Source organism: Trachurus trachurus, assembly GCF_905171665.1.
Source record: "Trachurus trachurus genome assembly, chromosome: 20".
Taxonomy (NCBI): Eukaryota; Metazoa; Chordata; class Actinopteri; order Carangiformes; family Carangidae; genus Trachurus; species Trachurus trachurus.
The window spans coordinates 16,388,377-16,458,911 of record NC_139911.1 but is presented as its reverse complement, the minus strand read 5'-3'; the positions used below and the strand labels follow the sequence as shown (position 1 = coordinate 16,458,911).

Below are 70,535 nucleotides of genomic sequence, written 5' to 3'. Positions count from 1 at the left end.
AACTAATGAACAATTGAAGTTCAAAAAAGAAATCATGGAAACAATTTATAAACCAAATTGTACTCTAAACTTTGACTCGTCAAAGTAGTCATCTTTGGCAGATAAACTTGTGGCATTCATTTTAAAATGGAAATCAAAAATTCTTCCCAACTCTGCTGCAGAAGTTTCCATAAATGTGTGGCACTTTGGTTGCTTTGCTTTCACTCTTCTGTCCAGTTCATCCCAAACCAGCTTGATGGGGTTTAAAACAACACTAAGTCGTTTTATTTTTTACCTTAAAGGGATAGTTGAACATTTTGGCAAATTGGCCCATAATCCCTATAGTTTTAGGAGTAGGGTCGTTACCTTTAATTGTCGGTGCAAGCTATTTTTAGAGCGGCGGAGCAGAGCCACGGGCTGCTAGGCTAATGGGATTTCTTGGTTTCCCTCATCAAACTCATCAAATACACAATACACCTCTAAAACGCTCTGGTGGACAAGTTGTGACCTGCACATTCACCACGCTATGAGATAATAACGGAACGTTACCAGACAGAGTTGTATTCGAGGCAAATGCAGAGACTGCTTGCCCTCTTTGGTTGGCACCGGCACCAGCACCAGCACCGGGAACGGCAACAGCAATGGCAACAGCAATGGCAACAGTAGTGGCTCGGTTGACAAATTCACATAGGCTACTGTGCTTCTCCTGGGATACAGCATACAGTTTTATTTACGACACAGGTAACAGACAGTTACCCTTCTCAACCAGAGTACTAAATCTTACATTGTGTTGCTTCAAGTCTTCCCACCGAGCAAGCAATGTCTGTGGACATCCAAGTCAAGCTGATATCGCGCAGCCCGTCCAGGCCATAATCTGGACGTCTAAACCAAAATTAGTTGAAAGCAGACATCCCGAGAGGCTGCAATTTCTAGAAGTCCAGTGACAAACTGTTGTGGAATTTTGAGAGGCTATCATTTGGACATACTGATAAACAGAAGCATTTGGTAATAATGCTGAGAAAAATACATTGAGACAGACCAACGAATGTTGACAGGCTAGTTGAGAAAGAGGACATCCATTTTGACCAAAAAGACCAATGAATATGACAGAGCGTATGCCCTATGGGGGTCGGTTGACCCTGTGCTGGCCTCTCCATGTTTTCAAGCTTATCATCTTATTCTTCTTTCCTAAGGTAGTTCTGGTATAGTTCGGACTTATGTCTTGGATGAACCCCTGACCAGCCAGACTCATACCAGAGGGCACTGCATGGCGCTGCAGAACGCTGTGGTAGCTGTTTTGGTTCAAGGTGCCTTTAACTCTTTACAAGTCACCAAACCTGGATCCAGCAGGACCTCATCAATGTTTGACAGATGATGTCACACACTGAGGAACTGTCCTATACTCGACGATGTACCGAAGAGTCTAAATTTTGATTCATGAGTCCATAACACCTTCTTCAAGTCTTCTGTAGTCAACTGGTGGTGACCCAGGCATAGCTCTTTTTTTAACCTTATTTTTCAGTTTTGGGTAACCTTACCTTTAAAAAAACAAAAAACAAACTTGAATCGGATTTCAACTGCTTGAATTTCAGTAAACAACTGGAAAAATTGGCCAGGTAGGCCTAGTGTAGGTAGCATGAGGACGTCACATTAATGTGGAGCCCATGCTGCCACCTTGGTGGTTCCACATAAATAAATAAACACCAGAAACACCTCAGACAGTTAGAGAGGCAGCTACATAAATAGGGGCCCTGCAGTTCATATTTTGCCCCAGGGCCCTTTTAGCTTAATCCATTCCTGCCTCTGGGCTTCATCTGCACAAGTTTCCATGCCGCCCTGATGGGAAATAAGAAAAAACACACATGAGTTCACGCAGCTTTCCACTGTTCACACTCATTTAATTAACATCAGGAAGGTGGAATCAGAGATGAGACACCCTCCGCTGCAGTGTGGACGTATATATGGAGCATGTATATGTCTGTGTGTGACCCCCTAGAGGCCTGACTTCCTCCCTGCCCCCCCCCCGGAGCTGCTCGTTAATCACCGGGTGCCGAGATGATCATTTCTAAGGAAAACAGAGGCGCCGGGAGCGAAAACAAACTGGTGAGAATGTGAAAGGAAAGCCGGAGTGACTGAGAATTCATAAGGGAGAATGTTATCGCTGCAACCAAAGGTCATATTGTTCACTTCTTCCTGACAGGCAGTACAAGAGAAGGAGAGAGCGAGAGAGAGAAGGGAGTGTAATACAGTTTGGAAAGAGGCTGAGGGAGGGGGTGAGAGAGGGAGGGTGAAACTGCAGAGAAAGAGAGGGAGAGGGAGGACAGAGAAAGATTGGTAGGGAGGAAGAGAAAACCACAATGTGGGCCTCAAACTGCACAAGGACACATTCAGTGCTTTACACACACAAAGACACGTAAAAACAGTACATGGCCAAAAGTATGTGGATGGCAGGACACTAACATGGGCCTGAATCAAACCCACAAAACATGGTTTCTGTCTAGTATTAGTGCTTCTCATATTACTGTCTAGAAGTATTGATTAAAATTGATGAATCCTGATTGGTGCTATCATAGGAAAAGAAAAAGCTCTAATGAAAAAAAACAACTTTATATGATGATGTTGATAATAAAGATTACAAAGACAATAGATATGACACAAGCTCAAAATGGCATGATATATTTGTCAATATTAATCTTTCTGCATTGTTACAATGTAAAGCTCAGAGTGGGCTGCTCAAAAACGTTCCGTTATTATCTCATAGCGTGGTGAATGTGCAGGTCACAACTTGTCCATGAGAGCATTTTGGAGTTTTTGGATTGTGTATTTGATAAGTTTGATGAGGGAAACCAAGAAATCCCATTAACCTTCGTAGCGTAGCTCTGAGCAGCTCACGGCTCTGCTCCGCCGTTCTAAAAATAGCTTTCACTGACAATTAAAGGTAACGAACCTACTGCTATGACTATAGGGATTATGGTAATGGGCCAATTTGCCAAAATGTTGAACTATCCCTTTAACAATTTTAACATCTATGGAGACTGACTCACTGATGGAGACTCACTCTAGTGGCCATTAGAGGAACTGCAGTTTTTGGCTCCTCAGTATCAGCTTCATTTTTCAGCCTCGGAGGCTGATGATTGGTCACATCCCATCACACACCTGTACTTAACATTTGCTCAACTTATTAACCATAGTTGTAGTTGCAACGTGTTGATGGGAAACCATGTATGTCCAGATATGAGGACAGAGGCTGAGGGGCAGAGGGAGAAGGTGATGTGGTATTAGAAAAGTCTGAATCAGGAAGAAGCTAAGGCGGATGTGTGGGCCAGATGTGTGTGGCCTGTGTGTCACCATGACGACAAACAACCTCTTATCACTTAGGCAATTCTCAATTTAACCCAAACCATGATCCTTGCCTGAATCTAACCAAGAAGTTTGTGCCTATAAACCTACATGTTTATTATCATTTCCACTGGAACCCATTCAACCGGCTGTGTCTGTTCCTCCATGATGCTTTGGAGATACGTGGTTTTCACAGGACAGTGACGTGAGACGGAGGGAACAAACCTGGGAGGAGGGTTCGTGGAAAACACACTCTGAGTAATGGCACTTTAAAGTAGGTGTCCACAAACCTTTGGCCATAAAGTAGATGGACACACACACTGACACACACACACACACACACACACACACACACACACACACACACACACACACACACACACACACACACACACACACACACACACAGGGAACAGGACATAAATCTACACACACATACATGCATGCATGAGGCACGTTTAACAGCTTACACATGAAAACGCGCGCACGCACACACACACACACACACACACACACACACACACACACACACACACACACACACACACACATTTTAGTAATTGTATCTGGAGGGGGTCTCTCTCTCCCTCTCTGGGGAGTGGTGGCCCCCTCGATCGCCCGCTTCACTTGAACTCTTGATTCCTGAGATGAAATGAAGCAGCGAGCGAGCAGCCTCAACCTTAGCACCTTCACACACACACACACACACACACACACACACACACACACACACACACACACACACACACACACACACACACACACACACACACACACACACACACACACACACACACTGTATTCATTTTATCTGTCCCAATAGAAAGAAAGCAGTACCCAGCGCTGAACAATATCACTGATATCTGCTCCAAATATACACACTCCCACACTCCCACACACACTAACACACACACACACACACACACACACACTAACCAGGGGAAGGGAGCGCTGGGACAACCAAGGCGGCCAATAGGCACGCCGGAAACCTGAGAGCTGACCAATGAGCAAACAGGAAACTTTTGGGGACTTTCCAAAGTTTCCAAACTTTTTTTTGGCTCCACTTGCTTTTGTAAGATTTTTATTTTTTCACGTTGACGTGTACCAGTGTGTGCGTGTGCGTGTGTTTCTGTCCTGTTCTGCATGCGAGCGTTCCCCTTGTAATATATGTGGTACAGTGTGTGTGTGTGTGTGTGTGTGGGTGTGGGTGTATTAGGAGGGTGTTTACCTTGGCAGGCTCTCAGACACGGACAGGGGAAAGCTAGACTTAGAACATATTAGTTTTCACAGTTATTGTTTTTAGAATTAATTTTTGTGTTTACATTAATTATCTAGTTCAACAAACAGATTTAAGTTGACAGTTTACACACGCACGCACGCACGCACGCACACACACACACACACACATACTGATCTAAGTAAGAAAATAACTTTGCTTCTATCCACAGCTTCATTATTAAACTGATTTGATATATTAAGATAAAATAAAGTGATAAACTAATCTGATTGTGAACTGAACTGAAAATTCAACAAAATTTACAAAAAAGAAAAACTAGAATCCTATTAGAATATCCTAAATTACAATTTGAAAAAAGCACTAAAAGAAAATAAAAGGTATAATTTGATGAATATGATAATAATAAATATTAAGACAATTTTGTTGGAGGTGAGTTTAACAAAGAGAGATAATATAATATATACCATCTGTTGTGTTTTTGACTCACATTATAAATTATTAAACTTCAGAAAAGAGGGTTCTCGTGCTGCTTTGCTCAGAGCAAGAATTTTTGGAGTTGGGAGAAACAGTTTGAGCATCATTTTATTATTTTACTTTTTTACTTCAGACAAATTTATTGCTTTCAAAACCATTTTGGTTTTATAATTTTGTTTTTATAAGCATATCTCATGATCTGATTTCCAAGAAAAAAAATGTCCCCGCAAAGAGCCGCAGGGCAACAACTGGAATATTACAAAGAGTTCAAACAAACTGTGGGAAAAACCACAGTTTGTGCACCAAACACAAGGAGATAGATGTTGTGTTATGATAGAAAAGAATTAGTTTGTGCAACGTCCCGTCCGAGCACGTCAGAGGGCGAACGTGTTTATAGCCGTTCCACATGGGCAGAGTGAAAATCCAGCTGTTATAAGGTGGGTTTCCATCCTCCACCTGTTTTTATGTGTGCTCTGACTGAGTGGAAGCGGCAGACATTCAGAGAGACCTCAAAGTGTTCACGCTCGACCGAGGTGGAGCTGGTTTATCGACGGGCTTAAGTTACACGCAAGTTGAGCGAAGCAAAATGCAAAGGAAACAGAGTTGGCAGATAAATCAGAACGTATATGAAGCGCCTGACTGAAACATCCACTGTAGATGAGAGATGGACGCAGATGAAGACATAAAATCTGTGAGGAGCGAGGAGGAGACAACTTCATTTTTCTATTGTGTTATTATTATTTTGTCTTATCTACCTTAGATTCTGCTTCTTTTATTCATTTCTTATTCCATTTCCCTTTTGTGCTGCTGCTCTTTTGTGTCAAATGTGATTGTCCTGCTCAGTGGATCAATACAGATCTTAGTGTCTAACATGTTTGGGCGTGGAGGTGTAATCTGAAGAGACTCTTGTTTCACCATCAGGGAACTACAAACCAGAACAATCTGGACAGACCGTCTATGCAGCTCACTATTAAAGGCAGCAGTGGTTTAAACATGGGTCGCCACACCAGGTGCATTCTGGGCAATCTCTGAGGGGTTTCACTGTGCATGTACATGTATGAAGGCTGCGTGGGTCTGATGCCTCATTACAGTAATACATGCAACAAACAGAAAGGCCACGTTTCCATCACATTTCCACATTTTTCTTTGCTGACCTCGGCTGTTTCAGTGACATCATCGGGTCACCATCTTTTTCTGCAATCAACCCAAAACCCCATCCGCCCATTCTGAAGCAATATGGATGCCAAATGATGGACGAATGCTTTTTTTTTTTTTTTTTTGGGAGGTTATAGAAATTGCTGGACATAGGCCTTCCAATGCTGCGACTGGAGAGGTGTGGGTGTGTGTATGACTGCATACGTGTGTGTGTGTGTGTGTGTGTGTGTGTGTGTGTGTGTGTGTGTGTGTGTGTGTGTGTGTGTGTGTGTGTGTGTGTGTGTGTGTGAAAAGTTATTCCACTGACAGACGGCTCTGATGGAGTTCACAGGCAGCTTCAATCTGAAACCACCCCGCTCAGGCTGAAATGAAATTCGACTGGAGATGTGTCACGTAGTTTGGTTTTCAATACGATCCTCCATATTTAATGGCAGCAGAAGAGGTGACCCTCGGCACAGCATGTTGCATGTGTCATCACTCAGGAACAAAGATACACACACACACACACACACAAATGGAGTAGGTGAGGACAAAAGCAGTTTCTGTGAAAACGTGAGCACAGCTCGTAAACCTCACACAACCTCCTCTGGCAGAGCTGCACCTCTTTTTTTTAATGCTACTAGATGAACTTAAGAGAGAGAGAGGGAGAGAAATAGAAAAATGGAGACAGACTGAGAAGAGATGACTCACGGTGGACAAGAAAAAGACAAACAGTAGAGAGACTGACAGAGGGAGGCAGACAGAAACAAAGAGAGAGAGGGAGAAGGGAAGAGCGAAGGCAGAAGGGGGTCAAAGACGACGTTTGGAAGGAGACGAGGGAGGGAGGGAAGGAGGGAGGGAGGGAGGGAGTTGCCTTTGCGGGGGAGTTGCTCTGCTCTCCTCTTCGTATCCCTATCAAAACTTGGCTGGCATTCAGAAATACACTCAGTGTGTGTGTGTGTTTGAGTCTGTAGTGATCACACAGTTGGGATTACAAGCATGTTACACATTCAGCTTATCCTGTCTCTACAAATAACTCATCCTTAGAAGGTAAAACTTCATCTGAGACTTGTTTTTTTTTTTTTTTTTTGTAAAAGTTTGGGTAGACTTCAGACACGAGACAAATTCAAGTCAGAATATTTGATCCTCCTGTCTTTAGGCCGTCTCTTTATTGAAGTCTCGCGGTCCTGAGGATGCTCTCGTGGACAATACTGACTCTCACATATCCTCAGTGTTCCTCTCTCTGTCTCTCTCTCTCACACACACACACACACAATTACAGACTGTTACCCCCAGCAGGCCCTTCAGACATGCCGGTGGAGGGGAGTGAAACCTAAGCGGAGAGCGTCTCTCGGGGGATGGCGGGGCGTAGGAGCCAGATTGAGGCCAGATGTTGCAGATGCAGGAGCGAGCCAACAGGCCTAGGATCCATTTATAGGCTCAGCCCGCCTCGCTGCATAACAATACACTGATAATAACATGACCAGGGCTTTTCATTACACTGCCCGTTGCACTTAATGTCAAGAGGGGAGAAAACGATCTCACTGCTGCTCGCTCTGTACAAACTTTCTAATTCAAGTCTTGTTCTTGTTGTGTTTTTGTCTGATCTGATCGTGCTGCTTTTGATTGAATAAAAATCCTGGGTGGTCTAAAAATAAAATCTAATGTTTTAAAGTCCCAGAGGTTTTTAATGAGATACAAAGGTTTCACCAGGAAGCAGCAGCAGCATATTCAGGAAGTGTTTGCAGGAATGTGCATGATGTCAATAACAATAGTAGAGAGACAGAGAACTAAATCTGCTGAATTTGCTGTTTGAGACCTGCAGTGTCAGGAGGGTCCTTTCCTGTTAAAACCCCCTCGGGCACACAGGAAGTGATGCACTTTAATTTGCAATAAATCAAAGAAGAATTAGGGAGTTAAAATGAGCAGGGAGAGCCACCACAGCTGAGCAGGCTGAGAAGAAACAGAACAGAGATGGGGAATTTTCTCTTTGTCTCGAAATGAGCAATTTGTACAATTACTCATTAGCTGCACTTCTGGGCATCAGAATCTAATAGTTGAAGCAAACTAGCCTGATGTGTTATCTGAAGACAACAGGTATATTTTAATTCCCATTGTCATAAAGAGTGGGAACAATGCAGCGAGCGGTTCCAGTGATGTTCAGCCGCTCTGAACACTGTGTTTTCATCTGGGATAAATTGTGTGAAAAGAATGAGAAAACAAAGCTTGAGAAAGTTTTAATCTGACCAATCAGAGCGCGATCTGGCTGCGACTGTCGAATTCTTGGATACAACAATTATAACATTGGGGTTTTTATGACGCTGTTCAATGAGTTGACATCTACTCCGGTTGGAGCGCGACGGCGCTTTACAACGTCCCGTACTTGCAAAAACTCCCATTAAAGGCTGGAAAGTCAACAGTACATGCTCCACTGGTAAATACACATGACTGTGCAATTCTGTCAATGCACAATTAATGTTTTTGTTGCATTCTGTTGAATTCTGGGAGAGGAAGTCCACTGAAGAGACCAATCAAGAAGTGGGACTGACTGACTGACTGACTGACTGAGTTTTTATTATGATATATTGGCTGATAATAGTAAGAGAAATTATAATAATGATAATAATGAAAACTTGATTTATATAGCAGTATTCAATAGGGGCATTTGTAAACTGCATTGTAAAAACAAATTGATTTAATGGCCATGAAATTAAATCACTTACTTTAAACAAGTAGGTTGATTTGGAGGATTGAGGATCTTTCTGCTCTGATCTCCTCAGACAAGTCCTGAAGAGCCGATGACTTTGTTTTTCAATCAACTAGCAACTAGAAGCGACCCCTCTGCTGAGCAGATCTGACAGATAGTCTGAAGCCAAGTTTCTCAATGGCTTTGTAAGTGATCAATAAAATCTTCAAATCAACTCTAAAGGCAGCATGGAGCCAGTGAAGAGAAATGTGGTCACATTTCCTATAGTCCCAGTTAAAACCCTGGCAGCAGGGTTGTGGGTGAGCTGGGGGTGCGGTGGGGGAGCGCTTGTTTTTTCTGATGCCAGAGAGCAGCCAAATGTAGGAGTCAAATTGAGCGGTTGTGAAAGCACAAATAACAATTTCCAGATTCTTCGCAGAAAGACGTCCTTGAAATGTTTCAGAGATGATTGCAAACAGGGTGAAGCTGTGGCGTTTACCTGTTTATCTGAGGAGAGGTTATGATCAAAGCTGACACGGAGATTTCTGAAATGATGAGTTATGAAACGAGACGGTGGAGGCGGACTGGTTTACATTTGGCTGTTTGCACTGTCTCGACCTGCACTCTAATCTCTGTCTTTCGCTGCTGGAGCTCTTGTGATCTCCACTTACTGAGCTCATGCTGACGGTCCAGACTGGGGGTTAGAAGTGTGCAGTGTTACAGCTGGGTGGCAGTGGCTCAGGATGTAGAGTGGGTTGTCCAATAACTGGAGGGTTGGCAGTTCAAATCCATCCCAGTCACTCTCATTGTGGCCTTGGGGAAGAAATTGTTGCGGAAATTTTCAGGCCTGTCTGTGGAGAGTCAAAAAACAAGACCAATCATGCGCAATAATTTTATTCTCTCCAGAGAAAAACACACGGCAGTCAAGTAGCTCAGGGTTGAACCACTGAGCAGTGGTTGCAGCCTCTACTTAAACTCATCCTGTGCCTCTGGTTATCTCATTCCCAGTCATAAGATGAGCTCTTCTACATGTAGGCAGGGTGCAATACTCAACAGATGCATGCCCCTAAATAGTGTTGTAGCAACCCCATTTGTTGCTTCATCTATAGGGATTGATAACCTAGATCAGTCTCAGAGAAGGTTATACAGAGTCCATCCTGTGACCTTCACCTCAAACATAAGGTCACACACACCAGGGTACAATTGGTTAACACTAACTATTCTACCAGACTTTCACAGAATAGGACTCCACCACAACATCTTACCTTACCTCTAACTCCGTCTCGTAACGTTCCGTTATTATCTCATAGCGTGGTGAATGTGCAGGTCACAACTTGTCCACCAGAGCCTTTTGGAGTTGTTGGATTGTGTATTTGATGAGTTTGATGAGGGAAACCAAGAAATCCCATTAGCCTCCATAGCGTAGCTTTGAGCAGCTTGTGGCTCTGCTCCGCCGTTCTAAAAATAGCTTGCACCGACAATTAAAGGTAACGAACCTACTCCTAAAACTATAGGGATTATGGCAATGGGCCAATTTCCCAAAATGTTGAACTATCCCTTTAAATTGATTGTGTAATTCCCTAATTAATTTGTGTAGGGGCCAAGCAACATGATCCCAAAATGACCAGAGTGCCGTGGTTTGTGTCTCATCCTCTATTTAGTTTCTGTTTTATTTTGAAGTTTTCCTCTGATTACCTCCTGTGTCTCACCTGTGTTGATCGTCACACCTGTGTCTCGTTTTCTCGTCTATTTTACCTCAGTGTTTTCCTGTTGTCCCTCGTTGGATCATCTGCTCTGTATTCCTGCTTGGTTTTCACTTTCCAGTTGTTTTTTTCTTTTCCCATAAGTTAAAGCAGAAGTAAGCGATCCAGTCGTTTTGGCTAACTTCTTGTCAGCCGATGGAGTTAGCAGTCCCCGCCCTCGTCCCTACGTCACCACATGCACGCGCATCCCTTGGCTGCACACACAGAGAGGACCGCCCCTTTATGCCGTTCTCTCACCTCATTGGATAAAGGTTGTAGGATACAAGGAAAGTTTTCTCCTCGGCTTACAGCAGAGCAGAGTGACTGACAGACCCGTGTTTCAGACCAAACACTCTATGTAAGTGATTGCTGTCGGAAGATATAACTATTTAAGACTTATATTAACACAAACATTCTGCTTACTTCTGCTTTAAATAAATAATTTTTGTTGTAACTTATCAATTTCCCTGCTGTGTCTACATTTGGGTCCAGTTCCCCTACACAACCTGACCCAGAGGATTATAGTGTTGACCCCAAATCAACAGAGAGCGCCTCCAGCGATATCCTGCATGGCCTTGTTGTGTGTGTGTAACAACACACACAATGCTCAACACTTAACACTAACATTTGTTTGCAGTGTCTCATTGCCCAACACCGATTTATGTATACAAATCTCCAGTTTTTAAAGGTTTTCAACCATTTAGAGTTTATTTTTTTTTAAAGAAAGAAAAAAAAACATACAGGGAACAGCAGAGGACAAAGCTGAGACAGGTTAACTGTGTTCTCTGTCCACTGAGATAAGATTTTACACATTTATTACACAGTGAGAATCTGTGAGACAATGTTACAAACTGGGCTTATCTTGTAACAGAGTGGGTAACAAACAGAAATCCACCGGCTTCCAAGAATTCACCATCATAGAGCGCTCTCCGTGGTTATCTGCTGACCGACTCCTCTTATCACTGATAGAAACTCACATCATCATCATATTTTTTCAGACAGACATCTTTTTCAAAATCCATTTGTGTCCTTCAAAGCCTTTTTTTCTCTCCCTTGTTTCACCTCAGCCATAAACGTGATGGATGCTCAGAGTATGATGAGATGAAAGGTTGAGAGATCCGGAGCCAGAGGAGATAAAGTAAAGGAGAGGAATGCCAGGAACATCAGTTCAACTTTCTTTTAATTTAAACAACCTGACATCTTGGCTGTGGTGTGAAGCAGCATACGGTGGCAGATAAGTCAGATAGGCCAAGGCCTTTGAAGAGAGGTTGACCCCGGAAGACCCTACTGTAAGCTCAGCCAGTGTGGTGATAGAAATGTATAGATGTATCATATTAATGACTTTAAACTCTATAATATGCTATAAAAACCATGTACGGGTCAGAATTCAGCCACAGTGAGAGTGTTTTAAAACTGTATCCCAGATCATATTCTGATGTAAAAGGTGTTTTTCTCACAGTGAGGCTGGGGACACAGATCTTCACTCATGATATGAGCGTTCACAATAAACTATAGAAGGCTATCTGTGTTTTTTCAGCGCAAAAATGAAACAATAACGTCTCCAGGAGAAAGTCAAAGAGGGAGAAAGCTCTTGTTCTTCAGGTCGGCCCCGCCTCCTCCTCCTCCTCCTCCTCCTGTGTGCAGGGGACGGGGAGGGTAGAAGTGGAGGAGTCAACTCTCTGCCATTGTTCTTGTTCTGGAAGTCTGGGAAGGCGACGGGACGGCGCTGGTCGGGGAACCGGACGGCGGTCTGTCGTTATGACGGGCTCCGGTCCGAAGCTCGGGGTCCTGCTGCTGCTGGCGGTTCTGCTCCAGACTGTGGTCGTCACCATCACCGTGCTGCACTTCACCACGGCTCTCAACTCGGTAAGAGAGAGAAAAAAGAAAAAATAAAGCTCATGGTTCGGACGGACCGACGAACCGGGGACGCGCGCGGGGGCTTTTACGCATCGCTATGCCCGTGCGCACCGCGAGGCAGGCGCGAGGTTGGTGTGGGTTTAGATGCAGAGGCGTGAAATTAGACTTGCTGACCTTGAACACCTCATTGTGATTATTATGGACTTTCAACGCGCAATTAAGTGTTGAAATTTTTGGAAAAAAAAGTTTTGAACCTTTTTTTTTTTTTTTAATGCGCATGGGTTCTGCTGCTGCTGCTGCTGCTGCTCCACAGCTCAAACCAGGCCGCACTGTACAGTACCATACCCTCACATTGAAATAAATCAACTTTGCACAATGCAGCTCCATGCATGCATGCATGCACCTTCTTTTTTAATTTGCAAAGACAAACAATCAGAGAAGCACAAGGAAGTAAAGAGCTGCAGCTATTTCTCTGATTATCTGTGATTATCAGGAAGAGGTTTTTACAGAGCTGTGTGTGTGTGTATGTGTGTGTGCGTGTGCCCGTGCGCGCCTTGAACTCACTGTGCTTGTTTTGGTGAAGTCAGAGTCCTTTGGTTACCTGGATTGAGTCCAAGACAACTCTCAGTCTGTGTTTACAGGAATTAATCATTAATCCAGAGGAGATGCAGCAGCAGTATATAGAGAAATGAAACATAAACACATAAAAACCTAAGAAAGGGAGGGGACGTGCCAGGAAATATGTTGACCCAGGTTCCTAGTAAAGTTTAGTGTGACAGTGATTATAAAAGGTGATTTATACCTTTGTCTTTCTTTTAAAAAAGGGCATGTCTTCTATTATGCCATAAAGAATGGGGATATTAATGTTTAGAGGAAAACAAAAGGAAACAAAGAGCAGAGTTACCTCCAATACCTCCAACAGACGTGTTTGACAGGAAGTTAGAGGAGATGTTCGACCTAATTGTTCGTCGACATTTTGGCTCTGTGCAGATGAAGGAGACGTTCGGCAGGAGCAGTGTTTCGTGTCTGACGGGCTCTGACCTGCAGAGCATCACGGCGGTGCGAGGGGATCCGTGCTGGCAGGTCACTCAGCAGCTTCACCTGCTCATCGAGAAGGTAACGTGGAACAACCCCCCCAAAACCCCTGTCTCACCCCAACACACCGAACTTCACCCTGAACGCCTCCAAACCTAACTTGGAGAGTGATTTCATTGTGTACAGCACCAAATGACCTGTATTTCCTGATCAGTATTAATGACTCAGTGATTATCTGGCCAGCTGCTCAGATTTCTGGCGTTCAGAGCTCCACTTTTCTCTCCCAGCCTGCACTGGATCAGAAAATCCCCACCCACTGCAGTTTGGAAACATTACTAATCCCCCCACACTTCAGCTGCAAAGGCCAAAGAAGAAGCTTTATTGATCGATTATCATACATAGTGCTGCCTCTTATGTAATCATATTTTTTACAACTGTGGGAGTTTGCCCTTGATGATTTACATTTGAGTCACTGGTTTTCTCAAAGACAGAGGAGTTGAAACGGAAAAAAAACTGAAAAAACAGTTAGTTGTCTGAACAGCAGGGAAGAGTTTTCAACCGTTTAGCGCTGAATCTGATTATCGATTGACAGACTGAATGTGTTTGGTTTCAGATAGGTTGTTAAAAAAAACCCAACAATTTGAACATGTCTGCTAATGCTCTGGAAAATTATAACAAGCACTTTTTTAATTTATGCTGCTCCCTTAATAACACTGTCAGACTCACAATGAACAATTTTAAAGGCCCCATACAGTAGATGTTCATGTGATTATGAAACAGCTCTATAGGTTCTGTATTAATACTATGAAAGTATCAAAGCCTTACTCCACTGACAAATGCACACAGTCTGTATTCAGAAAATGTTTGTTTTTTCCTAAAATCAACCGTCAGGTCTTCCTGTAACGTTGTGATGTCACAACAGAACAGTTACGGCCCAAGCCCCGCCTACTTTGACCTACCGTCCAACCTTGCAGGATCTGGCTGCTCTGAGTGTTTCACTGAAGCTCTATTTTTATTAGATCACTCATAAAACAATCAGCCAATTAGGGTCAGAGCCTCCTCTCTTCTGATTGGCCGACTTGTAGCTACTTAGAGCTACAAAGGTCTGATGAGTTCATGTTCAGACTTGGAACTCCCCAGATTTTTTCACTTTTCTGACTTCCAGACTGATGCTGACGTGACTTGAGGACATTTATCAGGCCTCACACGGCTCCCAACTCATTTTTGACTCTTTTTCTCAATTTGTCTTGCTTCAGAGTAACATTTCCTGTTCCCTTCAGAAGAGCTGCATGTTTTGAAAATCGTTCAAACTGTACTGCTCCGTGCCATGGAAAGATTGTTTCTTAAACTGACATCGGAGCTATTTCCAACTCCCCCCCTGATAAATGTGAATTCCCCACTCAAGCTGCTGTGGAAAAAGGTGTGCGCACCTGTGCAACACAATAACAGCATGATAAACGATGACAGTAATATTTGTAGTATTTACTGATATATGGGGGCTATTGTATGAGCCAGACTCCAGATGAGTGCAACAAAATAGCTTGGGGGACAAGTCTGCTGTAGTTTTTTATTTTTCTTATTCTGAACAAACGCTGAATGTATCCACTAACAAGCCTCATGTATCTTATTGCTCTGAGCCACAGAGCTCCAGTGTTTCCAAAAACCATTAAAAACACATCAGTGACTCACACATTACGCTGGATGACATGTTCCCTCATCATCACCACACACGTCGTAGTTTATCTAGCCTTACTCCTACACAAATGCTGTCCTACTGCCCCAGATAACCAATAGAACACCAAATATGGATTCATCCGCTGCTGAAAGTAGTCCCCCAAAAGTTCACTGGTTCTAACCGTTTGTTTGTTGATTAGCCTTTTTAAAGCAGAAACTAAAGAGAAAGGAAATCAAAGTATTTGCAGATGAACCAAGACACTGTTTTGGTATTTTCTTGCAGTTTCTTGACAATAAACAAAATTCAAACCATGACCAGCCTCAGACTTTAATGTCCTTTTAATGTTAGACAGGTTTTGATCTTTAACCAAACACCAAAGTAAGTTAAAGGCAACAAAATGACTTCGGAGGACACTAGGTCCTTGTACAGATCACAAAGTCATAATTATTATTATTATCATCATTATCGTCATGATTATCTTTATTAGGGACTTCCTGTCCTGTAGATCTGAGCCCTGAAAAATGCTGAAATGATCCAAATCACCGTCTGCAGATGCACAATGAGCTCCTTCATAGCTGGATGTGATCCTGTGTGGTTTAATCAGCACAGGAATGCATTCACCTGCACGCACACGCTCGCACGTGTACACACACACACACACACACACACACACACACACACACACACACACACACACACACACACACACACACACACACACACACACACACACACACACACACACACACACACACACACACACAGACTTAGAGAGTTATTCTTCGTCCTAAACTTGCTATTTGTATATTGTTTGTTTTTGTTCCTTCTCCTCCTCTGACTTTGGGTATTTTCTGACTCGGCTGCCTGAATAAATTTAGTTCAGAGCATAAACATAATACTGGGACATTTTGAGCCAGAACACTGGTTTACGCATTTAACTCGGGACACAGTGAATCTACATTTAAAATATCCTGTAATAACAAAAGATGTCATTTTCTTACCTTATTTACCGTCCAAATGTTTGTACAAATGAATTTCCCACATATTCCACGGAGCTGTTTGCTTCATATTCATACGATGACTCAGTTATTGTTTAAACAACTATAAAGTTGCACGTGTTCCCACAGTGGGACTAATAAAGTAATACAGGAGTAAATTATCAGTAATTGGTCTTAACAAGTTTATTTTCCTAAATGTTGTTGTCTGTCAACCATTTCTGTGTGATACTACAAAATAGTACAGAGGTGTAAAATGTAAATTGTCAGATATGTGATAAATGTGAGAATTAGTGGCTGACAGTGAAAACAAATACTGCTGCACAGATCTTCATGTCTGCCAGAGAATACATAATCACTAATTCCTGCTGTCTAGTGAAACATCTCATCGTCAGTTTGATGGATTTGGCAGCGAATGGAGCTCGAAAGAGAGTTTTAGGTTTACACAGATACTGATGACACCCAGAGGATCGATCACACTGACATCACTGATGTCTTGGCGTTTCCTCCAGGTTGACTGTTTAGTTTTTTTTATAATAGAAAACTCTCCTCACCTCTGTTTCGTGGTTGACGACTGACAGTCACAGCTGCACACACTGTGAACTGAAGTCAGGTTCAGGTTCAACGATGAGTCTGACTATAAACTGGAGGTAATGACTTCATAAATAAAGTCCTACATACATAGATGAATCACACATGGATGTTAGCGTACATGAAAACTATGATTTAAAGTCGCCCATGGGGACAATATATAACCACAAAGGCAAACTGAGATGATTGAGAGTTGTTTAATGTTGAGCTGTTGGAGTCCGTGTCATGTTTTTAATCTGTACGGAACGTCGTCCAACATTGTTTGAGCTTGTGCTTATGCTGAGCTCCTTCCTCCCATATGTTCGCAACATTTAGATTTTTTTTTTCCTCAGGTCTTTCTTTGATTCCGCCTCAAAACAAAGCCTTGTCTCATATCCTGTTTCATCTGAAAGCTGTGTCAAACTTCACAGCAAGTTCTAATCTGAGAGTCATTACACTGCCCATAAATTCTTGTTCGCACTGACTGAATTCTGCACTTTTCCTCCACCATCCTCTCATTTTATGGCTAAAAAGAAGAAACCGTTAACCTCCTCAGTAACCAGTGAGAACTTAAAGCGCACTGGTGAAACATTTATTATAATTCTTTCTTCCCTGACGCTTCCAGAAACACCTTTGTTCACCGGGGTTTTTCCCCCAATTCAGACAACCTCATACACACATACATCCAGGATCTGGCTTTACAAAGCAAACGGCTGTCATCAGTTTGGCAGTAGTTGCATCTTTTTGGAGCCAATTAATTGGGTAAAGGAATGTAAAATACAAGGAAGGGGGGGAGAGAGGGGTCGATTACCGGGGACGGATCTGTTACGCGACGCAAACATGAAGGCTCCTTTTTATTCACCGGGGCAAACTTCCCGATCTTCATGTCAGCAGAATTTCGGGGCCAAAAGTCAAATAATGGCTGTTTGGCAGGAGTGAAGAATGAGCTGAAGGCCGTTGTTATATAAATGCTGTATATATAATGTGTTTTTAAAATTCATTTTCTGATTTACACCAGTGCTCGGTTGAAACTTTAGGAATACATTTCTGATATTCAAGACTGACATTCAGCTTTGTAATTGTTAAAAATGTTTATAAGTACTACTTTTTTGTGTTTTTTGGCTGAAAAATGCATCAGCCCATAATAAATGCTCTCTATTGTTTCCCCTGCAGTCTCTGTCTCAGCGTTACCAGAGGCAGATTTCCTCGGCAGTAAGAGGTGAGAAAGCCAAACTATAACATACGCACCAATCATTAACCAATTCAAAATAGAACATATGTTTACTTTATTCCCTCCAATAATGAGTTAAAGATTTTTGTTGATGTTATTTTTCAATGTTAGATGAAGTGTCTCGGGTGCTGCCTTCACTTGTGATGGAGGACAGAGCTTCACCTCGGCCCAAAGTGGCGGCCCACGTCACTGGCAGCTTTGTGCCCAAACTGGAGCGAGAGGGAGGAGGTATATATTTATATATAGTATATACACACATACACATATATACAGTCTTTAAAGGGATAGTTCAACATTTTGGCAAATTAGCCCATTGCCATGATCCCTATAGTTTTAGGAGTAGTTACCTTTAATTGTCAGTGCAAGCTGTTTTTAGAACGGCGGAGCAGAGCTGTGAGCTGCTCAGAGCTACGCTACGGAGGCTAATGGGATTTCTTGGTTTCCCTCATCAAACTCATTTATTACACAATCCAACAACTCCAAAATGCATCTGCACTTACCTCTAAAACAACTCTGTCTGGTAACATTCTGTTATTATCTCATAGCGTGGTGAATGTGCAGGTCACAACTTGTCCACCAGAGCGTTTTGGAGTTGTTGGATTGTATATTTGAAGAGTTTAATGAGGGAAACCAAGAAATCCCATTTGCCTCCGTAGCGTAGCTCTGAGCAGCTCTAAAAATAAAAAAAATAGCTTACACCGACAAATAAAGGTAACGAACCTACTCCTAAAACTATAGGGATTACGGCAATGGGCCATTTTGCCAAAATGTTGAACTATCCCTTTAAAGGCACAAACTTGACTTACCATAAAGCTATACAGTTTAGTACCTTCTAGCTTTTTTTATCCTGAACCTGTCTTGTCTGCAGCTCCTGTCTCGACTGGGCGTCGCATCCAGGGCCAGAAGATCTCGTGGTGGGAGGGGCAGAAGGGGCTGGCCTTCCTCCAGGACGTCCAGCTGGTGGACGGGGAGCTGGTGGTGCCGCAGCCCGGCCTCTACTACGTCTACGCCCAGACCTACTTCAGACACACCCACTCCCTGGAGGAGGAGGGTGAGGATGGCGAGGAGGCGGAGGACCGGGGGAGGCCCCTGCTGCAGTACGTCTATAAAAAGGTGAGAATCTGATTTTGGCGCTGTAAAATGACTGTATCAGCGATATAGGAGGAGAGACAGACGGGAAACACAAAGGGGACGTTGTGGTTATGTGGCGTGTGCTTTATTTGACCTCCAGGCACGAGGACGTGTCTGAGAGTATATGTTGAATCTGTTAGTGTTGGTTGCTCTGAAAACCACAGACGGTTGATTCACAGCCGGGGAGAATCTGTCTTACAAATCAAACGTGAGGTGACTAATATCAGTCCAGACAGTGAGTGTGTGTCACATCCAGACACACACTCTGCTTTGTCAGATAAAACTACAGATTATGTATCATGTGCAGCAAATAAAAACACAGACCCAGTAGAATTACATTAGATGAAATATCACCTTGTATTTATTATTGTTTGGAGGAAAGTGGAAGTGATTTTTTTTTTCAAATATATGTTTTTGCCTTTATTTGATAGGACAGTGTAGAGAGGCAGGAAAGCAGGGAGAGAGACTGGGGGAATTACCTGTGGAAATAGTAGTTTCAGTTGGAGGGTTAGGGTTAAGTCTGTTAAGTAGAAATCTGTAATCAAGAAATAAAAAAGTCCAGTTTGTGTTTTTGGCCACTTAAATAACTCATACTGTTGTAACCTTTAAACACCACAGACAGAACAACACAGACAAATTCCACTGGAGTCGTTGCTTTGTTTGTCTTGTGAAGTATGTGCATGTAAATGTTTGTTTGAACTTTGATGCGGAGGGCAAACTTATAGAAAATGAATCAGAGAAGCTTCCCCAAGGAAATACCAAGACACACAAATGATGTTTTAATGACCCATCGTTTAAAATGATGTTTTAACGGAGTTGTCCAGCTCTGGGTGTGGTGGTACTGACCAAAACTGACGTCCACTTTGAGTCACAGATGCAGAGCCGTGGATCCTAACTGCTGCTGTCTGTAGCTGGCAAAAATGTACTCAAATGTCAAGAACATATCTGAGGTCATTCAGACACAGTGTTTTTCCTATGACATTGTTTGTCCACTAAGGGCACAGAGCAGCACGGTTTTGTGCCGTTCTTAAGAAAACTGATTGAAGTTACAATAAAAGTTGTCATTGATAAAGTGTAGGGCACGCTACTAAAATGCAATTAGTTACAGTTAGTAGTTACTTTCCCCAAAAAGTAACTTAGTAGTAACTGAATTACTACATTATGAAAGTAACAAATTACCAGGAAAAGTAACTATTGCGTTACTTTTTTTTAAATTAAATGCACAAATATGTCAAATTACTTGGATTCGCCCCCATAAACCCTTAACCATAACCCTAACCTCCTGTTTATCTGGAACTAACCAACTCACTCAGTATCCCTCCACAGGCAAGCTCTGTGAAGAGTTGGTTAGTTCCAGATAAACAGCATTTTTCCAACTAGTTGATGGACTAAACATGTATATAACATCACTTTAACCGGTGTATTATTTTGTGATGGGAATTCTTGAGTCAAGTAGGCTAACGGCGAGTAACAGCGCATTTTAATGTCAGTAACGGTAACGGTGTTATAAAATAACGGCGCTATTCTATGTGCAGCGACTAAGCTAACACTGCTACATTTCCTTGAGGTGGTTGTGATGTTACTATGGAGCACATGATGTTGTCTTACAATCAATGATGGGAATAACGACATTATGAAATAAAGACTTTACCGACGGCGCTACTTTCTCCAGTAATGAGTAATTAAAAAAGTTACTGTTTCCCCTGTTGTAACGCCGTTACTGTTACTGACAATAAAATACGCTGTCACTTGACTCACGAAGTCTGGTCACAAAATAATACACCCATTTAAATGTACATTATATACACTTTTTTTTTCAGTCCATCCACGAGTCAGAAAAAAGCTGTTTATCTGGAACTAACCAACTCACTCAGTATTCCTCCGCACAGAGAAATACTGAGTGAGTTGGTTAGTTCCAGACAAACAGGGGTCAGGGTTATGGTTAGGGTGTTAGAGGGTGAGTCCAAGTAATTTGACATATTTGAGCATTTATTAAAAATGTAACATAATAGTTAGGCTACTTTTCCTGATAACAAGTTACTTTTATAATGTAGTAATTCAGTTACAAACCCAGTTACTTAAAAGTAGCGTGCCCAACACTGCTTACAATCAGCCAAACCTCACTCACCTGTTCCTGTCCCGACAGGTGAGCTCCTACCCCGTCCCCATCCTGCTGATGAAGACCAGTCGGACTTCCTGCTGGTCCCGGGGCTCCCAGTTCTCCCTGCACTCGGCCCACCAGGGGGGGCTGTTCCCGCTCAGCGCCGGCGACCGCCTGTTCGTCACCGTGACCAACGCCTCCGCCGTGGACATGGACGAGAAGAGCAGCTTCTTCGGCGCTTTCCTCATCAGCTAGACGCCGGGACAACCAGGTGCAGGAAATCTCCAGATGTGACAGATGTGTGTTTTTATAATGATTGTGTTGATTAAAGGACTTAAAGGACCCGTCGAATGAAAAAAACAAACAAAACTGAGATGACCGGAAATATCTGAAAACACTGGTTCTGTGGGTGAGGAGGAGACAAAGGACTGACCTGGATTTAAAGGCTGTGTGCGTGTTTGTGTTTGTGAGATCGTATCACTGAGTTTCTCTGACTGTGTCGGGTCAGTGTGACCTGCAGAGACCTGCAGCTCTACACACATTTCTCTGAGGCGGACACAATCACTCCATCAGTTTACCGGCTTCATCTACAATCTCTGCATTTATTTCTGCAGCTCAGTTGCAACAATGATCCTAATCTGCTGCCTGGTTTGTGGCCTGCATGTGTTCATCTGCACAATTCCTCCCATTCTCCTTCAAACCACAGGCTGTTCTTTAATCCGCAGGACCACTGATCACTCCGAGTAGTTTTTTTCCCCCCTCTGTGCGATGATAATTTTTATTGTCCCATGAGGGAAATTCCGTAACCTTTGAATGTTTGTGTGTCACATTAGAGACATTCAGATGCACGCAACATGTGCTGTTGACATATGGTCACATTTACGAGACCTTGAAGCAGGCGTGTGAAATCTCCCAAACTCCAAAACCCCTAAATTGACTTGTTTTGCCCGAAACTGACAAGCAACATTAGCTGATGTCCCGTGATGTGTGCCAGGTTTATACCACACACGACAAGTCCTGCCACACATGAATATTCCAGTTTTCAGGTGAAATCCTGGTACACACTATGACCAGAGTTAAAAAAAAAAAAATCTTTTTCAGGCATGAACTAACTTTTGGAAGAAATTCACGTTCAATTAGCGACCTCAGCGTCAGCCAACATGTGCCACACATAGGAAAACAACAACTCCACATCAATTACATTATATTTTATGAAGTGTTTTCGCCTCAAGAAATGTTTGCATGGAGCTCTTTTCATGCACACACATTGTGTTCATTTGCGTGTTTGTGTAAAGATGTACATATGGTGCTAAATTCTCTGTGTTTTTTCGTAGTTCTCCTAATGGACCTGCAGATATGGGATGTGAGGCTTTTCATTAGCTCTTGATTTTCTGTCAATAAGATGTCAAACATGAAGGTTGGGGGCCAGTTTACTGATGATGGACTTCCTGCCCCCTCTTCAAAGACCTCTCAGACACAGTTAGCGTCATGTTGCCCATGTTGACAGCCATGATGGAAGATAAAAGGTGGAACTTCACCACTTCTTCCTTTTTGCGAGGTTGGAAGTAAAAATTTAAAGCCCTGCTGCCTGTGTTTTTGTTGGCCGGCAGCATCAGAGTCTCCGCCTCTTGCTGTCGGCCTCTCAGCGCTCTGGCTCGGCCGCCGCCGCTCCTCTCCAAATGTCGAATTAAAACGCTCGCTAACGGCTGGTATTCCCGGGCCCTCATGTCACGTTGGATTAAACACAGATGTGACCTGTGGACGTGGAAAACATCATTCACATCAGCGTCCAAACAGCAGAGACATGAGGGTTTTTTTTATTTTCTGCTCTGCTATCGTCAGTGTGGTGTAATGAAGAGCTGCGGTGAAAACTGCTGCTCATCCACCGATGCCCGAGAAAATATGAAGCAAAATTACTGATTGTGTTTGACTGAAGGAGCCTGAAGGCATCAGTGACTTTAACTGACTGAGTTAGGACGGTCATTATTGATTTACATGTTTGATTCCTCATTTAGCATCTTGTGGTCTTACATTATATTATGATTAACCATGTAATATATGAGCACCTGTTGATGCACCATGACATCTACGTTTCAACAAGTGGCCTTATATTGAGACTGTTCCAGGTTCTACCAGGGCCGTTGCTAGGAATTCTGGGGCCCCTGAAAGAATACCAAAGTGGGCCCCTGACTTTTCCACTTTTTTTCTAAGACTACATGCGTATTATCATTTTTTATTTAGCCTACTTTATTTTGATGCTAATGCAGCATTAGTCAGACTAGTCAGTCTTATGCAGAATAATTCAGTCATACAAAGATTAGACTACTGGGGTTTATTGTGGGCCCCACTGGGCGCTGGGCCCCTATAATTATCATCACCTTTCTCCCCTATACAACGGCCCTGGGTTCTACAATTATTTATAGATGTGTGTGTGTATGTATGTCATATACACATCAACACATTTACACAGAGTTCAGTCAGTTCTACTCACTGATGCATTCAGCTCCATTTTCAAAATATAAACAAATTATTCACAAGATCTTTTTTTGTAATTAAAGGGACAACGAGGAGTTTTGGAAAAGCGAAGCGTTTTCACACTACATTTAAGAGCCTCCGCACGCACCGTAAAATTATTTGACCGACGCAAGACGGACTCATGTTTTCATTCATCAATAATTAAAGTCAGAGGTTCAAAGAGGTTCAGTTACCGTCGTAGTCCTGACCATAAACGGCGATTCAGCTGCTTTAAAGTAGTAGAAAGTAAGGAAACGCTGGTCGGCTCGACCAGCATTTCCGCCACCACTAATAATAACAAAATAACGATAGAGACAAAACGATATATTTATCGAAAATGGGCCCATTAACAAGTGTGGGTAGCGGAGATTCATCCACATTAACGTGAGACTTTTTTTATAACCGAATAGAAACTCCTCGTTGTCCCTTTAAGGTTCAGAAACTTAACAGCATTGTTGTTGTTGTTGTTGTTTTTTACCAATACCACGTGAATGCAGCATTCAATGTAGCATTTCTGTAAATATGAGACATGACTTTTTCTTTGTAATTTCTTGTTTTTTTGCTTTGACTCTATAAACTTTTTGTAAGTGGTTGTTTTTAGTTTTGTGATCTACAAAAATGACTTTAGACTCCAGGGGCCGGTGGCACAAAACACCTCAAGTTTCTTACTCGAGTTTAGCACCTAAAGTTTAATTTATTTGTTGCTCAGTAACTTAAGAAAAGGTTTCCTACGGAGAAACTTTAAAGCATTTGAAGCAGTAAAAAAAATGTTCTGCTGCATCGTTAAATGTGTCTTTATTATAAATATTAAGACAAGTAGAAGATCATAATTACTTAAGCAAACAGTTTGAGGAAACCATGAGGATGAAACAAAATAATGGGTGTTTTGTGCAACTGTTGTTATTTTAAGGAAACCTTAAGGAAGGTCTTATCTAAGGTTTTATGTAACTGGCCCCAGGATCACATGTATTATACGATGGATTGGTTTGGTTTTGTTTTGTACAGAGGCGTGTTTGAGTTCCTTGATAAGTCCTGATAGTAATCTGTTGGTTGTTTCCCTTTTACACCCGATCAGTGATGTGAATCAGACAGTACCTTCATATTCCACCTGCATGTGGAACAACAAGAAACATCCACAGGCAGTCGATCGTCTTGAGCGTTAACACCTGAAAGGTACTGTGAGGATGAAACTGCAATAACCAGAACACAAAAAATGACTTTTTCTTTTCACCAAGTAGATCAAAACTAATGTGAATGTAAATATAAAATGTTTTGTCTGTAAATATGTGAAATAAAGACACTGTAAAAAAAAAAAAAAAAAAAAAAAAAAAAAACCCCATCTCACTTCATTCCTTATTCAACACTCCGTCCGTCATGCAACTAATTCCACACAACTATGTTACAACCTATTTGAAATAGATTTTGGCAAATTACAACATAAAGTTTGTTGTAATATTGTTTATTTTGAACTCACTGTGTCATTATTTATGTGTATCTTTGACTGCATTTTGTAAAAACATTTGTTTTTGTAAAACCTGATGTTTCAATGTACCGTAATGGTTTGTGTACTTAGTGTTGATGGTCTGCTAGCTGCACAGCAGATCAACAGACTCCATAAAAAGAAAACCAGACGGTAAAATAAGTGGAACCGTTTGGTGAGCAAAGCACAACTAAACAGTTTCATATTAACATGGGAGAGCTGCAGTTTGTCAAAAATCAAGAGGTCAAAGCAGCGGGATGGTGTGTGCGTGTGCAGTCACCTGACGTCAGGACATAAACTCATGCAGATCAGTTATAACTTATTCTAAATGATTTTGCATTATTTAGTCAAAGCTGTGTAGTTTGTTTAGTTAATTTAAAAAAAAAAATAAAAGAGCAGCTGCAGAGGCCCAGATCTACACCAGTCCACCTGGTGGGGCTGTTGAAGATTACTGGACACTTACAGGGACGTTGTGGCCCTTCATAGCGTAACATGAAGCTCTGTGCTGCCCTCTGGTGGCTGTCCTCAGCGGCACAGGAACGAGCATCAATCGGAGAACTGCAGACAGATACAGACACAGACACAACAGTGGGGTGGACACAAATAATCACAAAACACTTTTCGTTAAGTTTTTGATTTTCTTTCTTTTTTGTGGAAATATGTTACAGTTATATTACAGGTATTTAAATGCCCCGAGGGAGAACAAAACCCATTTGGAGACACCAGAAACTAACACTAAGAAGAAGACAGCAACTTAACCGAGACAGAAACAGTCCAGACCGGATCGACAGACTTGACAGGCAGAGTGGGGGCCCAACTGAAGCCCAGCGCGCGGCCTGCGGGAGGAGACGTCCAATAAATACTGCAAATGTTGTTAACAAAACTTATTAAAAAAAGAAAAAAAATGAACAAAACATGAGGAAAACAGGTGTGCTCTCCTTCTTGAGTCCTTTGTGGTATTTAGCAGCACGTGTGTAGCTTTCAGAAACCAAAAAAAAACAACCTCATGAAACAGTCGGCACGGCCTGCGGTCAACCAGAGCTTCAATCCACACACAGCTCGGAAGTTTGGTGGTTCAAAGATGTGTGTGACAAAGTGGGAAAGTGCTTAATACAAGAACACACAAATGATCAACAGGTTATCTCACAACCTTGATATATTTAAACACACAAATTCACCATTTAACCTCTTTAAATATATGTTTTTTTTTTCTCGGTATGCAACAACAGATTAGCATGATGTTTGGAGGCGGACGCTGAATTTAACACCCGACACACAGACTGCGACCGGTGGCGTTCTATTCACATCCGGAGATTTAATGTGTCATGTTTTAATTAGAGCTGGGTGATGAAACCATTTTATTGATTTGGTTATAAATTCATGCTTTTGGGACTGTGATTAAAAATGAAAACTGACTGAATATCACTGAACTTGGGCCGTTAGATAACAGCCAGCACCCCCACTGCTTCCCTGAGCTCCAGGCCATAGTTCACGGTGACGCGAGGTGAAACGTCACCATGGCAGCTTATTACGGTGAGGACGTCGCTCCCCACAACAGCATCTCAGTCTGGAAGCAGTCTTAGTGTTTGGTCATGAACGAACCGCCGTCTGATGTAATGTTGGCTAAAGATTTTGTGCTTGTATGCACAGTTTAAATGCCCATGTTTGGGTGCAGTGGCTTCAGTTTCTAATCTGCTGCACAGTCTATCTCTCACTGTCCTTCCAAAATAAAAGCGAAAACGCCCCAAACTCAAGTCAGAGGGAAGGGAAAAAACTATTGAAATCGTAAATCTGGTGTGGTGTGTATAAAAAAAAACAAAAAAAAACAGAGACTTTATTTTACGGCCGTATCGCCCAGCTCTAGTTTTAATATCATGTTTTATATCTGGTCGCCTACAGCTAACAAAACATAATCTACCGTCCACTTGTGTGACAGCGCTCTGGTTGACAGCAGGTCTGCCCTGCACCGGCTTCCATTGCTTTATATGTAACTTATAAAATATATCATAAAACGTCTTCTTAAATGGAAACCGCCCAAGTCCACGTACAAAAAGTTCTTTCTTTTATATAAATTACACCAGTCTCTGATGATGATGATGATGATGATGATGATGATGATGTCTCCATTCCTGCTAATAAGGTTCGTCTCCAAACCAACCCCTTCCCCTCATACATACACACTCACATGCTCGCACACACACACACACACACACACACACGGAGGCGCATGACCGCGGTCGACACTCCCGACTTTGCTACACAACATGCTCTACACATGACCCACAGTAGAGAGGAAAACAAAAAAAAAGAAAAGAAAAGAAAGAAAGAAACTCTATCCCCACTGAAATGATATCGCTGCACATACAGTAACGCTACATCTCTTCTCTCGTGTCCTTCTTCTCTTCCACGCTGCTGATGCACGACCACAAGCATGGTGCAGTTCCGGGCGATGGACGGAGGGCGACCCCCTCGGCTTCAGCTGGTGACCCTCACTAACCGCCTGTCGCTGTAGCTGCCTTGTTCTGGCTCCGCCGCTGCAGGTCCCTGGCACGACCCTGACCGATGGATGACGCCCCCCACCGGCTGGCGGGGGCGGGGAATGTGCGTGACGACCGAAAAAACCGCGGGAGGGAGGGGGAGGGGGGGTGGAGGAGGGAGGGAGGGAGGGAGGGAGGGGGCGGGACCTCAGCAGTCGAACCGCATCTCCAGCGAGTCGTCGAAGCCCCTGTTGTCGTGCCCCGCCCCCGACAGGAAGGTGGCCGTGACGGGCGCCCCCGTGGCCGTGGTGACGTTGAGGAGGGTGTTGCCCGGGGAGCTGGTCGCCGGGCTGCGCAGGGCGGCCGCCGTGATGCTGGTGAGGTTGATTCCCAGCGTGAGCCGCGTTTGCTCCAGGGCTTTCTCCGGCACGGCGAACGCCTCCAGCTTCTTCTCCCCGTTGGCCATGTAGGAGTTCTGGCAGCCGCGGCAGATGCAGTCCAGACACGCCTAGGACGGGGATCAATACAGAGACGCTTTAACGAGCAAACACAACGCAACACATCATGCAACATTTATGTCTTTAAGACTACACACTGTAGAAGTGGTTTGAGATTGACAGTTGATTCTTGGAAACACTTTCCCTCCAGACGTCGACGCTCTTTATGAGTCTGGTAACGGTGTTTAAACCTCGTGCGTCGCTCCCACAGAAACACATTAACCATGAAACTATGTTGCAATGTCAACAAACACAATCTCAGAGAAATGTAATGAGCCTCTGGGTAGAAATTCGGTTTAGTTAGTACAGACGTTATCGGCCATTTAAAGGGATAGTTCAACGTTTTGGCAAATTCGCCTATCGCCATAATCCCTACTTTAATTGTTGGAGCATGTTTTTTTGAGATGTGTGGCGAGCTACTCAGTGAACACAATGGAGGTGAATGGTACTCAAAACTCACCAAATATACAACCCAACAACTCCAAAACGCTCTCGTGGACAAGTTGTGACCTGCACATTCACCACGCTATGAGATAATAACAGAACGTTATGAGACGGAGTTGTTTTCGAGGCAAATGCATGGCCGGAACTACATTCCAGACAGGACTGCTGGGCGGAGTGATTTCAAAAGTGCAAGTTTTTGTGTGTATTTGATGAGGGACAGGGGACCTGTACCGTTCACCTCCATTGTGTTCACTGAGCAGCTCACGTCTCTGCCCGGCAGATCTCAAAACAACATGCACCGATAATTAAAGGTAATGAACCTACTGCTATGACTATAGGGATTATGGTGATTGGAGAATTTGCCAAAATGTTGAACTTTCCCTTTAAGTTGGTGGAGGAGGTTGTGTGTAGGATCAGTGTTGTTCTCACCTTGCGGTTGGAGTAGCAGGGGCAGCGCTGCCCCCTACAGGTCAACACCGAGGGGTTCTGGGTGGCTCGGCCGCACTTGCAGCCCTTCTTCTCCACAGGCTTTTTGTACAGTGGCTTCGAGGGGCTGGGTGGGTGGGTCAGGGGGTGTGCGTGGGGGTGTGGGGGCACGCGGTCACGGGGCTGCACACGGGGCTTGGGGGCCCCCTGCCGGGCCTTGGTGTAGGCCTTCTTTGTGGCCCCGTGATGCTCCACAGTCTTTTTCAGTGCCTTGTTGGAGACCAGCACGGCCTTGCCCACTTTAGGGGGCCCGCCGTTGGGCACCGGCGCCAGGTGGGGGTGGGGCGAGGCGACGGGAAATTTAGGCTCCTGTTTGGTGGTGGTGGCGCCGGGGTTGGGGTGGTGGGGGGAGCTGTTGGCACCGAGGGGAGGCCCCCGAAGGAAGCTGGAGATGGGGAGGGGCTGCACTTTCTCGCTGTCGCTTTCTGAGCGGGAGCGCTTCCGGTGGCAGCGAGGGGGGGCGCGGGGGACGACTGTGGGGGGCTGAGGGGGGGGCTGCAAGGAGGGCTGCAGGTGGGGCTGGAGGGGGCGGGGGCTGTTCTCCGGGGGGAGGGAGGGGATGAGGCGGGAGGAGTCCGGCCCGGACGGGCAGCGAGGCCCGTTGAGGCTGGACTGAGGTACGGAGGGGGGGCAGTCGGGCTGGGGGGCGGGCTCGGGTGAGGGGTCGGGGTCAGTGTCCGTCTCTAGAGTCCTGAGCACCTCCTCGACGCTCAACAACAACGGCCCCCCGCCGTGTTTTAGATCGTCCCCGAAAGTGCTGATGTCACAAAGCCCCGCCTCCCCGCTGCCCGTGACGCTCACACACACCGGGATCTCCCCCGAGAAGCTCTCCTGCTTAGCAACGCCTCCACCCGTTTCTATGGTGATGGGTTGCAGAGAGTCCGAACTGACCAGGCCGTTACAATCGTGCAGTCCGTTGATGCTCACGGGGCTCGGCTCCTCCGCCTTCAGCTCCTTCGTGGGAGGAGCCTCGCCAGGTTGGACGACGTCCGAGGTGGAGGCCGCCGGCGACGGCCCCACCGAGTCTGAAACATCCTCCGCCTCCGGCTCGCTCTCGGCCAGCGTCAGGCCCTCGTTGAGGATGGCCTGGAGGTCCGGCGAGTCGCTGGCGGCGCTGGCTATGTGCGGGGCGAGCGGCGACTGGGTGATGTAGAGGCAGAGCTTCCTGTAACAGTGGACAAGCAAGGAGAGCTGCCTGTTCTCCTCAAAGCGGGAATAGTCCTTACACCAACTACAGGACGGCTTCAGCTGCATCCTCTGACCCTTACAGCCTCGACAGACGTAGTGCTGACATGACGAGTCGGTGGGAGCGATGGGGTCCTGCAGCAGGTTACCTGAAGATGAGAGCAAATATAGTAAACCTTAACGCGTGACACATTTCACAGGAACAGAGCAGATCAGCTGCTAATTATTCCACAGGATCCATAAAAACAGAACACCACGTGAACATTAAATTGTCAATAAAAATCTCATCTAACCAAGTCTCCACACAGATCCATGTCCCCTGCAAACTACGGCTCTGCAAGTTTTCATTCGGGGTTTACGAACTATTATTTCCTCATTTGTTGGTGTTTCAGTAGCTTCCGAAACCGGTATGTATTTGTAAACCTGAGTGGTGCCTGGCAACCTGCCAGACTGGATGACAACCGCTCTTTGAGAGGAGCTTCCTTAGCGACGCTGATCTCCAGGGAGCGCAGCTGCAGATAGGAAGAAAGGATGAAGGTCCATTCATGAGAAACAACCGACCTTACACACTGTGCGCCACCTGTCTGACAAATCCCACATAGCTGCAGCGAGTCTATATATAAACACAAGGTATGGACTGCTTTCATGTGGATCTATTATTTATACAGCTGAGATGGAGTAGGTTATGTCCAAGTGTATATAAAATCACCTTTACCTCACCGAATCTGGGCAATGTGAAATATGACATCAATAATTCAATATAATCGAAATATCCAACCATTTACCGACAACCTGCAAAAAAAAAGCTTCCTCTGTAGTGCCACAAAACAACATCAAACACAGAGCAGGGAATAACTGCTCGCTATGGCTAGAGGAGAGTTACTGCATTATGTATGAGGAGTGAACACCATGCATTGAAAATACTGCCAAAATAAATCATTGTTGGGATTATTCACAGGCTACCACCAGCACACAAAAACAACAACAACAGGGATTACAGGAACAGCCAGTGAAGTGAAAACGTGTGTTTCAACACAGCAAACAAAACTGTTTCCTAAAGTCAACGAACTGCATTTCATCTTGTCCTCCTCTGCTTTCACTTCTTATTTTAAAAAAACAAAAAACACTTGTATTTATCAAGAGCGTGAGGGAGAGATTAGGTGCATAACATGCAATATATGGAAGCGCTGCTATTCAACACGATAAACAGAGAAACGCCCCGATGCTGCCAAACAGCACACAGAGGGGGGTGTGTCACGATGGGTGTAGCTGTGGCTGGTGATGCATTCACTGCGCTTCGGATTTTATAAACACTTGAATTGAGATGAAGTGAAGTGAATTAAAAAGCAGCACTTAAAAAAAAATTATCACATAAAGTACAGGCATGCATAAAAGATTGCAGCAATAAAACATAACAGAGTTATCTGTTCAAAGCAACACTCTGCACATCTCAACTCAGAGAAGACTGGTATAAAAACAAGGGATGTGCAAATCCTGCATGTCAAACACTGTTATACATTTTCAATACACCACCACACATACAGTATGTTGAGCCTTCAATCCTTCTCCTTATTAAACATTCAATTATCATTTAAAAAAATAAAACAGCATTTTTTTTCTCCAAAGTGCTACTGATTTCTACAGGTGGAAGAAGTGTTTCAATATTACAAGTACACATTATGCAGAATGGCATTTTCAGATTGCCTTATTATTTTGCCATTGAATTGTAATGATGCCTTGTATTTAAGCAGGGCATTGAAGCAACATCTGGCTTTGAATAGGAATCAAAATGTACGTTATCTATTATTTCTAATAGGCTATGTTATGTGTAACAAAATCAGTCTGTCGTCTCATCCCATTATTCTTTAACGGTACATTATATTTTAATTAAAGGATTATGTAAAGTGTTTTTTTGTATCTCTGTTTTGAAGGCACCGGGGAAATTCACAAGTTTCCGATTGTACTTGAAAGCAGCATTATTTAAAGGCTCGTTCCCACTGCGAGCACAGCTGACAACTCGCGTTACCGAAAACCTCTCCCCAAAACACACACACTCACACACCTGCACATGATCAGATTACATTTAATTATTGATTTAAAACACACACACTTACCGCAGACCAAGCAGGACAGGGACTGTCTGAAAAACGGCAGCAGCTTGCAGAGCTCCGCGAGGGCCCGGGGGTCTCGGGGGTCGCACTGCAGCACCGATCGACTCGCGGACACGTAGAGAGAGGTCGCATTCACCGGGTTCATCTCAGCTGCCTGGCCCGGAGCTCCGGGTCCGGTCCGGTCCGTTAATGGGTATCAATACGTTAAAACACAAAAAGCCACGCAAAAACACAAACTGGCCGCCGCAGCTCCGGTGTCCCGTGAGGTAAAACTCGTGTTTTTGCCAAGCGAGTCCGGTGGCTTTGAAGAGAGCATAGATGGAGACAGAAACGGGTTCAATTCCCAGTCGGTAAATCCCACATATGCAGCAGTCTGGGTGTCACAGAGCAGGGAACGGGGTTACTCATCCCGTCACAGCCGATCCATCCTCGGTGTAGCCCCGGCTCTTAAAAAAAAAAAGCACCACTGCTTCTTCTGGGAGCGATGTAACTTATAAGTGCAATTCACGAGGAGGCCAACCGTGCGTAAAAACGTCGGTTCATCCAAGTCGGTTCGGTTTGTTTCCATGCAGTCCGTGAGTTGTGATTAGACAAAGCATCGTGTGGCGCCCTTTCCTCCACCAGTGGCCTTATAACGTTACTTACAGCTGGTTAACTTAGCACTAGCAGCAGCGGCGGCGGCTCCGAAATTTAAACAGGGGCTTTCGTGACAAAGTGCTCCGGTCTGCGATGCTTTCCCCCCGATATCCCATACTCCACATGCATGCTCGCCCCGGGTGTTCACGTCGCTCCAGAGCTGGTGTCGCACAATGCATTTATTATCCCACACAGAGGCATCCGTATCTCCTGTTTGGCTCGGCGGTGCAGCCCCAGCAGACTCGTTACGGTCCGTGTTATTGTTCGCGGAGATTCATGGCGGCTCGAAAACAAAACAGGCCGCCGCGGTTCAAATGGTCCCCTCCGCTGAGAAAACGTCCGACAGCTGCCGAAGCGTAGTGTAGAGATGGGTTAAAGAGAGGCGGTGGTGATTAAAACAAAAATAATTTCAAAGCGCTGACGCCTCTCTGAGTGTTGGAGGAAAAATGAGCCAGGGGAAGCGCCGGGCTGTGGTGACAGTGCTAGCCGCCTGAGCTGCACCGGGAAGCCGGCTACAAAAGCAGGCCGCTCCCCTCTTCTCGGGATTAGCGGGGGTCTCTTGCTCTCGCCGCTCGGCTCCGGGGAAATTTAGCAGGAACAAACGAGGGTATCGATAAGATTACGTCCTTCTGCAGCTTCTACCAGACCCCCGGAGTGTCAGTGAAGACCGAAAGTGAATTAAATCCCTATTCGTGAGCCTTGCTATCATTAGCCGCGGAGCATTCCTGATACCTCCCGTCGCTTTTCCACACACAAACAAGGGGGCGCTGTTGCCCAAGTGTCGCGAGAACATAATGACCGCGGTCCATTTGAAAAACAAGGAAACGGATTGACGGTGTCGTCATCAACACTAATGCATGCATCAACAGAGCCTGGGAGGCACGGACATGGATGTGTCCACATCATTAGACTGGTCCACATCTCAAGCTTTTACATAACATCTATCCTATTGTAATGTATACGTATCCAAGTTTTCTGACATTGATGACAGCTGTACCTTTTGTAAAAACGATAGAGAAAGTATCATTCATTTATTTTATAAGTGTCCATTTTGTATCACTTTTTGGAAAGATTTGGAAAATTTTCTTTTAGCTAAAACCACAGTTAGGTATCACTTTGATGAGAAGATTATTATTTTCGGCTCCTCCTCTCACAATAATAAATTTAACATAATTAATCTTTTCATATTACTAGGTAAATTCCATATTCATAAAGCCAAAATGTCTAATACAACCCCGCCATCATTCCCATTATTTTCAGTCGAATAAAAAAAATATTTTTATTATTATTATTATTTAAACTAATCATATAAGATGATAATATTCTGTTTATTTTGTGATTGGAGTTGTGTTTTCAATCAATCATTTCATCTGTCAAAGACATGTCCTGAATAGGGTTGTGAGGACTTTTTGAGGAAAATTTAGTTGTGACTCTCTCTATTTTCTGACAGTTTTTATACAAAATTATTCACAGATTAAAAATAATAGCCTCTGTAATCTTGCTATTGCATGAACCCAATTCACAGAGAAGAGATGTGTTTTTTTTAATGAAACAAAAAACTATAATAATTCATGCATACTTATCTGTTGTTCTTGGTTATCCTCCATGAATTTGCATAATTGAATATGAGTCAAGTGAGTGTATTCTTAACACACTCTTGTTGTTTAAATAACTGGAAAGCGTACCCTTTGTGGCCTGTTACACAATAGTTAGAAATCCTACTGTACACTCACTTATTGATGTAATGTATGACAAGTTCTTCAGTCACTATTTGCTGACTTAGGATTTCAAATTGGCATGAGTAAATAAATTTAATTCTGCATTTTAAGAAAATGGTATGAGTCACGAAGCCACAGTTACAATCCAGCAATGCAGCTTCTTTCTCTTACTTTTCATTTCTTTGTTTCTGTTATTTATTGCTTTTGCATAATTTTTTTTAAAGCTGATTTTTGTGGCATCATGTTTTTTTTTTAGGTTAAGTCTTTGTGTGTTTCTGAGAGCAAAAATAAAACATGATAAATGACTTCTGAGCTGGATGAACTAACCTGCTGCTGAAACGATGCTGATAGGTGCTGGACTATGCTGTGGTTTTAGCTTCTGATCTCTGCTGGTGTAGGTAAATGTTGACTATCTGCTGAGTTCACTGCTGCACATTACATGTCTCCCTACAAGAGCTGTACAGCAGCATCGGTGATGATTCAGTTCTGATATATGTGGAAATTACGGTATACAATAAACCTGAAGCTGAAGCTGTATTTCAGTATAGGGAACCTTTTGTGTAACTGGTTGTATTGCATGAGACAGACAACCAAAGTCTTCTCTTTTTGCAATGTAATGCAGTCTAAGAAGATATTGCACATGTTCATATTTGATCATCAGTACAGTGACATGATCATTTTGGTGTCTTTCAAGTTCATGTGGGCTGAGTACTTGTAAATCAAGTGCATGACACTACTTCAGATGTTGGCGAGAACATGTTACTCACAGTTACAGTTAAACACACCTTCATAGAACTTAAAGCAGAAGTAAGTGATATATTTGTGTTAATATAAGTCTTAAATAGTTATATCTTCCGACAGCAATCACTTACATAGAGTGTTTGGACCGAAACACGGGTCTGTCAGTCCCTCTGCTCTGCTCTGAGCCGAAGAGAAAACATTTATCGTATCCTACAGTTTTTATCCAATGAGGAGAGCATGAAGGACTGTGTGTGCAGCCAAGGGATGCACGTGAATGTGGTGACGTAGGGACGAGGACCAATAGATCCATGACGAGGGCGGGGGCTGCTAACTCCATCGGCTGACAAGAAGTTATGGTGCGTTCAAGGCAACCCGTAACTCGTGTTTTTCCGACCTGTGAAGTCGTACCAGTTCGATCTGGTACGAGTTCACGGGTCGGAAGTTACGAGTGGCCGTTATAGTGACTTTCACAGGTAAAACGGGTCGGAAAAACACGAGTGGGTTGCCTGGAACGCTACAAAGTCGTAAGTCGTGACTTGAAGCTGTAATTTACGGTTTCAAAAGCCTGCCTGGAACGCAGCATTAGCCAAAACGACCGGATCGCTTACTTCTGCTTTAATGATGGAGTCTGTATAGGCCCACACAGACTTCCAGCTCACCCTGTAGGTCATTACTGTACATATGTACAAACATGTAAATGTTGCTGCATATCGTCATATTTTAGCAAATAGTCTGTTCTGTTTAAATGAGACATGACAGCACGACTGTGACTGTGGCCCCCTCATGGTGTGGTGGAAGCTACGGCCCTGTTCACCTCTGTGTTTGCATGTGTGGCAGTTATTACATGGAAACACAGTGTGGGTTTTGTCCGAGGGTGTGCAGGGTGAGTGAAGAAGGCGGGTAATGGAAAGAGAGGACACATTGCAAGAGTTGAGTTGACAAGTTCAGTTTGTAAAAATAGTTGTGGAGAACCATAGGTACCGGTAGGAGTTGACTCTCAGATGATGTAAACCCACTGATAACATCTATCACAGCCTCTGTCAGCGTCGTCTTCCTTTTTTCTTCCCCCTGTTGTGCTTCTCTTTGTCTTCACTTATACCGGTCACCATGGAAACCTGAGGTCACTGACCAGCGAGGGACTTTCCAGTTTGGTCGTTTTGAGAAGTAAAAAAAGAAGTTCTCACGTTTCAACAGCATGCATTGTTTTTTAACCAGTTAGTAAAATGAGAGATTTATCAATTTGGAAAATCAATTTATTGTCTCACTCACTTTCAATCAAAAGTGACTAGAACTTTCTGCTTTCATCATTTTATAGCCCACACTTGCACTTACACTTTTTTTTTTACCTCTTCTCATGAAATGATTGTGACAATGTGATTCATTCTTGATAGATAACATGTATATCTCAAAACTGGTAACTGGAACTCAGTATGTCACCATTACACCTGGTCAAAGGTGATTACTGATGCGTAAATAGGAATAAAAAGAGCAATGTGTGATTATTTAATTAATTATAGATGATATAGCTATATTCAATATATATATATATTAGGGCCGGGACTTTATCGCGTTAATTACGATTAATTAATTACACAACAATTAACGCGTTAAAAAAATTAACGCATTTTAAAAATTTAAAAATAATTTTTTTTTTTTTTTTTTCTCACGTGTGTCTACGTGCGGTGCGCCCGCACGCGAGAGAGGCGGCAGTTTGAGAGGCTGACTGGCAGAGATGAGAGCTGGTGAAACGCTAGCATGGTTATTTAAAACACCATCTCTGATCTCTGCCTGCACATAGATACACAGACACGGGCGCACGCTAAATGCGCTATATCGCGCTAATTGCTCAGCTGCAGCGCTATATCTATGACCTGTCACTGTCACAGGTGCAGCTCATCTCATTATGATAGGACTTCACCCTCAGAGCTGTCTGTCTTCAGACTGTCCTGACCTGTCCCTGAACATCACACAGGGACAACATGGAGCTGCCTGTGTGATTGGTTACTGACTTTTATTAATGTTTACATCAGGCTGAGTTCAACAAATCAGTTTATGCTACTGTGATTTAAGTAGCCTAGTTAAATACTACAGTAATCATCATAGTGTATTGGAAGGAAAGACCATTTAATCTGTATGTATCAAATATCGATTAATGAATTAATCGATAATTTGCATCCCTAGTCTGTTGGTCTTGGTTAAGTACCACCTTGAATGCTTAAGCTTATGTATTCAGTCATTCAATGGTATACTAAAATCCATGTGGAAAAAAAATGCTTCTCACTGTTCTCAGGTCAAATATTTATATGCGATTAAAATGCGATTAATTGCGATTAATTAATTACAAAGCCTCTAATTAATTCGATTAATTTTTTTAATCGAGTCCCGGCCCTAATATATATATATATATATATATATATATATATATATATATATATATATATATATATATATATATATATATATATATATATATATATTAAATCATCATCATATCATCAAAGAATATATTGTGACAGTTTCCAGTTATATCTTTTATAGCCAGAAAAGAGAATTTAGTGACACAAAATGTTCAACTACAGTTTTAAGGTTAAGACATTTGGTATCATAACAAACTTCTGAATTTGAAATAAATGAACCAGAATTTCAAATTAGTCATGAGGGTTAAAATGATGTGTAAAGGAACAAAATGTGTATAGTCTGATGGTGGAAATAATGAAACCAAGGCCTGCGTGCAAAAGCAAATACACATTTTATAACATGGTTATATTTAGGCTACTGTAAGCATTTGTCCTTTTGTTCAGTCTGGACATTTCTTCACCCAACAGGTTCCCTATAGGCTCAGTAAATAACGTTGTGTGGGTTCAAATGACAAAGGGCAGCACAAAAGATGAGTGGTGGTGTTTGAGATAATATGACACCAAAAAGGTTTGAAATAGTCAATAATAACATTAGAGTACATTTATTTTGGTCACATATGTTTCTCTATTGTAGCTGCTGTTTTAATTTCAGTTACACATCACACAGATTTGATCAATTCAGAGAATCAAGAGCACATATTTTTAATCCATCTCCAGTTACTGATGAAGACTTTAAAGTTTGTTAGCAGAATCAAATAATTTCAAAGGCACAGAAATGCAGTAGAAATATTTCGGCCGCAGCTACATTCCACACATGTGAGTAATTCCTCTTTTAGGGTTCACAGCCGTGTGTCATGCCATCATGACTGGTTTCTGAGGTTATTATGGTTACAGCTGCTAAAAATAAGTGCGCTGGTCTTGTGTGTGGGTTGTTATTCTTAGTGTGTCTCTGAGCAGGGCCCAAGAGTTTGAGTGATTCCCCTTAATGTTTGTCACACAATGCAAAGAGTTGCCACCCACAGAAAAAAATGATCATCAGTCTTTATCACTGAGTAGGAAGACATTACATATACAGCTGTGCTACTGAACAGGACTCTCAGGTAATTTGCCAAATAAGGACAAAGTTGAGTTTTCTGCATCTTAGTCAGGACCATCTCACAACTTCACCAATTTTCCACTATTATGAAGACATGATAATACTCCAAGAGAATTATCTTCTCTCATTAATAATCCCTGCTACTTCTGAAATATTTATTTAAAGCAGAAGTGAGTGATATATTTGTGTTAATATAAGTCTTAAATAGTTGTATCTTCCGACAGCAATCACTTACATAGAGTGTTTGGACCGAAACACGGGTCTGTCAGTCACTCTGCTCTGCTCTGAGCCGAGGAGAAAACATTTATCGTATCCTACAATTTTTATCCAATGAGGAGAGAGAACGGCATGCAGGGCTGTGTGTGCAGCCAAGGGACACAGTGAATGTGGTGACTTAGGCCAGGGACGAGGACTGTTATGGTGCGTTCAAGGCAGTCCGTAACTCGTGTTTTTCCGACCTGTGAAGTCGTACCAGTTCGATCTGGTACGAGTTCACGGGTCGGAAGTTACGAGTGGCCGTTATAGTGACTTTCACAGGTAAAACAGGTCGGAAAAACACGAGTGGGTTGCCTGGAACGCTACAAAGTCGTAAGTTGTGACTTGAAGCTGTAATTTACGGTTTCAAAAGCCTGCCTGGAACGCAGCATTAGCCAAAACGACCGGATCGCTTACTTCTGCTTTAATGATGATAGTGAAACATCAACCAATCCCATTAATTAACAGGTGTTAGTTCTTTACATCAAGTAAGAAAAACTGCAATCTACACCAGTGTTTTGCACAAATACACATCCATATTTAATATGGAGACTTTTGAATTAAGCTCTAAATTTCATACAGTGCAGCAAGTGAATGAGAAATCCACCCACCTGCTTCAGTGATTAATAGAAACACATGAACTTCAATCACTGTAGACTCAGCAGCAGCAGGTGTGGGCCTCCTGTGGTTGAACTGGACAACTTCAAATTAATGTTGTTCTGCAGGTTTAGAAAAGAGAATTCATTAATTATTCAAATTCATTAATTAATCAACTATTAAACAAACAAACAAAACTGCTATTACAGTAAAACTCAACATATTCCTCTGCCTTGTTGATTGATTGGAGAAACGAAAAATAAAAATCCTTCCTCGTTCTCAGATCAATCCCCAATCTGAATAAGGAAACAGAAGAATAAGAAAGAGACAAGTGTTCAGTTCCTTGCATTTGTTGCATGAAAGCCCACTGAACAAACTCTTTTCAACAAGTCAAAGGCCATTAATGGTGATGACTTCTTATTAATATTCACAACAATGTTTGAACTTCCTTTGTAACTGTTTCATCTCAGTGTGATGGGTGTTCAGTTTTATAATGTTTTGCTTGTGAACTTGCTACAGCTCAGTCTGGATGCAAAGATGAGTGACATGACACGGGGGTGGCAGTGGCTCAGGTGGTAGAGCGGGTCGTCCAATGATGGCGGTTCGAATCCCGCTCTGTCCCGGTTGCTGCCGTAGTGTCCTTGGGCAAGACACCTTATCCACCTTGCTCCTGATGGGTCGTGGTTCGTGCCTTCCGCCATCAGTGTGTGAATGGGTGTGTGAATGGGTGAATGTGATGTACTGTAAAGCGCTTTGGGTATCGTTCAGATGGAAAAGCGCTACAGACCATTTACCATTACTACAGACCATTTACATGTGATGTGTCAGGTACCAGGAGAAGACGAGCCCTGGTCCAACATGACATGAACATACCATATATAGACACTTGTGTGTGAGTGTGAGTCTGTGTCCAGAACGGTCATCAGTGCAGTGTGGTTTATTTCCATTCTGAGAATTCTGAGAAGAACAATGGTTCCTCATTTCATGTGTATATAAGACCACAGTCCCCAGCTTCATTCATTATTCAATGAAACCGTTTCCAGCTGTGATCCAGAGTCAGTGTTGGACTTTACAGAATCTGAAGATGATGACGCCTCTCTCTGCCAGCCGCTGGATCTTCCTGCTCACCCTGGCTGTTGTGTTGTTCTTCTCCGCAACACAAGGTAACACTGAACTTCTTTTCTGTAGGAAACTTGTGCATCTGGGAATTTAAAACAATGTGACAAGAGTATGAGTAGAGGCAAAAAGATTAGTCAATTAATCAATTTGTCAATTAAAGCAGAAGTAAGTGGTCCGGTCGTTTTCGCTAATGCTGCGTTCCAGGCAGGCTTTTGAAATCGTAAATTACAGCTTCAAGTCACAACTTACGACTTTGTAGCGTTCCAGGCAACCCACTCGTGTTTTTCCGACCTGTTTTACCGGTGAAAGTCACTATAACGGCCACTCGTAACTTCCGACCGGTGAACTCGTACCAGATCGAACTGGTACGACTTCACGGTCGGAAAAATACGAGTTTCCTTGAACGCACCATAACAGTCCTCGTCGTCGCCACATTCACGGCGTCCTTTGGCTGCACACACAGCCCTGCATGCCGTTCTCTCTCCTCATTGGATAAAAACTGTAGGATACGATAAATGTTTTCTCCTCGACTCAGAGCAGAGCAGAGTGACTGACAGACCTGTGTTTCGGTCCAAACACTCTATGTAAGTGATTGCTGTCGGAAGATATAACTATTTAAGACTTATATTAACACAAATATATCACTTACTTCTGCTTTAATGAAATATAAATATGATATCTATATTAGTTATCCATTCATCATTTTTGGTAGTTGTTTAAGCAAAAAAAAAAAAAAATCAAATTTAGTTGGATGCAGAATTTTAGATATGAAAATGTACTGCTTTATTTTATTTTTTTTGGCTCGGGGAAATTATTTTTCATTATTTTTTACATCCATATATACACAATGCCATCAACTAATTCACAGAATAATAATTAGAAGGCTAAACAATAACAATAATGAATATTATATTTCCCTCTTGCCGGAACAAAGGGCCAATAATTCAAACAAGAATACAAAATAAACAGAATTCAAATAGGCCTACACTGAATAGAGTGTATTGATGATGAATAATATTCCCAAATAATCAATTAATCATGAGTCATATATACATTTCTAAATCAATAACAATCTAAGCAGAGTCTTTAATAAACACTGGAGCCAACTTCACTTTATAAAAAAAAAAGCTTTGGTTCAACTGACCTTGAAAACACATCTTAGCATTGAATAAGGGAGACTAGTAACTATGGCAACAGTGCGACTCGGAGTGATCAGATTTCACGCCTACCTCCCAGTGAATCAACTTAGCCTTACTGTATAGATGATGAAAGGACTAGTGATGAAATGCTGGATAATGACAGTACTATGTGTGTGTGTGTGTGTGTGTGTGTGTATGGCTTTGCAGCAAACTTCCATGATGACTATTTGCCCTGCTGTTATCCCGACAACTTCGAGGGAATCAACAATACAAAGCGACAAAGAATCAAACAATGCTTCGAACAGAAACCACGAGACGACTGTGAGCACCACGCCTTCCTGTAAGTGACCCATGATTTGGACGTGATCCCCATCCCTGTGTGTATCCAGCATCATTTCCTGGAATGATAAAAAACCAAAACACCAAACTGTGCCCTCCTTCTCTCTGATGAATCAGAGACGCTGAACTGTCCTGTCGCTCACCTAATGTAAATATCTGATTGTTTTGTGTCTCTATTTAGGGTCATAAACAGGAGGGGGCGGCAGAGGTGCATCGATCCAGCTGCTCAGTGGCTCCAAAACTTGATTAAAGCGGTGAGAGTCACTCAAGAGTATAACTGAAAACAAGATTACACCTGGATTAGCTAATTATTATTCATATTATGATGAATTTATACATCTGATGAATCAAAACAGCAACTATTTAACTTAGATCAGGTTTATGTAATCTGAATTTTGTACAGATATGCCTACAGACCACAAATAGCTGTACAGCTGTAAACACTGTGATGAATTCCATAGATTAAACTATAACAGTGAATCTATGATAACAATAATGCAATAATATATAATCTATATATTCACTTCTGATCGCCTCTACTACCGTAGTCCAGGCATGTTTCTGTTCCAACCAATCAAGAGCGCACAGTTTGACCAATCAGCTGTCTGAAGGCCGAGATCAGCTGATTAAATGAGTCAGGTCTGGTGTGCTGCTGCTCGGTTGGAAAGGAAACCTGCAGCCAGACATTGTGGAATATTTTGCACATGTCTGTACCAGACACATAAAGCCTGTGACACAATGCAAAGACATCATGACTGTCACTCATGAGATAAAAGGCAAACCTGCACCATCATGCTCTTCACTATGAAAAGTTCCAATTGCTCACGGTTACACCATGTCTGAATGTGGTGTGACAGTAGAAGTGTAGGTCACTCATCAACTTCTGCACTTTAATTAAATCAGTATCATATAAGAAAAAAAACATAAAATGAAACATCTTAAACTGACCTTTGTGTGCAGCATGGTTTGTCTGGTGTGAAGACATGCTAAAAGCAATAAATGAAAGTTCAATTTATCATGACAACAGATTAGGGTATGACCTGTTTCCTGAGTTGAACTGCACACATTCCTGTCCTCTCTCTTTTAACCTTCCTCCTCTCCTCTACATTACAGGGAAAGTTGAACTGTCCCCTGGATGTGACGCTCAATACGACCTTGGCAGCTCCAGAGGCCTGACAAAAATGTCACAGCAACCTACTCAGGCATTTTCTGCCTGTTTACTGTTTACTATTTATACATTTTCCATGAGTATCTATTATATTTAAAGTTTAAAATATTTTAAAGTTTAAAAATATTTATGTATTTATTTTTATATAGCTTTAAGGGCATTTTGGGGGTTTGACACAAGAGTAAGCCCTGAAGGATCTTTGATAAAATAATAAAAATACATAATGAAATGAATTAAAACACAACTGACTCAGTTTTGTTCATACATACATGCAGTGTGTGGTTTTTGTCAGACTGTACAGTGGGAGTGGAGTGCAGGGATTTCTATGCTTGACTGATTTCTTACAAACCAGGCTGTGAGGAATTCAAATAGAATCAGTGGAGACGACAAGAGACACAAACAACTGCAATAGAAAAGTTACAAAAAACTAAGATGACAACAAAAAAACAAAAATAAAGCTCACTTCGTAAGGTAACCTTGAACTTCCATAAAAGGAGAAATGAATCAGATGTTGCACAACCACCACTGATATGGTGAGTGATAATGTCATGTCTGTCAAAGTGTGTAGACACCGGAAAATTACAGCAGCTTCAATGACTTTACATATTGCTCTGAGGTTTCTGCTGTTCCTTGTCGGGGGCCAAGCAGTAAGGCACAGAACACAGCAGCAATTTCAAAGGAACAATGGGTTTTTATTTTACCTCAAAAACCAACAAAATCAAATTTACTCAAGATCTGGGCCCCTAAAAGAGGCCAATTTACTGCAAACGAACTGGCAAACAATCAGGTGTGAACTGAAACAACAGACACAAAGAGAACTTAATACTGGCTCGGCCAAACTGAATGAAACACAAAGGGGTGAACAAAATGGGCAACAAAATAAACTACAAAGCACAAACAGCTAAAGTCCAAAACCTCCAATGACATCACAGCAGGTACCCTTGGCCATGTAATCACCACCACACCAGCCAGGTAACTCAAAAAGAAGAGATCATAATTAATACAAAATGTTTAAATCTTATAGTGTTAAACGTGTGCCCTAAATTCAAATAATGTAAGATTGTCCTAAAGGCAAAAATGCCCCCAAGAAGTTTTCAAAAAACAAAAAAGAGAGCAACCAGTCTGTTATCAGCTCACAGTTCAAATCAGCTGTGATGAGTGTGCATTAGTGCACATGGCACAGGCAACCTATACATTTGTCAAGGCACCATTAACACTGAATCATATGTATACATTTTGGAGTAACATGCTACCGAGTCTTTCTCAGGGAGGACCTTCCTTATTTCAGTAAGATAATATCAAACCACAGTTTGCAGCATTACAACATCAGGGTTTTGTGGTAAAAGAGTCTGCTTGCTCAACTGGCCTCCGTGCAAACCGCTCATCACCTGCTGAAAAAGTTTGGCACATCATGTAAGGTTAAATATGATAGAGGACTGTTGGACAGCTGAAATCGAACATCGAGCGCTCACAGCAAGTGTCATCACTACTCACACTCAACGTTGTTAAAGGAAAACTGATGCAACAGCGTGGTGAACGTAACACTTGTCAACAGTTGATGTGTCTTTAAGGGGTTAATGTAAATGTTAATGTAAATGTAGCATAGCCACGGGAGAAATCCTGCATAGTTCCTCTTTAACTTTTTCCACAGGAGGAGAAAACTTTAGCCCTTATGCACAACATGAAGATTTAGGGACTTAATGAACCAACAGCACGTTTGCGCATCCACAAATGAAACAAAGCCTACGAGCTAGTTCAAGTAGACAACTCGAGCTGTGCTGCTTCACTCACGTGGCAGGCCTCACTCAGTCATACACACCCTCCCAGTTTGACGTTCTGGGAAACCATCGTCAATGACACTGCTGCCTTGCAAACAACCTACTGCAATATGTCTGCCCCACCACCACCCCACCATCCACGTGCAGGCCCTATAGGGGTTAAAATATTCCTTCATCATTCCCATATACATATATAGCGATAAGGTCACAGCCTTGACCCCAAACTCTAAATACATACTGATGCTACAACAAACCTGACCTTGCAAAGAGGAAACAGTATATAAAATGAGGCAGGATTTCAAATATATTTTTGGGAAATAATCCCCTGGACTGAAGAGGAGAGCAACCGGTGGTCGGGTGGTTAAGAGCACCTCCCATGTTGGCAATGTCGGATCGATTCCCGACTGTGCCGATCTGTACTCTTTCTGCCCATATTTCTATCTCTCTCCATTGTCCTATGTATCAATGAAAGGCAAAATGCCCCCAAAAATGTTTTTAAAAAATAAACAAAATTTAAAAAAAGGAGACCAACCAGTCTGTTATCATCTCACAGTTCAAATCCAGCAGCTGTAATGGTGTGCATTAGTGCACATGGAACAGGTAACCTACACATTTGTCAAGGCACCAGTAACATAGCTGCCAAGTAGGAGGACCTTCCTTATTTCAGTAAGACAATATCAAACCACAGTTTGCAGCATTACAACATCATGGTTTCATGGTAAAAGAGTCTGCTTGCTCAACTTTCTATGTCTCCTGTGTCCATGTTTTTATGTATATGATCCTTGTGTCCCTGTTGTATATTTTAATGGCTTTTTAACATCTTGCCGGAGGACTGCAGTTGAAAACTAGCCTTTGGCTAACACTGGCACTTTTACAGAAATGTTAATTAAAGTCCCTGCAAATGATGTAAGTGCACCTCTTTGCATTAATTACTTTCTTCCCCTGGCTCAGAGTCAGTTTCAGTGCAGAGCAGTCAATCCTCCACACCACACTGGGAAAACCTTGAGCTGGATTTGAGGACTGACATGTTGAAGGAAGAAAGAGACAAACAGAAACACACATTGTTGGGAACAAACTACAGACAGAAATATCAGAACATGTAGGTGGAGTGGCCACATAAAAACCTGTTTGTTATTGTGACAGTTGACGGTCCTGTCACTATGCCTCCTATTGATCATGCGCCCTGGCTACTTGGCCAAGGGGATGTCCCTTTGGCGGAATGGTTAGTGCGCATGACTCTTACCTGGGAGTCTGGGGACCGAAGCCCGCGCGGGCCCTCTTCACCTTGCCACATTATCACGCTGTTTAACTTTTTGTACAGGAGGAGGAAACTTGGTCCTCGATGCACAACATGAACATTTAGGGACATAACGGACCAATTACACAACCCACTGAGGTGTGTGTCAATCAGAAGTGTGTCTTTTTATATCCAAACTGTCACCCCCCACAATGAAGAACTAAAGACCATTTCAGTGGTGGTTCCCCTTCCCCTTTATATAGGTATATAGAGCACACCTCTGTGGGGCACTCACCACTTGACTGGGAAGAGCCTATAGTGATTGAAGAACTAAGCAGATCCAGAGTCAGTGTTTGTGCCGTGCGGTGACTGAAGATGTGGACGCCTCTCTCTGCCAGCCGCTGGATCCTCCTGCTCACCCTGGGAGTCGTGATGCTGCTCTCTGAATCAGGAGGTACACGTCCTCTTTGTGGTGTTTTACCACTTGTTTTGGGATCTTTTTACTTGAATAACTTCTTTTCATGCTGTTAAAATAATTTGAAATAGTACTTAAAGTTTTACTGTAATAGTCAACAGTTTGACTGAAAAATCTAAAAGTCAGATTCATCCACCAGGTTGGATCCAAGCATGAGCTTCAGAACACAGTGAGACAACTAAAAACTTAAAAATATATGAAGCAGGCGTTCAGTGTTCGATTCCCTCCTCGAGTTTTGTAACTTTCATTCCACATTTAGCAATTGACAGATAGCATAGTGGGTAAGATTAACTATAGCAAGAGACCATGGTTTGAATCCAATCGTTTTGCATTTTCCATTTTGTATTTATACACATAGCCTAGTAGGAGAGATAGACGAAGAGACTTTGTAGACAAATAAGCCTTAGAATATTTATCAAAAAAGAATAACTTAATATTCGCATCAGCAAAACCATTTACATCATCTACAATCAATGGTGTCCTTCCTATGGTCTGTTTGTCTTGCTTGAATCTACCGCTGCTCTGGTCAGGCTGACTCCAATGGGTGTGACTGAACCGACTGTGAGGGAGGGATTGAACCTGGGGGCGTGACAGACCCTGGATCAGCCCCGCCCATTGGTTCTGCAGGCTGCTCGGAGCTCTTGAAGGCTGAAAAAAAAAAATTGACAAGAATACAAAATAAACAGAATTCAAATACACTGAAGAGAGTGAATTTTTAGTACTACCCTGCTATACATTAATATTCCTTAGAAAGCAGAAAAAAATCTCTCTATTTTGTCTAAAGCAGAGTCTTTAATAAACACTGGAGCACTTCACTGTGTGTGTGTGTGTGTGTGTGTGTGTGTGTGTGTGTGTGTGTGTGTGTGTGTGTGTGTGTGTGTGTGTGTGTGTGTGTGTGTGTGTGTGTGTGTGTGTGTGTGTGTGTGTGTGTATGGCTTTGCAGCAAACTTCCGTGATGACTATTTGCCCTGCTGTTATCCCAACGACTTCGAAGAAATCAACGGAAATCCAAAGCGACACGGAATCAGACAATGCTTCGAACAGAAACCACGATACGACTGTGATTACCACGCCTTCCTGTAAGTGACCCATGATTTGGACATGATCCCCATCCCTGTGTGTATCTAGCATCATTTCCTGGAATGATAAAAAACCAAAACACCAAACTGTGCCCTCCTTCTCTCTGATGAATCAGAGACGCCGAACTGTCCTGTCGCTCACCTAATGCAAATATCTGATTGTTTTGTGTCTCTGTTCTCTGTCCTTAGAGTCAAATACAAGGGGAGAGAGAGGTGCATCGCTCCAAACAATAAGTTCCTCCTCGGCTTGATTAAAGAGGTGAGAGTCACTTAAGAGTATAACTGAAAACAAGATTACACTTGGATTCATCATATTATGCTAAATTTATACATCTGAGGAATCAAAACAGCAACTAATTAACTTAGATCAGGTTTATGTAATCTGAATTTTGTACAGATATGCCTACAGACCACAAATAAGAGAATGAACATTCATATTTATTTAGCTGTAGCTACAGCTGTGATCCCATACAAATTTCATAGGTTACAGTAATATAAGGCAATAATAATCTATTCAGTTTTGGTCCCCATACTAGTCCAGCCATGTTTCTGTTCCAACCAATCAAGAGCGCACAGTTTGACCAATCAGCTGTCTGAAGGCCGAGACCAGCTGATTAAATGAGTCAGGTCTGGTGTGCTGCTGCTCGGTTGGAAAGGAAACCTGCAGCCTCATGGTCCTTTGTGGAATATTTTGGACATGTCTGTACCAGACACAAGACTGTGACACAATGCAAAGACATCATGATCATGAAGAGATCATCACTCATGAGATAAAGGGGTAAACCTGCACCATCATGCTCTTCACTATGAAAAGTTCCTATTGCTCACGGTTACATAGCGTCTGAATGTGGTGTGACAGAAGTTAATTCTGTGCTTTAAAAATGAAACATAAAACTGACCTTTGACAGGCACAGTGACATGCTCATATTCAGTCATTTTCAACTTTTTTTTTTGCCTCTCTATTGTCAATTCTCCACCACAGGGAAAAATAAAGTGTAAAAATCTCATAGACCATGCGCCCATATTTGAAGTCCTGGACGAGGACGAGGACGACGAACAGGAAGAGGAAGAGGAAGAATGAACACGTCGCAGCAAAGCAGCTTCTCTCAGCTTCTCTCAGCTTCTCTCAGCATGTTCTCATCAACTATCTGCTCTACTCATGAAAATCTCTTTTTAAAGTTGTTTAAGTGAACAGCTTTAAAACCCATTCTTATGACATAACGTTTTACATTTGACAGCTACAAATCAGAAATGGAGGATTAACTGTTAAACTGGCAACCAAAATATAATAATATCACAGAGTCACATCATATAAAATGTGAGAAAACAGAGAGAAATGTCCAAGGTGAAGTTTTCATGGTCATAGTGGAGAAGAAAAAAAACATATAGAACGTATATATCGTCCTATTTGGGCCTTTAAATTTTCTTCTCCATTTAAAGGTGTAGGGGAGAGTGGGGTAAAGTGAGACACTTTTTACATTTGCTCCCCTCTAAGCGAGCTAAAATGATTTATCAGTAAAATTTACACATTTCCCATTAATTCAGGATGTTGCCTAGCAATGGAAATTATCAGAATGTATTTAGGACGAAGGACAGTGAAAATATGATTGTTTTAAAAAAAAGTGGTCTTGTGTCTCACTTTACCCCAGGTCAGGGGTAAACTGAGACAAACTAGAAAAATCAATGGGGTAAACTGATCCACTTACTTTTTCCACTCTGAAACTACCATAACAACACATGTTGTAACAGTTAGAGTCCTGACAGCTAGCTTGACAACCACACATCCCAGAACTAATGTCGGACTAGTAGCAGAATCATGGGGATTGGTCAATTAAGCACTTTTGTTTTCTCAACACAAAGTGACTCAAAACCAAAATCAAATACAACACAAAATGTTTTAATTAACATTCAAATGACAGATAGAACCAGTTAGATAGTCTGGGGGGTCAGGTTGTAGGCCCCGACAATCGTGACCATTTTGATCAAAAGTCCTCTTTTATGTGGGGGGAGCTGACAAAGTGGAATGTGACTAAAATTGAGTTAATTAACCAATAAAGAAGTGAGCTGACTGAGAGCACATAGCATAACAAAGCAGTGTGGCTACAGATCATTGATCACGCAGGATTTCTGGCTTGGCTTGGGGGACGAGATTCTAGTGTAAATCTTTGTGTATGGTGTGCTCACAGTCTCACTCATGGATTTATTATAATACATCCATGGTCTCACTTTACCCCGCAGCATTTGTCTCACTTTACCCCAACACCCCCATTTTAGAAAAAATGACCTCTCTTAGAAATTCCGGCTAATTTTCAGCCAGCATCATCACATGGTCTTATATGTTGGTAGTTCATCATCATGTATCATAGAAGTTTTTCTACCTGAATCAATTTGCTTTGGCACAACAGCTGATTAAGTTGACAGCAAGAAAATTTACTTTTACATGCAAAAATCATATTTTTGTGAAAAAAACATGCTTTCCACAGCATCATGAGGTCCTCTCCTTCATAGCCATGGGGAAATGGAAGGGGCTTGAAAACATAATGGTCAGATGACCATAAATGTGTTCCGTTTTCTAGATATAGGGGGTGTCTCACATTACCTGGTGTCTCACATTACCCCACTCTCCCCTACAGAAAAGAAAATTGAATTTAAGCCCACTCTGGGTCATAAAATTAGTGTAATAACTCATCTATCAGACGATGTAGGCCAAACTTTGTGCAAAATTCTATTTTTGAGTAAATCTAGGATAAAAGTGTGTATTTTTTTTTCCCGCATTGGATAATGCAGGCGCACGGATTATACGTCAGCCTGTACACGTTTCATCAGCCACTGATATTGGATCCGTCATCCGTCATTCAAACGTCTGAGACACGCACACACACACAGAGCTCGGTCTTGCCCCAAGCTTTGAATATCCTAGTTTGTATTTTGACTTGTTGATCACATTTGCCAGTGCTTTTGGATTATTGGACTGTACTTTCGCCTCGTAGACTGCCTCTCTGTGAATGACCCTCCCTGTATTAGAATAAAGTCCCTGCATTCTGAACTCTGCAGCCTTCAGTCTGGTCTCTGCACTTGAGTCTTAAAGCCTGGTAAGTACAATAAATAAAATCAAAAGGTAAAATGTATCTTATAAAGAACACTGGGATAAACAATAAGATCATAGAGATATCAAAGGAAAAATATTTATATTTAATATTTATTTTATTAGAAAGGTGTGTTTATAATATCAAATGTCACCACTTCATTATTTTATCCCATTTTGACATTTATGTGAAATTTTGTCATCAGTGAATGAATGCTTGAGTTATAGCCAGTGACGTGTTTGGGTAGCTCACAGTGACTTAGTAGCACAGTATATGTAACAGATGTGCACTCACTCCACCCATATAGTATGTGCTAATCAACTTGCCAAGCGGCTATTAACCTCTTGGCGAAGCGGTTAGCATAGTTGCCTGCCATGCAGAAGACCAGGGTTCGAACCCCACCTGGGGCAGGCCGTGAGAAAACACTTTGCAGAGGGCCAGATACGAACATCGGCTATAGTTTAGTATATTTCATTTGGTTCTAAGCTGCTCATGTTCAGATGTTTGACACATTTTTTTATACAACCAGTTGTTTGCTGAATGCTGCCAAGCCAGACTGGAGGCAAGCTGGGGATACAGTCATTCAACTTCTATAGTCTCTGTAAGCAAACTAAGAGTTCTGGACAAAAAGTCAATGCAATCACTGCATCACTGTCGGATACTGGAAAAACATGGGCCTCATTCACCAATATCTTCTTAAGAACCTTCTTAGATTCTTTCTTAAGTTGTTCTTAAGAAGTTCCTTAAGAAAACCCTACGTCAGATTCATCAACGCGTTCGTAAGCCTCAGAATTGTTCGCAGCTGTGTTCTTATGCCATCTCCTCGTAAATTGAGGGCGTGTGCCAGGTGAGTCAAATTAACATAGGATTAGCATAGGTAACGGCCCCATCAATGCCCGTAAAAGGGCATGAGACTGCAGGGCCGTGTGCAAACAGAGACCACAGGCACTGAGCAGAGAAGGTGGAGTGAGAAAGAAAGTTGAAATGCTCAAATGACAATCTGGGAGGGAGCACCAGACTCCAAACGTAAAAAGAACTTAAGTAGTGAAGTGGCGCTACTGCGGCAGGAATGAAACAAAGAAACAAACAAAAGGCTTATATTTAGTTTATATTTTTATATTTATATTTAGGCTATATTTAGTAGCGTCAGCAGTAGATGCAGCTCTTCGGGTTGTTATCATAAATCATAAATATCATCATATTATCACCTATGAAAAAAAAACAGTTGTGTGTAGTGTGCACTGTTGCAGCCCACAATTAGGAAAAAAAAAAATCATATCGGCAGCTGTATGCTGCCCCCCCCCCCCCCAAAAAAAAAAGAGAAAAAAAACAATTAAGTGTCCATAATGTTTTTTAAGAGACTGCAATGATTTGTCAATTATTATTAATATAATATGATTATTAAAAACATCATAAAAGATAAGAAAATAATTCTTATTCAAATCATATAATATCATACAACTGCAGAACAGAAGAAAACGCTATAATCGGTTATTTTTGCAGAAGTCTCAGCACTTAAAGTGCGTAAGTATACTCCTGACTGTTCGTAGATTTTGTTCTTAGTTAAGAACAAATTCTGGATAAGAAAACATTCATAAATGCCACAATCTTCGTAAAAACTTCGTAAGTAGGATTTAAGAACAAATTTGTTCCTTAGAACGGTTCGTGAATGAGGCCCAATCTTCTGAGTCGAGAAGTTATGGTTATTTTTAAATTTGTGAGAGACAATGAGCATGTTGCTGTATGTAAAGAGGAATGTGCAATAATGCTGCTGTAGCAAGGGGACAGATGGGCATCATGCTTGTACACATATAGGTGATTTCAGGACATTGTGGGGGGTCGTGCAAGGAGCTTTGGAGAGGGGATATGATGATGTGTTGTTTGTTTGTGGTCTTAGATGATGATTGTTTGTGTATATGTGTTTATGGCGCCTGGAGTCTCTTGTCTGTCCAAGACGAATTTCTCCCAAGGGAGATAATAAAGACTAACTAACTATCCTACCAAGAGCACAAACCACTGAGGAGTGTGCGTCACTAAGAAGTGTGTTCTCTTATCTCTACCTGCACTGTCATCCCCCCAGAACAGTTACGTTCCTGCACTACAACTGTACATGACAGTGGTGGTTCCCCTATCTGTGGTATATAAGAGCACAACTCTGTGGTGCACTCACCACTTGACTGGGACAAGTCTAGTTAGTCAGTGATAGAAGAACTGAGCAGATTCAGAGTCAGTGTTTGTGCCGTGCGGTGACTGAAGATGTGGACGCCTCTCTCTGCCAGCCGCTGGATCCTCCTGCTCACCCTGGGAGTCGTGATGCTGCTCTCTGAATCAGGAGGTACACTTCCTCTTTGTTTTTGGATCTTTTTACTTGAATCATTTCTTTTTATGCAGTTTTGTATAAAATACTTTGAAACAGTACTTAAAGCAGAAGTAAGCGATATTTTTGTGTTAATATAAGTCTTAAATAGTTATCTTCCGACAGCAATCACTTACATAGAGTGTTTGGACCGAAACATGGGTCTGTCAGTCACTCTGCTCTGCTCTGAGCCGAGGAGAAAACTTTTCTTGTATCCTACAAGTTTTATCCAATGAGGGGAGAGAACGGCATGAAGGGCTGTGTGTGCAGCCAAGGGATGCGCGTGAATGTGGTGACGTAGGGACGAGGACCAATAGATCCATGACGAGGGCGGGGGCTGCTAACTCCATCGGCTGACAAGAAGTTATGGTGCGTTCAGGGCAACCCGTAACTCGTGTTTTTCCAACCTGTGAAGTGGTACCAGTTCGATCTGGTACGAGTTCACGGGTCGGAAGTTACGAGTGGCCGTTATAGTGACTTTCACAGGTAAAACAGGTCGGAAAAACACGAGTGGGTTGCCTGGAACGCTACAAAGTCGTAAGTCGTGACTTGAAGCTGTAACTTACGGTTTCAAAAGCCTGCCTGGAACGCAGCATTAGCCAAAACGACCAGATCGCTTACTTCTGCTTTAAAGTTTTACTGTAATAGTCAACAGTTTGACTGAGTCTGATCCACCAGGTTTGATCCAAGCATGAGCCTCAAAACACAGTGAGACAACTAAAAACTTCAGCTCAAACAGCATCAAGTTGATTTAAACATTAAAGATAATATAAATTTTCAAATGAACAGTAGAGTTCAGCAGTTAAAGAAAAATGCGGTTATCTTTTAGATTCAGTCTCAGCAAAGACATTTCTATTAAAAAGCATTTTTTAAATCATATTTTTAGGGCATTTTTTGCTTTTATTTGCAGCATAGTTGAGAGAGACAGAAAATGGGGAGGCAGAGAGAAGGGGAATGACATGCAGTAAAAGGCCGCCCAATGTGGGATTCATACCGGGGCTGACCGCAGTGAGGACTGTAACCTCTGCATATGGGGCGACTGCTCGAATCCGCTGCGCCACTTGGCGCCCCCTTTTCATGCAGTTTTATATCAAATAATTTAAAATACTAATTTTTAAAGTTGTTCTGTAATAGTTAGCAGGTTGACTCTTGATATATGAAGCAGGTGTTCAGTGTTCGATTCCCTCCTCGAGTTTTGTAACTTTCATTAGACATTTAGAAATTGAGTATGACAGATAGCATATAGTGGGTAAGATTACTGGTCACTATAGCCATAGACCATGGTTTGAATCCAATCTCAATTTTTGCGTTTTCCATTTCGTATTTATACACATAGCCTAGTAGGAGAGATAGACGAAGAGACTTTGTAGACAAATAAGCCTTAGAATATTTATCCAAAAAGAATAACTTAATATTTGCATCAGCAAAACCATTTACATCATCTACAATCAACGGTGTCCTTCCCATGGTCTGTTTCTCTTGCTTGAATCTACCGCTGCTCTGGTCAGGCTGACTCCAATGGGTGTGACTGAACTGACTGTGAAGGAGGGATTGAACCTGGGGGCGTGACAGACCCTGGATCAGCCATTGGTTCTGCAGCGAGCAGCCTCTCGCTCTTGAAGGCTGAAAAAGAAAATTGACGTAGCCGTCCTTGGCTTCTGTACCTGTGGCCTGGACAAAGGGCCAATATTTCAAACAAGAATACAAAATAAACAGAATTCAAATACACTGAAGAGAGTGAATTTTTAGTACTATCCTGCTATACATTACTGTAATATTCCTTAGAAAATAAGCAGAAAAAAATCCATTAAACCTGAGACATCAGGCTATGTAAGATCCATACATTTCTAAATCAAAAATTATCTCTTTGTCTAAAGCAGATACTGGAGCACACTTCACTTTATTCAAAAAAGCTTTGGTCCAATTGACCTTGAAAACACATTTTAGCAATGAATCAGGGAGACTGTATGAGTGCAACTCGGAGTGATCAGAGAATCACACCTACCTAATCAACTCAGCATTACTGTAGATGATGAAAGAACCAGTGATGAAATGCTGAATAATGACTGTGTGTGTGTGTGTGTGTGTGTGTGTGTGTGTGTGTGTGTGTGTGTGTGTGTGTGTGTGTGTGTGTGTGTGTGTGTGTGTGTGTTTTGCAGCGGGCTTCCCTGGTGTCAGTTCAACCTGCTGTTATCCCGAGGATTTCGAGAAAATCAGCGGAACGCCAGGGAAATGCTTCGAAATAAAACCAGGATCCGACTGTGACCACCACGCCTTCCTGTAAGTGAACCACCCCACACGGAAAGAACCTATAGGTTTTAATATAAGTTTGAATATATGTGACATACATAAAATTGGCTGTTTTCATATATACGCATGTATGCTATATGGTGCATATACTGTATGCAGCATATGTGTGTGTGTGTGTGTGTATCCAGCATCATTTCCTGGAATGATAAAAAACCAAAACACCAAACTGTGCCCTCCTTCTCTCTGATGAATCACGCAACAATTAGAACAATCAGAGACGCTGAACTGTCCTGTCGCTCACCTAATGTAAATATCTGATTGTTTTGTGTCTCTGTTCTCTGTCCTTAGAGTATACAAGGGGAGCTGGAGGTGCATCGCTCCAACCAATGAGTTCCTCCTCGGCTTGATTAAAGCGGTGAGAGTCACTTAAGAGTATAACTGAAAACAAGATTACACCTGGATGAGCTAATTATTATTCATATTATGATAAATGTATACATCTGAGGAATCAAAACAGCAACTAATTAACTTAGATCAGGTTTATGTAATCTGAATTTTGTACAGATATGCCTACAGACCACAAATAAGAGAATGAACATTTATATTTATTTAGCTGTAGCTACAGCTGTGATCCCATACAAATTTCATAGGTTACAGTAATATAAGGCAATAATAATCTATTCAGTTTTGGTCCCCATACTAGTCAGGCATGTTTCTGTTCCAACCAATCAAGAGCACACAGTTTGACCAATCAGCTGTCTGAAGGCCGAGATCAGCTGATTAAATGAGTCAGGTCTGGTGTGCTGCTGCTCGGTTGGAAAGGAAACCTGCAGCCTCATGGTCCTTTGTGGAATATTTTGGACATGTCTGTACCAGACACAAGACTGTGACACAATACAAAGACATCATGATCATGAAGACATTATCACTCATGAGATAAAGGGGTAAACCTGCACCATCATGCTCTTCACTATGAAAAGTTCCTATTGCTCACGGTTACATAGCATCTGAATGTGGTGTGACAGTAGAAGTGTAGGTCACTCATTAACTTCTACGCTTTAATTCTGCGCTTTCAAAATGAAACATAAAACTGACCTTTGACAGGCACAGTGACATGCTCATATTCAGTCATTTTCAACTTTTTTTTGCCTCTCTCTTGTCAATTCTCCACCACAGGGAAAAATAAAGTGTCCTGATTCCACTGCCGAAGCGCCCATATTTGAAGTCCTAGATGAGGACGAAGACGAGGACGACGAACAGGAAGAGGAAGAGGAAGAATGAACACGTCGCAGCAAAGCAGCTTCTCTCAGCTTCTCTCAGCTTCTCTCAGCATGTTCTCATCAACTATCTGCTCTGCTCATGAAAATCTCTTTTTAAAGTTGTTTAAGTGAACAGCATTCTTATGATATAACTTTTTACATTTGACAGCTACAAATCAGAAATGGAGGATTAACTGTTAAACTGGCAACCAAAATATAATAATATCACAGAGTCACATCATATAAAATGTCCAAAGTGATGTTTTCATGTTCATATATGTTTCCAAACCTAAATATATTCAGTTGAAAATACGTATTCCTGTGTTTTTGACCTGTTGTTTGTATTTTGACTTCTTGGACTCTTTTGCCTCGTAGACTGCCTCTCTGTTTTAGAATAAAGTCCCTGCATTACTGAACTCTACAGCCTTCAGTCTGGTCTTGAGTCTTATAGCCTGGTCAGTAAAATCAAAAGGTAAAATGTATCTTATAAAGAACACTGGGATAAACAATAAGACATCGTAGAGATATCAAAGGAAAAAAATATATTTTTTCATTTCTGCAAGGTAGAATATTGTCAGCAAGAGATTGTTCCATACCCTTTCATCAAAATAGCTTTGGGCAATCAGCTTTTTACGTAAGAGCATCAACTCAATGGATCGCCCTCCCTGATGTCGTTAAAAAATGAAGCTTGATTTCCAGCTTTAAATTGAAATAAAGACTTTTCTAAAGGACTCTGTGTTGTCATCACTTACTCTGTAATGCTATAATGTATCTGACTGACAGACATACTCTTTTGTGCTAATTGAGTGTGTTATTTGTTGCTTTTTTTGTATGTGATCTGCTGAGGGATTGCAGATGTGAATTAGCTCCTGGCTAATTCTGGTACAATGCATTAAATCGCAACTTTTATGCTTCACATTGTACATGGTCCTCTGACAACCAAAGAAGTCACTGTTCAACCTGTCACATAGCCTACCAGAAACCCCATCGTATTAGGACTAAACTGATAAGGGATTTTTGGGAGCGATGCAGATACTGTCCACATAAACACTCTCTTATCAAACTGTTTAACTTTTTGCACAGGAGGAGAAAACTTGGTCTTGATGCACAACAAACCTGAACATGTATTCCTACCAACTGCACAAACCACTGAGGAGTGTGTCAAAGTGTGTTCTCTTATCTCTACTTGCACTGTCATCCCCCCAGAATAGTTACTTTCCCGCACTACAACTGCACATGACAGTGGTGGTTCCCCTATCTGTGGTATATAAGAGCACACCTCTGTGGTGCACTCACCACTTGACTGGGAAGAGCCTAGTTAGTCAGTGATTGAAGAACGGAGCAGATCCAGAGTCAGTGTTTGTGCCGTGCGGGGACTGAAGATGTGGACGCCTCTCTCTGCCAGCCGCTGGATCACCCTGGGAGTCGTGATGCTCCTCGCTGACTCTGGAGGTACACTTCTGACTTGTGGTGTTTTACCACTTTTCTGCATTTTAGCTTGAATTACATTTTTTATGCAGTTTTATATAAAATAATTTAAAATACTCATGTGTGAATTTTGTTTGTTATAGTCAACAGTTTGACTGAGTAAACTGCTTCATTTGATAAAATCTAAAAGTCTGATTCATCCACCAGGTTCGATCCAAGCATGAGCTTCAAAACACAGTGAGACAACTAAAAACTTCAGCTGAGGAATTCTCAGCTCAAACAGCATCAAGTTGATTTAAACATCAAAGATAAAATAAATTTAAAAAAATTAGATGAACAGTAGAGTTCAGCAGTTTGAGAAAAATTGGGTCATTTTTCAGATTCAGTCTCAGAGAGACATTTCTAATTAAAAAGATGTTCAACTTCCTATCTGTTCATTTGAAGCTGTCCTTCGACATTTATATTCTGTTGAAGCAACATTTTGTTGCATTTTTTTTGTATTATATTGTATTTGTTTTGTCTTTTTGTTGTTTTGCTGGTGAGTTGAACAGGAACTGTAATTTTTTGCTGTTATCCTGCCATTACAATGGAAAACACTGTTTACTACTTCAACACATTACTGTAATAATTTTACTTTTTTTTTTTAGTAAAGAGTAGTGTAACAAATTACTAATAAATCATTCAGTAATAATATTACAGTTACCCTTCCAAAAACATCTTTTTATTTGTATAGCCGATTTTTACAAACAGTTTGTCTCAAAAAGCTTTACACAGCATCATAACGACATCCTCTGCCCTTAGACCCTCACATCCACTGAGGAAAAACTCCCAAGAAAACCCTTTTAACAGGAAAAATTGGAGAAACTTCAGGGGAGCAGAGCGGACTATGTGACCTCATGTGTCCCCCAGCAGCCTAAGCCTATCACAGCGTAGCTATAAAATGGTTCAGCGCTACCTGAGCCAGCCCCAACTAAAAGCTCTGTCATAGAGAAAGGTTTTAACCCTAGAACACTAACGTTAAAATAGTAACATCATCACTAACGCCGGGTATTTTTTACCCGATATAATATACCCATAAAAAAATATTTCTCATCAAAGTATATTAAAATACAACAATACATGGCAAATTGAAGTACACTTCCTTAATTTTCCACTATACAATGTTTCACAAAATGAAAAAAAGGTATCATGGAGGACCCTGTAAAAATTTTTCCAAAATTTGTGATTTTTTTTGTTTTTTTTAACAAAAACTTCCTTTAAAAAAAAACCAATGGAGCTGGGACTTTGTCCTTCAGACCACCCATTTGTGGGACATTTGAGCCTTATTTGGTGGAGTTAAAAGAAAAAAGATAAATTTTCAGCATCACCAGAAACGGTCGCCAGATTTAATACATAAACACTAACGTCGGGTGAAATCCACCCGAACATGTGCCTACTGAAAAAACTAGGGATGGCAGCAGGGTAACATGCCTACCTTCAGTGACGTCAGTAAGCACTATGAAGCTACCCAGGGACCCATGAAACTCAGACAACAGCAACATAATGAAAATTATGTAACAAAATGTTTTGGGTGAAAATCACCCGACGTTAGTGTTCTAGGCCTGGACTTAAATGTGAAGAAATCCCAGCTGGACTCATTTTTGCGTGCACATCACCCTACAGCAAGCCAGCTTGAAAGATTGACACATTTTTGTTAAGTCAAATATAACAGCATATTACAGACAGCACTGTTCATAGCCTGTAACGGTTAATTTTCAGGACAAACAGAACAGGGTTGGGGATTTTTTGGGGGGAGACTAATGGAAAGTTATATAACGAGTAATGAATTACTTTTCTCATTGAGTTACAAATAAAGTATTACTTTTGAAATGTGTAATGAGTAATGAGTAGCTAATTTATTGATTACCATTTTGGAGTAACAAGCACTGTTCCTGAATAATGGCAGCATCTCTCCCTCTTCTCTCTGTGTGTGTTGGTCTGTTACCACAGCGAATCAACCTGAACCTGCCTGCTGTATTGAGCTTACAGACGAAAAGGTCGAAATCAAGGACATCGGGAGTTGTTTGAAGCAGACATCATCAAGCGTGTGCCGCCTAGATGCCTACTGGTGAGCAGTGCAGGACATGAACACGTCCACACACACAAACACTATCCCTGAATCCAGTGTAAAGTTTAAGGAGAAATGTTTCAGTGGTTTATTTGTTTGTTTCATCCATCTGTTTTCCAGGATTCGACCAAAAGGTGGTGACTGGAAGTGCATCAACCCACAAGCAGAATGGACCAAAGAGCTCCAAGAGGTGATAGCACAGGTGAGAATCAGCCTCAACACAGCTGCTGACATGCTCATACTCAGTCAATTTCAACTTCTTCTTCTTTCTTTTTTTTGACTCTCTCTTTGCAATTCTCCATCACAGGGAAAAATACAGTGTCCTGATATGTTTGACGGTGCGCCCATTTCCGAAGTCCTGGATGCGGATGAGGAAGAGGAAGAGGAAGAGAAAGAGAAAGAGGAAGAGGAAGAGGAAGAGCAAGAGGAAGAATAAACGCATCGCAGCAAAGCAGCTTCTCTCAGCATGTTCTGACTTCGGCTACTTTTTGCTCTGCTCATAAAAATCTCTTTTTAAAGTTGTTAAAGTGAATAGCTTTAAAATCCATTCTTATGACATAACTTTCATTTGACAGCTACAAATCAGAGATGGAGGATTCACTGTTGAACTTGCAACCAAAAATAAAAAAGCATGACATGAATTTCAAATGTAGCTGACTCATGTTTTGTGTATTCCTTGTTAATATCACAGAGTCACATCATATAAAATGGTCATATATGTTTCCAAAACCCAAATATATTCAGTTGGAAATCACCACAGTGAAGAAAATGCCACCAAGGAAGATGTGGTACTTTTATTAAAAACAATTACATGATTATTAAAAGTTGCTTGTTAATGTTCTGATGATCCCCTAATTGAACTAATCAGCCAAATGTCAATAGGGATCACTACAATTCAGTTTGTAGGTTAGATTCAGATTCAGAAAACTTTATTTATCCTAACAAGGAAAATTCCTCTGGGTAAGGCCCAGTCTATAATCAAATCAAATCAAATGAACTTTATTTGTCCCGCAAGGGAAATTTGTCTTGGGCAAGTAGCGCCGTAAGAAACAACTGCCTTGTACATACACATACATACACACCAGAATATACAACAACAGTAACGATGGCAAACATACACCAAGAAAAGAGAAAGAAAGAAAAGAACGTGCGGTGAGTGCAATAAATAGGTTAAAATACTTATAATACAAAGTTCAGATAAAAACATACTAAAAAGTAAAAAAAAACAAAAAAAACAAGAGATGTCGTCAATTTGAGGCTTCCATTGGTCACGTCGAGAGCAAAGGTAGACCTGGGTGCATAAGCCTCTACCTGGGGGGCAACACAGGGCCAGCAGGTGGACAGGCAAACCGATTCAGATTCAGAAAATCTATTTATCCTTACAAGGAAAATTCCTCTGCGTAAGGCCCAGTCTATAATCACAACACAACCACAGCTCAATGCAACGCAACGCAACACAGTAATGCCAGAGGCAACAGATAAAAACATTCAGATCAATACAAGGAGCAACAATAAGTGTCATGCTTCCATGCTTTGTCACATCCTTGTTACATGTCCACTTCCTGTGAGCTTTCCCGCCTGTTTATCAGCCGCACGCCTGTTTGTAATCCTGAATCAACCAGTCGCACATTCACTCCAGTGTTCCAGACCCACCTTGCCAGGTTCAATGTTCCTCAGCTCCCAGCTCTCTCACGCTCTCCTGTTCCTGTGTCCTTGACCTTTAGTTTAGTATTTTGACTTGTTGATTACATTTGCCACCCACTTCAGTCTGATCTCTGCATTTAAAGCCTGGTTCATTATGTGGTATCAACACGGTAAACAAAACCAAAAAGCAGAATGCATTTCAAAAAATACACTGGGATAAAAAATAAGACCATAGAGATGTCACATTTTTACAATTTAAAAGTCTGTTTAGATACAGATGTGTTTTGCTTATTCTACATTAATTTGATGATTTTACATGAATAAATATTTGTTATAAGCTTCAGTCTTAAGTGCACAAATGCAATAAATGAATTGATAAATTAATCACGATTAATCATGATACAGAAAGAAAATCGTACATTTTTTTAATTGATTGACAGCCCTAATATAATAGGCTGCTTATTATGGGTCTGAGAAGTCACTTTTCAACCTGAAACCCCATCAAAATAGGACTAAACTAGTATGAGATTTTTGGAACAAACATGAACATTTAGGGACACAACGGACCAATTACACAACCCACTGAGTTGTGTGTCAATCAGAAGTGTGTCTTCTTATCTCCACATAAACTGTCACCCCCCACAATGAAGAACTAAAGACCATTTCAGTGGTGGTTCCCCTTTATATAGGTATATAGAGCACACCTCTGTGGTGCACTCACCACTTGACTGGGAAGAGCCTCGTTCGTCAGTGATCGAAGAACTAAGCAGATCCAGAGTCAGTGTTTGTGCCGTGCAGCAACTGAAGATGTGGACGCCTCTCTCTGCCAGCCGCTGGATCCTCCTGCTCACCCTGGGAGTCCTGATGCTGCTCTCTGAATCAGGAGGTACACTTCCTCTTTGTGGTGTTTTACCACTTGTTTTTGTATCTTTTTACTTGAATAACTTCTTGAATAAGACGTTTTAGAATAATTTAAAACACTCATTTGGAAAGTTTTACTGACTCTGAGTAAACTGCTTCATTTGTTAAAAATTTAAAAGTCTGATTCATCCACCAGGTTTGATCCAAGCATGAGCTTCAAAACACAGTGAGACAACTAAAAACTTCAGCTGAGGAATTCTCGGCTCAAACAGCATCAAGTTGATTTCAACATCAAAGACGAAATTTAAAAGAAAATCAAAAGAACAGTAGAACTCAGCAGTTTGAGAAACATGGGGTTATCTTTTAGATTCAGTCTCAGCAGAGACATTTCTAATTAAAAACATTGTCAACTTCCTATCAATACATCTGAACCTGTCCTTTGACCTTTACATTCCTCTGAGGTTACATATCTTTTTGTGTTACTACTTAATGTCATTCCTGAATAATGGCAGCATCTCTCTCTCTTTCTGTTTGTGTGTTGATCTGTTGCCACAGCGCAAGAACATAACTGCTGTTTAGAAGAAGACCTTGAGACGTACAGGTTTAAACTAGAGAGTATCAAGAATTGTTGGGTTCAGACTGAAGACGTGTGCCCCAATCGTGCCTACTGGTGAGACACACATAAATACTGTTCCTCAGTCAAATCTTTCTATCATCATCTCATCTGCTGAAAAACTGAAAACCTCATCACTTTGTCACCAGAGGCCTGGAAATGAAAAATGTTTGATTCCCCAAACTAAAGATGTTGATAACTCTTAATGAGAAGTGCTTCAGAGGTTTGTTTGTTTCAGCCCATTGTTTCCTGTTTTCCAGGCTTGAGCTGGTGAATGGTGGCAAGGCGTGCATCCACCCAGAAGTAGGATGGATCAAGAGGCTGATAAGAAAGGTGAGAACCAGCTTCCACACCACTGCTGTGACATGCTGACAACAGATCATCACTTCAGTCAATTTCAACTTTTTTTTGCCTCTGTCTTGTCAATGTTCGACCACAGAAAAAAATACAGTGTCGTAATCTTCACAACGGTTTGCCCATTGAAGTCCTGGACGAGGACGAAGAAGAGGAAGTGGAAGAATAAACACGTCGCAGCAAAGCAGCTTCTCCCAGCATGTTCTGATTAACTATTTGCTCTGCTCATGAAAATCTCTTTAAAATCCATTCTAATGGCATAACTTTCTACATTTGACAGCTACAAATCAGAGATGGAGGATTCACTGTTGAACTGGCAACCAAAAATAAAAAGTAGCACATGAATTTCAAATGCGTTATGTGTTTTTTTTATGATCGCTATAACCTGTTTTTCAAAACTGTTAACACAGTTACCACAACATCAGCTTGTGTGGGCTGTACAATTAACACATTTCTTGTTATTGTCACACAAAATTTGTTTTAACTTCACAAAGCACAATAAGCGTTTAAATTAAAAAACTTTAAAAATTCCAACCAAAGCAACGGTACACGCTACAGTTTTGCAACTTTCACCAAAGTGTAGCCCAGATACTGCTGAAACTTTTGTCCACTTAAACTCCTTACAAATTATGAAGTCCATCTCTGTTTTTTTCAAATACTGTAAAACTTATAAAACCTATCTCCTCCCACAATTTTTGCTCAATTGACACCAAACTTGCTAGAGAGCATCTCCAGACTGTCCTCAACAAAACTTGTTTCTCGGATTTTTGATTTATCAAAAATTGAGCCTACAGTGCATGAAAACGTTTGACTGTAAAGAGTACTGTAAACATATACCATACAATTCTTGCTAAATACATTTTCAATCTTCCTGAAAAAAATTGAGAATATTTTGGAGTCATGGTTGATGAAGTTTGGCAAATATCAGAATTTTATCTCAAAAACTGAATTTTCTAGACCATTTTGAATTCTGCTCTCATGGGAACAACTGCAGTCAATGTGAGAGTGGAATTTATAAACATCATATTTTCTCTTATGAAGCAAAACACTTATCATTAAAAACAAATGACCAACATTTCCATGCTGTCAAGATGCAATTTATGTATTATCAGATTTTTGTTTAGATAACAGAATTCCTGACATTTTGACAATTTTAAAACAACAGCTGCCCGGACACTGACTCCCTGAGTGGATAAATGAAGCTACACAGCAGGTCTCACTACCAGCCAGTTAGCTCAGTGAATTACGAGCTGGTTCTTCGTCCGAGGGGTTGTGGGTTCAAGACGCAGCAAGGGTGATGAAGATGACAGATCAAAATGCCAGATGCCCTTAACTGGTAACACAAAACAATAGTTTAATCACAGCAAGCCTCTAAATTAAAAAACTAAACAACAAATAGCTTGGTTGGTTGGTAATCCCTGTGAAGGGAAATTGATTGTCACTCTGTTGTGACAAGTCGCCGAGCAGGGCTGGCGCCATTTGGATGCAAGCTTGGCCTGGACCAAGGGCAAAATCTCACCAAATTTTGCACAAAGGTCCAGTCTCATCTTCTTCTTTCTTCTTCCGAGGAAATCATACTTCCCATAGGCGAAAACTCACCAAACCTACAGAAATGTCCGACCTCACGCCAGATCCCATGTATTATCAGATTTTTGTTTAGATAACAGAATTTCTGACATTCTGACAATTTTGGTCTCTGACTCCCTGAGTCTATTTGAGAAGACACACACCAACTGTAGTACTTCCAGACAATTAGCTCAGTGAGTTAGAAGATGGTTCTTGGTGTCAAAGAGTGTGGGTTTTTTTCTGTATTCTTGTGTTTGTAAATTGCATTTTCACACATCTATCATCATCAGCTATTATTATTATTATTATTATTATTATTATTATTATTATTATTATTATTATTATTATTATTATTATTATTATTATTATAGTTATTCTCCAAGTTTTTTGTAGTGTTACAGTACACTGAGTCACATCATATAAAATGTGAGAAAACAGAGAGAAATGTCCAAAGTGATGTGTTCATACATGTTTCCAAAACACAAATATATTCAGTTGAAAATACGTATTCCTGTGCTTTTGACCTCTAGTTAGTATTTTGACAATTGTTAGAAAAGTGTGTTTATACGTACAGTAACAAATGTAGTCCTTATTGTATAGGCTGCTTATTATGGGTTATTATGGTCTGAGACTCTTCACTTACCGTAAAGTCACTGTTCAACCTGAAACCCCATCAAATAAGGACTAAACTAATATGAGCTTTTTGGAACAAACATGAACATTTAGGGACATAACGGACCAATTACACAACCCACTGAGGTGTGTGTCAATCAGAAGTGTGTCTTCTTATCTCCACATAAACTGTCAACCCCCACAATGAAGAACTAAAGACCATTTCAGTGGTGGTTCCCCTTTGTATAGGTATATAGAGCACACCTCTGTGGTGCACTCACCACTTGACTGGGAAGAGCCTCGTTCGTCAGTGATTGAAGAACTAAGCAGATCCAGAGTCAGTGTTTGTGCCGTGCAGCAACTGAAGATGTGGACGCCTCTCTCTGCCAGCCGCTGGATCCTCCTGCTCACCCTGGGAGTCCTGATGCTGCTCTCTGAATCAGGAGGTACACTTCCTCTTTGTGGTGTTTTACCACTTGTTTCTGTATCTTTTTACTTGAATAACTTCTTGAATAAGATGTTTTAGAATAATTTAAAATACTAATTTGGAAAGTTTTACTGTAACAACGGTTTGACTGAGTAAACTGCTTCATTTGTTAAAAATCTAAAAGTCTGATTCATCCACCAGGTTTGATCCAAGCATGAGCTTCAAAACACAGTGAGACAACTAAAAACTTCAGCTGAGGAATTCTCGGCTCAAACAGCATCAAGTTGATTTCAACATCAAAGACGAAATTATCTTTTAGATTCAGTCTCAGCAAAGACATTTCTAATTAAAAACATTGTCAACTTCCTATCAGTACATCTGAACCTGTCCTTTGACCTTTACATTCCTCTGAGGTTACATATCTTTTTGTGTTACTACTTAATGTCATTCCTGAATAATGGCAGCATCTCTCTCTCTTTCTGTTTGTGTGTTGATCTGTTGCCACAGCGCAAGAACATAACTGCTGTTTTGAAGAAGACCTTAAGACGCACAAGTTTAAACCAGAGAGTATCAAGAATTGTTGGGTTCAGACTGAAGACGTGTGCCCCAATCGTGCCTACTGGTGAGACACACACAAATACTGTCCCTCAGTCAAATCTTTCTATCATCATCTCATCTGCTGAAAAAACTGAAAACCTCATCACTTTGTCACCAGAGGCCTGGAAATGAAAAATGTTTGATTCCCCAAACTAAAGATGTTGATAACTCTTAATGAGAAGTGCTTCAGAGGTTTGTTTGTTTCAGCCCATTGTTTCCTGTTTTCCAGGCTTGAGCTGGTGAAGGGTGGCGAGGTGTGCATCCGTCCAGACGCAAAATGGATCAAGGGGCTGATAAAACAGGTGAGAAGCAGCTTCCACACAGCTGCTGTGACATGCTGATGACTGTAAAACAAATGATTATATATTGAGGTCAATTTCAACTTTTTTTCCCTCTCTCTTGTCAATTTGCCACCACAGGGAAAGATAAAGTGTGAAAATCAATTTTTGATTCCCTTTAAATTTGAAGTCCTGGACGAGGAAGAGGAAGAGGAAGAATGAACACGTCGCAGCAAAGCAGCTTCTCTCAGCTTCTCTCAGCATGTTCTCATCAACTATCTGCTCTGCTCAAGAAAATCTCTCTTTAAAGTTGTTTAACTGAACAGCTTTAAAACCCATTCTTATGACATTAACCTTCTACATCAGCTACAAATCAGAGATGGAGGATTCACTGTTGAACTGGCAACCAAAAATAAAAAAGTAGCACATATATTCCAAATGCAGATGACTCATGTTTGGTGTATTCCTTATTACTGTCACTGAGTCGCATCATATAAAATGTGAGAAAACAAAGATAAATGCCCAAAGTGAAGTTTGCATGTTCATATATGTTTCCAAACCCAAATGTATTCAGTTGAAAATATGTATTCCTGTGCTTTTGACCTCTTGTTTGTATTTTGACTTGCTGAACACATTTGCCAGTGCTTTTGGATTATTGGACTGTACTTTTGCCTTGAAGACTTCCTCTCTGTGAATGACCCTTCCTGTATTAGAATAAAGTCCTTGCATTACTCAACTCTGCAGCCTTCAGTCTGGTCTCTGCACTTATAGCCTAGTCAGTAGAGAGGAATAAATAAAATCAAAAGCTAAAATGTATTTTAAAAAGAACACTGAACAATAAGACATCATAGAGATATCAAACGGTATTGATACTCGTTTATTGGCTGTAAAAACCTAAACTCTTATTGACACAGCCATGCAAATTCACATGCAATATCAGGGAGTGAGTGGATACACATGATATTGAACACATAACTCTAATGGTATCCCTTATTGGTGAAAGTGATGCTGTTGCAACCATCCCCGGTCTCCCCCACCTGGACACATGGAGGCTTCAGATGATGGGATGTTATCAGAGGGAAGTGTCCACTGAGATCAGAGTGTCACAGCAGGTTGGACAGAGACACACTGACAGTTTTTGTTGTGGTAAACCCGCCACTTCTGTTAGCTTTTGTACATTGTTTGAGATGAAGAAATTACAATTCCATACTTGTACTTAAATGCACTACTTTCATGACATAACATCACTGTAGCATGAACTTCTTACATTTTACATAAATTTAACTTGAAAGTTGAATATCCTATCTTTTTTTAAGTAGTGTGTTCTCCATCTTTAAATTCCAGTTGGTTTGGGCTTGTGCACCCTTCAGTTCATTTCTCAATTTGTGTAAAATTTTGCCACTAGAACTTGTAAAGAGGCCTTTTCAACAACACCATAAAGTCGTTTTTATGCAAATCACTAAACAGTATGTCCTAACAGTTTGAAGGTATACTACTCAATGTCTTCAAGGTGGGGCTTTCATATGCACAGAAGGATGAAGCTCTTAAAAAAAAAAAGGTAAAGAGATTTTTAGATTAGTCTTTGCAATGTGATGTGAAGCAACAGACTGCAACAGTAAACAATCTGCATGTCATCTCAGTCTGTTTCATTTTGGCTGTGATCAGGCTGAAACATCTGCTACAAACTGACATCGATGTTGAGTAAATGCATCCGAAGTTTGCTCAAACTGGCAATCGCAAGTGATCATCTGATAATCATTGTTGCTACAGCATGAGTTCAGTCTTTTTCATGGCAACGGCTGATTATAGTGGCTGATAACAATAAACACCAGTCATTAACAGCTTTTATTTTAGAGAACTGACAGGAACACACTGTCATGGTGAAAGTGCAGATAAAGGAACAAGAACAAGGAATTAGAGTCTGATATTCCAAAAGATGTGTCCTTCATGCTAACGCCTGTTTGTATAAACACACTGTACAAAAAGAGAGAATAAATGAATTTAAGATGTGTTTTTTTTGTTTTGTTAGAATCTAATTTAAAATCTGATGGAAACCAGTTTAGATTCATATGAAACTGTCAACAATTACACAGTAAAATAGATTTGTACGAACAAATTAAAGTTATACAATAATGGGTAAAGCTGCTCCGACAAGCATTGTCATTACATAAGCATATACAACGACATTTCGTTTGACTCCTGTAGCAGCAAAACATTTTTTTAAAGATTTTTAAAGTTAAAAACATAAAGCGCGGGGCGGTGTTTAGCTCAGTTGGTAGAGCACCCGCCCCATGTGTAGAGGCTGTAGCGTCGGACGGCCCTATCCTGCATGTCATTCCCCCCCCTCTCTGCCTCCCATTTCCTGTCACACTCTGAACTGTCCTATCTAATAAAGGCATGAAAAGCCCAAAAATATACTTAAAAAAACAAAAACAAACATAAAGCGCACCAAGGAGTCATTACCAACCAACCAAGTCATGTTGTGTGTGCATGTGTGTGTGGTTTGGGGGGAGCAGACTGTTCTTTAACCTTTGGGTTTCAGCCTGCCTGATGGGAGCCTGCTGAACAGGCCATCTCCAGGGTGGGAGGGGTCCATCAGGATCCTGGCGGCCCCTCTTGTGGATACGGCTCTGGTAGATGTCACCGAGGGAGGGGAGGGGAGAGCCAACTATCCACCGAGCTGTTTTAAAGGGATAGTTCACCCTAGAATGATATTTCGCTCATTATCTACTCACCCTCATGTTGACTAAGGGCTGGAAGAATTTTCAGAGTCCACCGTCCCTTCTCTGAGTTACAGGGGGTCTTGGCGTAGCAGTGCATTTCAATGCAACGGTTGCAAAGGGACACCAGAGCTCTTCGTAAAAAAACACACACAAAAAAACATCCAAATACCTCCATGATGCTCGTATGTAATGTCCGTCTTGTGCTGAAGCCCCAAATTGCGTAATTGTCCCGAAAAAAATTAAATAAGTCTATATTTTAA

The 70,535-nt window shown here is 41.6% G+C and overlaps 4 protein-coding genes across 4 annotated transcripts; 3 read left to right on the top strand and 1 right to left on the bottom strand.

Moving 5' to 3' along the window:
- Window positions 1-11,764: 11,764 nt before the first annotated feature.
- tnfsf10 (TNF superfamily member 10) lies at window positions 11,765-24,975 on the top strand. The gene is made up of 6 exons (XM_083995902.1): window positions 11,765-12,457; window positions 13,439-13,564; window positions 17,897-17,942; window positions 18,066-18,182; window positions 18,823-19,067; window positions 21,232-24,975. Exons 1-6 carry the CDS (start codon window positions 12,350-12,352, stop codon window positions 21,439-21,441), a joined length of 852 nt encoding a protein of 283 aa, XP_083852028.1. The 5' UTR covers window positions 11,765-12,349; the 3' UTR covers window positions 21,442-24,975.
- Window positions 24,976-26,997: 2,022 nt separating this feature from the next.
- msl2b (MSL complex subunit 2b) lies at window positions 26,998-33,746 on the bottom strand. Its single transcript, XM_083995189.1, has 3 exons — window positions 32,384-33,746; window positions 29,028-30,418; window positions 26,998-28,165 (listed from the first exon to the last, which is right to left on the bottom strand). Exons 1-3 carry the CDS (start codon window positions 32,523-32,525, stop codon window positions 27,866-27,868), a joined length of 1,833 nt encoding a protein of 610 aa, XP_083851315.1. The 5' UTR covers window positions 32,526-33,746; the 3' UTR covers window positions 26,998-27,865.
- Window positions 33,747-62,987: 29,241 nt separating this feature from the next.
- On the top strand, window positions 62,988-64,265 carry LOC311003897 (uncharacterized protein). The gene is made up of 4 exons (XM_083995803.1): window positions 62,988-63,130; window positions 63,661-63,775; window positions 63,979-64,051; window positions 64,158-64,265. Exons 1-4 carry the CDS (start codon window positions 63,052-63,054, stop codon window positions 64,239-64,241), a joined length of 351 nt encoding a protein of 116 aa, XP_083851929.1. The 5' UTR covers window positions 62,988-63,051; the 3' UTR covers window positions 64,242-64,265.
- Window positions 64,266-66,548: 2,283 nt separating this feature from the next.
- Window positions 66,549-68,249, top strand: LOC311003348 (uncharacterized protein). Its single transcript, XM_083995083.1, has 4 exons — window positions 66,549-66,696; window positions 67,185-67,299; window positions 67,504-67,576; window positions 67,694-68,249. The coding sequence occupies exons 1-4, from the start codon at window positions 66,618-66,620 to the stop codon at window positions 67,772-67,774; spliced, it is 348 nt and encodes a 115-aa protein (XP_083851209.1). The 5' UTR covers window positions 66,549-66,617; the 3' UTR covers window positions 67,775-68,249.
- Window positions 68,250-70,535: the final 2,286 nt, after the last annotated feature.

What these genes read in the sequence shown, in the direction of transcription:
- tnfsf10 (XM_083995902.1), top strand. Translation starts at nt 12,350, where the DNA reads ATGACGGGCTCCGGTCCGAAGCTCGGGGTCCTGCTGCTGCTGGCGGTT. An exon ending in TCACCACGGCTCTCAACTCG is followed by an intron (nt 12,458 to 13,438) that starts GTAAGAGAGAGA and finishes GGCTCTGTGCAG; the next exon opens with ATGAAGGAGACGTTCGGCAG. An exon ending in TTCACCTGCTCATCGAGAAG is followed by an intron (nt 13,565 to 17,896) that starts GTAACGTGGAAC and finishes TTTCCCCTGCAG; the next exon opens with TCTCTGTCTCAGCGTTACCA.
- msl2b (XM_083995189.1), bottom strand. Translation starts at nt 32,525, where the DNA reads ATGAACCCGGTGAATGCGACCTCTCTCTACGTGTCCGCGAGTCGATCG. An exon ending in CCTGTCCTGCTTGGTCTGCG is followed by an intron (nt 30,419 to 32,383) that starts GTAAGTGTGTGT and finishes TCTCATCTTCAG; the next exon opens with GTAACCTGCTGCAGGACCCC. An exon ending in CCTGCTACTCCAACCGCAAG is followed by an intron (nt 28,166 to 29,027) that starts GTGAGAACAACA and finishes TCCCCGTCCTAG; the next exon opens with GCGTGTCTGGACTGCATCTG.
- LOC311003897 (XM_083995803.1), top strand. Translation starts at nt 63,052, where the DNA reads ATGTGGACGCCTCTCTCTGCCAGCCGCTGGATCCTCCTGCTCACCCTG. An exon ending in GCTGCTCTCTGAATCAGGAG is followed by an intron (nt 63,131 to 63,660) that starts GTACACTTCCTC and finishes CTGTTGCCACAG; the next exon opens with CGCAAGAACATAACTGCTGT. An exon ending in TGCCCCAATCGTGCCTACTG is followed by an intron (nt 63,776 to 63,978) that starts GTGAGACACACA and finishes CCTGTTTTCCAG; the next exon opens with GCTTGAGCTGGTGAATGGTG.
- LOC311003348 (XM_083995083.1), top strand. Translation starts at nt 66,618, where the DNA reads ATGTGGACGCCTCTCTCTGCCAGCCGCTGGATCCTCCTGCTCACCCTG. An exon ending in TGCCCCAATCGTGCCTACTG is followed by an intron (nt 67,300 to 67,503) that starts GTGAGACACACA and finishes CCTGTTTTCCAG; the next exon opens with GCTTGAGCTGGTGAAGGGTG. An exon ending in TCAAGGGGCTGATAAAACAG is followed by an intron (nt 67,577 to 67,693) that starts GTGAGAAGCAGC and finishes TTGCCACCACAG; the next exon opens with GGAAAGATAAAGTGTGAAAA.